The sequence below is a fragment of the Moschus berezovskii genome, chromosome X (assembly GCF_049115385.1).
Source record: "Moschus berezovskii isolate FMDL1 chromosome X, NW_MosBer_1.0, whole genome shotgun sequence".
Classification (NCBI taxonomy): Eukaryota; Metazoa; Chordata; class Mammalia; order Artiodactyla; family Moschidae; genus Moschus; species Moschus berezovskii.
This window is the reverse complement of record NC_142488.1, coordinates 109,049,319-109,121,407: the sequence shown is the minus strand read 5'-3', so window position 1 is coordinate 109,121,407 and position 72,089 is coordinate 109,049,319. Positions and strand designations below refer to the sequence as shown.

The following is a 72,089-nucleotide window of genomic DNA, read 5'->3' as shown; positions in this document are numbered from 1 at the left end:
GACAATATACAGCGTTGACTGCATAGGAACCTGGAATGTAAGGTCCATGAATCAAGGCAAATTGGAAGTGATCAAACAGGAGATGGCAAGAGTGAATGTTGACATTTTAGGAATCAGCAAACTAAAATGGACTGGAATGAGTGAATTTAACTCATATGATCATTATATCTACTACTGTGGGCAAGAATCCCTTAGAAGAAATGGAGTAGCCATGATAGTCAACAAAAGAGTCTGAAATACAGTACTTTGGTGCAATCTCAAAAACGACAGAATGATCTCTGTTCATTTCCAAGGCAAGCCACTTAATATCACAGTAATCCAAGTTTATGCCCCAACCAGTAATGTTGAAGAAGTTGAAGTTGAACAGTTCTATGAAGATCTTCTAGAACTAACACCCAAAAAAGATATCCTTTTCATTATAGTAGGAAAGTGAAAGTGAAGTCGCTCAGTTGTGTCCGACCCTTAGTGACCCAATGGACTGCAGCCTACCAGGCTCCTCCATCCATGGGATTTTCCAGGCAAGAGTACTGGAGTGGGGTGCCATTGCCTTGCAAAAGTAGGAAGTCAAGAAATACCTGGAGTAAGTAAAGAGGCAAATTTGGCCTAGGAGTACAGAATGAAGCAGGGCAAAGACTAATAGAGTTTTGCCAAGAGAATGCACTGGTCATAGCAAACACCCTCTTCCAACAACACAAGAGAAGACTTGCCGGGAGCCAGCGAGGGAATCCTACCCGTGGCAAAGGTCAATTGGGGAAGAGGCCTGACAGGCAAAGGCTAATCAGGACTCGAGGAACCCCCTGGACTTACCTGAGCATCTACCCCAAAGAAAACCGGAGTCTGACTGCCTTACTATCTTACACCTCTTACCAAGTCCTCTAATACTTATGGGGGCTTCCCCCCAACCACCTTTCTCTGAAAACATTAATTCAGAGCTGTAGTTTAAAAGTTCTCCTCGGCTTAATAGGAGTGTTCCAATCCAAGCCCCTCTGATAGCTTTCTAACTTGCATGACAAGTTTGTCCAGGCTCTTACAACTACGAATGTGACTGTTTATAGCCTCCCAGCCATGCAAGGACAGAAAGCCTAATATTCTAAAATACAGGAATTTGTTGAAGAAGTTAAAATCATTAGAATAGTACTAAAAAAGATTTCATTGTTGAATCAATGCTTGCTGCAAAGTTTCCTCTATCTATTGTATCCTTGGAAATATATTAATCACATATAGAGAATATAAGTAGTAGCCTTTGATTTAACCACATCAGATCTTAAGTTAATAAATTCCTTTCTTGTAGCTCACTACACAGGTGCCTTATAGGAATGTAACTTTGTTATGTGTCTAGCACCTGACTTTAGGAAAGTCACCTTAAAAGAATATAAGCCTTTTACTTGCTAACTAACCTATTGTTAGGAGAGAGGGCCATAAACTGTTAGCAGGCCCCCTGGCCAGAAGATGATGTAAACCATCTAAAACTTTTATCACGAGACACACAAAAATAAGCCCTGATCCTGATAAGGGTCAAGACTGCTGACCCCACGTGATTTTGGCGTGACTCTATACCTCCCTTTCTCTGTTTCTTATGCGCATAACTTAGGGTATAAAAGCAGCACTGGAAAATAAAGTTTTGGGCCTTGCTCACTGAAGCTTGGTCTCCCCGTGTCGTTCTTTCTCTTTTTCCGTCCTTTTCTCTATTCTCCTTTTTCTGGTTGAGATCCTTGGAGCGCAGGGCCCTCTGAGTTTACTTATCTGCCTGAGCTTCCAAGACCCACTCGAGGGGGTGCCCTGGTGGGGTGCCTCCAGTGATTCGAGAGGGCGCCTGCGGCCTACGTAAACAGAGCAAACCCCGTGCTGGGGTTTTATTGGTTTCCAGCGTAAACCAAGGAATCATCAGACCCTGTCTCTCTCTTTCTCTCTCTCTCTCTGACGCTGACGCCGTTCATCCCGAGGATACCCTGGGCCATATCGAGGCTGGTCCCCGATAAAGACTCTACACATGGACATCACCAGATGGTCAACACCGAAATCAGATTGACTATATTCTTTGCAGCCAAAGATGGATGTACAGTCAGCAAAAACAAGACCAGGAGCTGGCTGTGGCTCAGATCATGAACTCTTTATTGCCATATTCAGACTTAAATTGAAGAAAGTAGGGAAAACCACTAGACCATTCAGATATGACCTAAATCAAATCCCTTATGATTATACAGTGGAAATGACAAATAGATTCAAGGGATTAGATCTGATAGACAGAGTGCCTGTTGAACTATGGACGTTCAACATTGTACAGGAGACAGGGATCAAGACCATACACAAAAGCAAAATGGCTGTCTGAGGAGGGCTTACGAATAGCTGTGAAAAGAAGAGAAACAAAAAGCAAAGGAGAAAAGGAAAGATATACCCATTTGAATGCAGAATTCCAAAGAATAGCAAGCAGAGATAAGAAAGCTTTCCTCAGCAATCATTGCAAAGAAATAGAGGAAAACAATAGAATGGGAAAGACTAGAGATCTCTTCAAGAAAAAAAAATTAGAGATACCAAGGGAATATTTCATGCAAAGATGGGCTCAGTAAAGGACAGAAATGGTATGGACCTAACAGAAGCAGAAGATATTAAGAAGAGGTGGCAAGAATACACAGAACTATACAAAAACGATCTTCACAACCCAGATAATCAGGATGGTGTGATCACTCACCTAGAGCCAGACATCGTGGAATGTGAAGTCAAGTGGGCCTCAGGAAGCATCATTACAAACTAGTGGAAGTGATGGAATTCCAGCTAGGATTTGAGCTAATTCAAATCTTAAAAGATGATGCTGTGAAAGTGCTGCAACTCAATATGCCAGCAAATTTGGAAAACTCAGCAGTGGCCACAGGACTGGAAAAGGTCAGTTTTCATTCCAATCCCAAAGAAAGGCAGTGCCAAAGAATGCTCAAACTACCACACAATTGCACTCATCTCATATGCTAGTAAAGTCATGCTCAAAATTCTCCAAGCCAGACTTCAACAGTACATGAACTGTGAACTTCCAAATGTTCAATCTGGTTTTAGAAAAGGCAATGGAACCAGAGATCAAATTGCCAACATCCGCTGGATCATCGAAAAAGCAAGAGAGTTCCAGAAAATCTTCTTTTTCTGCTTTATTGACTATGACAAAGCCTTTGACTGTGTGGATCACAATAAACTGTGGAAAATTCTGAAAGAGATGGGAATACCAGACCACCTGACCTGCCTCTTGAGAAACCTGTATGCAGGTCAGGAAGCAACAGTTAGAACTGGACATGGAACAACAGACTGGTTCCAAATAGGAAAAGGAGTACATCAAGCCTGTGTATTGTCACCCTACTTATTTAACTTATATGCAGAGTACATCATGAGAAATGCTGGGCTGGATGAAGCACAAGCTGGAATCAATATTTCTGGGAGAAATATCAATAACCTCAGATATGCAGATGACACCACCCTTATGGCAGAAAGTGAAGAGGAACTAAAAAGCCTCTTGATGAAAGTGAAAGTGGAGAGTGAAAAAGTTGGCTTAAAACTCGACATTCAGAAAACTAAGATCATGGCATCTGGTCCCATCACTTCATGGGAGATAGATGGGGAAACAGCTGAAACAGAGACAGACTTTACTTTTTGAGCTCCAAAATCACTGCAGATGTTGACTGCAGCCATGAAATTAAAAGACACTTACTCCTTGGAAGAAAAGTTATGACCAACCTAGACTGCATATTAAAAAGCAGAGACATTACTTTGCCAACTAAGGTTCGTCTAGTCAAGGGTATGGTTTATCCAGTGGTCATGTATGGATGTAAGAATTGGACTATAAAGAAAGCTGAGCACCGTAGAATTGATGCTTTTGAACATCAATTGGAGAAGTTGGAGAACTTTTTTGAACATCAATTGGAGAAATGGTGTTTTAGAAGACTCTTGAGAGTCCCTTGGACTGCAAGGAGATCCAACCAGTCCATCCTCAAGGAAATCAGTCCTGAATATTCATTGGAAGGACTGATGCTGAAGCTGACACTCCAATACTTTGGCCTCCTGATGCAAAGAACTGACTCATTTGAAAAGACCCCTATCGTTGGAAAGATTGAAGGTGAGAGGAGAAGGGGATGACAAAATATGAGATGGTTGGATGGCATCACTGACTCAACAGACATGAGTTTGAGTAAACTCTGGGAGTTGGTGATGAACAGGGAGGCCTGGCGAGCTGCAGTCCACTGGGTCAGAAAGAGTCGGACATGACTGAGTGACTGAACTGAACTGAACTGAGGTCATCAGAGAGCACCGAGCAGAGTTCCCTGTACTATACAGCAGATTCCTACTGGCTATCTCTTGTACACGTGGTAGTGAATATATGTCGATCTCATAAATAAATAGTAGGAAGGGAGAGAGAAAGAGAGGGGGGCGAAGGAAGAAGAAAATAACAAGCATTGGCCATGATGTGCAGGAATTGGAATACTCATACATTGCTTGTGAGGATATAAAATGGTGCAGCTGCTGTAGAAAAACATTTTGGTGATTCTTTGGAAAGTTAAACATGGAATTACCATATGATCAAGCAATTCATATCCTAGGTATTGATATATATCCAAGAGAAATGAAAGCATATGTCCATACAGAAACTTTACATGAATGTTTATAGCAGCATTATTCATAATAGCCAAAAGGTGGAAACAGCCCAAATGTTCATCAGTAGATGAATGGGTAAGGAAATTTTGGTCTAGCATATAATGAAATATTTTCATCCATAAAAAGAAGTACTGATAAATGTTATAATTTGGATGAACCCTGAAAACATATGCTAAGTGAAAGAAGCCAGACACAAAAAGTCACATGTCGTATGATTCTATTTACATGAAATACCCAGAAAAGGCAAATCCATAGAGACAAAAAGCAAATTAATGGTTGCCAGGGGTTGGTGGAGGGGGAAATGGGGAGTAATTGCTTAATGGACATAGACTGTTCTTCTAGGATGATGAATACGTTCTGAAACTAACAGAGAGATGGTAGTTGCACAGCATTTTGACTGCACTAAATGTCACTGAATTGTATGTTTTAAAATTATTAACTATAGAATATTATTCCAGTTTTAAAAAGAAGGAAATCCTGTCATGTGATCCACATGGCTGAACCTTGAGGACATTATGTTACGTGAAATAAGCCAGTCACAAAAGGACAAATAGTGTATGATTCCACTTACATAAGATACCTAGAGTGGTCAAAATTACAGGAACAGAAATAGAATGGTGGTTGCCAGAGCCTGGGGAGAGGAGGAAATGGGGAGTTGTTCAATGGGTATACAGTTTCAGTTTTAGTAGAAGAAAAAGTTCTAGAAATCTGTTACACAACAGCGTGATTGTAGTTTATACTACTGATAAATACACTTAAAAATGATGAAGAGAGTAGATTTTTAAAAATAATTTTATTTATTTTTGGCTGTGCTTAGTCTTTGTTGCTGCACAGGCTTTTCTTTAGTTGTAGAGAGCAAGGGGCTACCCTCTAGATGTGGTGTGCAGGCTTCTCATTGCAGTGTCTTCTCTTGTTGCAAAGCAAGGGCTCTAGGGAGTGCGGGCTTCAGTACTTGCAGTTCCAGGTGTCTAGAGCACAGGTTCAATATTTGTGGCACACGGGGTTAGTTGCTTGAGGCATGTGGGATCTTCCTGGATCAGGGATCTAACCCGTGTCTCCTGCATTGGCAGGTAGGTTCCTATTCACTGAGCCACCAGGGAAGCCCAAGAGCAAATTTTATATTATGTGTTTTATCACAAATAAATTTTAGATAAAAAAACTGGTTAGCTATATGTTATTCAAATTTAAGCTTAAAAAATATTACAGCAAAAAAAAAATGGAGGTGTGATGGTAAATGAAACTAGATTAGCAAAAAGCCAATAATTCTTGAAGTGGGTTAAGGGTATCTAAAGATTCATTATACTGGTCTTCCTTCTTTTGTGTATGTTGTATATAAAATTTTCCATAATGAAAAGTCAAGAGAGAAATGGTGCTTGTAAAAGTATATAATCCATATTGTCTGGTTTCAGGAATCTGTCTAAAATTACTCTAAAAGTCTAGAGTAAATCATGCCCTGACAAACTGCCTATGTCTGCTGATTTGGCATGGATCAGGTGGCAAAAAAATAGACTGCCAAGGAAAACAGAAAGTGTTGGGAACACTGGTGCCTAAGGGAACACACTCATATAATTGTTCTTATGTGATAATCTGCCTTTTAAAATGGCATTTTTTCATGTGTTTGTTAGCCATCTTTATGTCTTCTTTGGAGAAATGTCTGTTTAGTTCTTTGGCCCATTTTTTGATTGGGTCATTTATTTTTCTGGAATTGAGCTGCAGGAGCTGCTTGTATATTTTAGAGATTAATCCTTTATCAGTTGCTTCATTTGCTATTATTTTCTCCCATTCTGAAGGCTGTCTTTTCACCTTGCTTATAGTTTCCTTTGCTGTGCAGAAGCTTTTGATTTTAATTAGGTCCCATTTGTTTATTTTTGCTTTTATTTCCAATATTCTGGGAGGTGGGTCTTGGAGGATCCTGCTGTGATTTATGTCGGAGAGTGTTTTGCCTACGTTTTATAGTCTTACATTTAGCTCTCTAATCCATTTTGAGTTTATTTTGGTGTATGGTGTTAGGAAGTGTTCTAGTTTCATTCTTTTACAAGTGGCTGACCAGTTTTCCTCGCACCACTTGTTAAAGAGACTGTCTTTTCTCCATTTTATATTTTTGCCTCCTTTGTCAAAGATAAGGTGTCCATAGGTGCGTGGATTTATCTCTGGGCTTTCTCTTTTGTTCCATTGATCTATATTTCTGTCTTTATGCCAGTACCATACTGTCTTGATGACTGTCCATCTGCAGACGAATGGATAAGAAAGCTTTGGTACATATACACAATGGAGTATTACTCAGCCATTAAAAAGAATGCATTTGAATCAGTTCTAATGAGGTGGATGAAACTAGAGCCTATTATACAGAGTGAAGTAAGCCAGAAAGAGAAACACCAATACAGTATACTAACGCATATATATGGAATTTAGAAAGATGGTAATGATAACCCTGTATACGAGACAGCAAAAGAGACACAGGTGTATAGAACAGTCTTTGGGACTCTGTGGGAGAGGGTGAGGGTGGGATGGTTTGGGAGAATGGCATTGAAACATATATATTATCATATGTGAAATGAATTGCCAGTTCAGGGTCGATGCATGTTACAGGATGCTCAGGGCTGGTATGCAGTGATGACCCAGAGGGAGGATAAGGGGAGGAGGGAGGTGGGAGGGGGGTTTGGGAGGGAGAACTCATGTACAAATGGGGCAGATTCATGTCAATGTATGGCAAAACCAACCAATATAATATTGTAAAATAATTAGCCTCAAATAAAAATTAAAATTAAAATTTTTTAAAAAAGTAAAATAAAATGGCATGCTATGCCCAACAGCTACTAAAAGTCCATAAAAGATCACCAAGAGAAGGAAAACATGACAGTCAGAGAATTAATGCATAGGCAGCATTTATCAACTAAACATCTTACTAAAATATATTGTCCTCATCCGTGACTACAGTTTCTGTGACACTCAGAATTATGTGTTAAACAAATGTACCGCCAGGGCTGCCATACTGAATACTGAACAATTCTAGAGAACTCCAACCACATCCTAGGCTATGTGAGTGGCACCCCCTAGGGACGTGGACAGACAACTTGTGCAGTCCCATGCAAGTGGTCCAATGCTGTATTAACCCATTCTCCTCAATCCCCAGGGATATTTTGGTTGGGAAAAAAGTGATAAACAAATAAACAAAACCTGGAGTCTTGGAGTCCTCAAATGAAGTCTTTTTTTAAAGCTTCTGTTATATTTCTTTAATTCATATAAGTGCTACTTTGTGGTTTTTTAAAAACATTTTTTTTATTAGTTATTTTGTCTGTGTCACATCTTCATAGCTGTGCACAGATTTATCACCAATTAAGGTGTGGGATCTTAGTTCCCGGACCAGGGATGGAACCTGTGTGCCCTGCATTGGAAGGCCATCCTTAACCACTGGACCACATGGGAAGTCTCTCAAATGGAGTCTTAATCTAACAAAAACAAAATTAGAATTTCTAATTACAAGTGAATAATACCATCTATAGATGAATGTATAAAGAAGACGTGGTACATATGTATAATGGAACATGACTCAGCCATAAAAAGGAATGAAATCATGCCATTTGCAGTGACATGGATGGACCTGGACATTGTCATACTTAGTGAAGTAAATCAGAAAGAGATAGACAATGTATATCACTTATATGTGGAATCTAAAGAATGATAAAATGAACTTATTTACCAAACAAAAGAGATTCATAGACATAGAAGACAAACTATGGTTACCAAAGGGGAAACGTGGAGGGGAGGGATAAACTGGGAGTTTGGGATTGACAAGTATACACTGCGTTGTGTACTTAGTCGCTCAGTTATGTATACCTCTTTGCAGCCCCATGGCTCCTCTGTCCATGGGGATTCTCCAGGCAAGAATACAGGACTGGGTTGCCATGCACTCCTCCAGGGGATCTTCCCAACCCAGGGACCGAACCCAGGTCTCCTACATTGCAGGTGGATTCTTTACCAACTGAGCCACCAGGTAAGCCCTACACACTACTATGTTTAAAATAAATAAGCAACAAGGACCTACTGTATAGCACAGGGAACTCTGCTCAATATTCTGTAATAACTTAAATGGGAAAATAATTTGAGAATAGATATATGTAATGTTGTTGTTCAGTCACTAAGTCATGTCCGACTCTGCAACCTCATGGACTGCAGCACACCAGGCCTCCCTGTCCCTCACTATCTCCTGGAGCTTGCCCAGGTTCATGACTATGAATACTGCCTTGTCGTGGTGAAGGGTCTTGCATAACTCAATGAAGCTCTGAGCAAGTTAGACCTCTTACCTGAGAGAAGTTAGACCTCTCTCCTGATCCACAGACTTGTATAATACATCCAAGTGTCTACTCAACCAACCCTACCTGAATTTAGTAGAGGTGTGTTAAAAATAATCTGTCCCAAATAAACCTTCTCATCTCCCCCTACAATTGTTCCAGAGGCTTACATATCTCAGTGAATGACAACTCCATGTTTCCAGTTGTTCAGGCCCAAAACCTTGGAGCCAACCCTATATTTGTCTCACACCTTACATCCAGTCCATCAGCATATTCTACTGTCTCTACCTTCTCTGTATAAGATCATTTCTCACCATCTCTGCTGCCAATACTCTGGTCCGAAGGGCCATCCTCTCTTACTTAGGTGCTCCTTGGGTCTTCTTGCTCGCAGTCACCACTCCTTCAGTTTGTTAACAGCATGGCAGCCAGTGCGGTGCTGTTCAAAGGAAAGTTAGACCACAGCAGTCTGCTCAAAGCTCCATTGACCCCTCATTTCACTCAGCAAAAGCCAAAGTCCTGACAGGGGTTCATGCCCTACAGTGACCATTCTGCCCTTCTCACTATCCTCATACGGGAACTTCTGGCTTGGCTTTCCTGCTGTTTCTCAACAAGCCAGGCAGGCTCCAGCCTCCAGGCATTTGCCCTTGCTGTCCCTTCTGTCTGGAATGCTGTTACCTCAGACATCCCCGAGGCTCCCTCTCTGCCCACTTTCAACCTTTGCTCAAATGCCACCTTCTCAGTGAGACCTTCCCTAAACACTCTATCTAAGCTTGCAACCCAGCTCCGCCCTCAGACTCCCTATTTTTTCTCTTCTCTGTTTTATTTTCTTCCCAAAGCACCCTACTGCCTATATATTTTCTTTAGTGTTGATCTTTTCCCAGCTCTGTGTGAGAAGAATTTTCGTCCTTTTTTTTTCTCATCGCTTATATTCACAGCACGTAGAACAGTGCTTGGCTCACAGCAGGTGCTCAATAAATATTTGTCAAATGACTGAATAATGTCAAACTCCTATTCAGCACAATTGTTTATAATATGAAGAAAGTGTGTGATCAGAAGGCACAAAAGTATTGTTCTCATCCCTAAATATTGCTTTTTATACCACTTATAATAAAACTTGAAAACAAGATATCTGAGCTTAATATACTTTGTTCTTTTATACATATATTTTTAAAAGTCTTTGTGGAATTTGTTTCAATATTGCTTCTGTTTTATGTTTTGTGTGTTTTGGCCCAAAGTCATGTGGGATCTTAGCTCTCCAACCAGAGATCAAAAATGCTCCTCCCTGCATTGGAAGGCAAAGTGTTAACCAGTGGGCCACCAGGGAAGTCCCTGTATTTTGTTCTTAATGAAATAAAAATAATTTAATCTTCTAAATGTGTTATCATAAGTATTTTGGTGTCTTATAAAATGTATAAAGCCTATGAATCAAATTGTAATAATTTCTTACGGCAATTAATCTCCCAGTAAAACGTTTTTGTTGTTTGATTTTTCTACTTTAATTCAAATGAGCATTATCTTGAGCTCTTGGTGGAGTTCCAGCCACACATGATAATTTTAATTTTGGTCAAATACACTTGGGAAATGCTGCTTAGTCTATTATCTTGTGTGAAACTACTCCATCTCCTTGGTCCTTTACCAGATTTTCTGGACTGCTACCAGCTGGGTGACTTCAAATGGTCTCTTGTTCTTCTGTTTTGCAAGTCAGCCTGAATCTCTCGTCAAGTGCTTGCTGTAGCATTTGCTTTTCTGCTAGTATTAATAATTAGAGAGCAATTTTTCCCTCTTAGAAAATTTATTTTTTTGTATCTAAGCCTTAATGGCTATTGACTTTAGTTTCATATTTCTCATGAAATGGCTGGAAATGTCTAAAGGGTCAATATACACTGGACTTCTTGTGCTCCCCACATGAAAAGTTTTCAAGGTTTTCTTTTTCTGTAATTATGACTGGTAGTCCATTTGAAACTTTGGGTCTGGTGTCAGCCTAAATGTTAAATTCTTTCTTCATGTTCTCTTTGCAAAAGCTAAAAATTTGAACAAATATAACATATACATATAATTATGTATATATCATATTTGTGCGTGTATTTATATTTTTGTTCATTATAACACATTTTGAATAATCTGTTAGTATCATGAATAATTAAAATATATTCATACACACACACACACACACACACACACACACACACACACATGGGCTTCCCAGATGGCTCAGTGTTTAAAGGATCTGTCTGCATGCAGGAGACACAGGAGACCCTTGTATACGTGTGAATATGTATGTATATACACAGTATATACACAGAGTCCATGTATATACTTCCCATGCATATTTTTCTACTTTTGCTGTATATATGTATTTTATTCATAAACAGTATATAGTATCTCCCCCCCTTTCATGGCCAATCTTCTAAAGTAAATAGGCTCCCACCGCTTCTTCCTTTGTTTCTTAGCTACTTGCCACCTAGACTCTCATCTCTGCATGACACAATCTTCTCATCTGAAACTAATAACCATATTCAATAACTTTTCCTCAGTCCTGATTACCTGACTCCACATTTTTCCTCATCCCCTCCCTCTTAAATCTCTTCTCTGAAGGCCTGGAATCTGTGACATGATGAAAAGGTGCAACTCAGGGCAAATATCCTGCTTTGGCACTTGCCATTTGCAGGCTAGTTTTCTTCCCAATCTCTGGCTTCACGAATCCTAAGTGCATTTTTAGCTGACTGTTCTGCTGTTTCCTAAGGCAAACATGTCTGAAATATATAGCTCCTTATCTTCCACACAGCCTGCTTCCCTAGCTTCTCTCTGTCAATGACAGCATCACCAGACCTAAAACCTGAGTCATCTCTGACTCCTTTCTTGACTTCACACCCACACTCTATCAATCACCCAGCCTTGTTGATTCTTTTTTTTTAATATTTGAATTTATGAAGTCTTTCAAACACATAGAGTGGAACATATAATAAACACCTATTTAACAACTGCTCAGTTCAATTCAGTTCAGTCTCTCAGCCGTGTCCGACTCTTTGCAACCCTATGGACTGCAGCACGCCAGGCCTCCCTGTCCATCACCAACTCCTGGAGTTTACACAAACTCATGTCCATTGAGTCGGTGATGCCATCCAAACATCTCATCCTCTGTTGTCCCCTTCTTCTCTCACCTTCAATCTTTCTCATCATCAGGGTCTTTTCCAATGAGTCAATTCTTCACATCAGGAGGCCAAAGTATTGGAGTTTCAGCTTCAGCATCAGTGCTTCCAATGAATATTCAGGACTGATTTTCTTTATTATGGACTGGTTGTGTCTCCTTGCTGTCCAAGGGACTCTCAAGGGTCTTCTCCAACACTACAGTTCAAAAGCATCAATTCTTTGGTGTTCAGCTTTCTTTATAGTTCAACTCTCACATCCATACATGACTACTGGAAAAATCATAGCTTTGATTATATGGATCTTTGTTGGCAAAGCAATGTCTCTGCTTTTTAATATGTTGTCTAGGTTGGTCATAACTTTTCTTCCAAGGATTAAGCGTCTTTTAATTTCATGGCTGCAGTCACCATCTGCAGTGATTTTGGAGCCCATGACATATATTAATGTTTTTCCATATGGGCTTCAGAGGTTTTCTTTTTAAAGATTTTTCTAGCTTTATTGAGATATAATTGACATATATCTCTGTATAAGTTTAATGTGTACAGCATAATGACTTGATGCACTTATATTGTGGAATAATTACCACAATAAGTTATCATTTCATATAGTTACAAATGTAACTCATATAGTTGCAAATCTTTTTTAGAGTTTTTCAAGAAATAAGGTATTATTAATACATTTCAGATCTACTTTATACCTCTCTCCTCAATCCTATTCCCCACTGCCTTACAGGTAACCACTACATAAATTCCAGGTATAACTTCCCATTCAAGGCTTTATACTTTTACTACATATGCATTGGGGTTGCAAAGAGTTGGACACGACTGAGTGACTGAGCATACCCCTGTGCATTTTTCCATTAATAATATATGGTAATGTTTTGTGTATTTTAAAAGTTTTACATATATGATGTATTGTACATACAACTTGGTTTTGTAATTCAACATAATGATCTTGAGTGTTATCCATATTAATACATTTATACCTAGTTCATTCCTTTAACTGCTATACCCTATTCCATCCTATGAATATACTACAATTTACTTACCCATTTTCCTTTTAACTTGTAGGTTATTTCCAATTTTTCAGCATCAAGAATGATATTGGATGAGCATTCTTATACATGTTTCCTTGGGTACCTATGTAAAGTTTCTCTGGAGTGTGTATAGCCAAGACTGTCCTCACCTTTCCCATAAACTAGCACATTGTCCTTCCAAGTCTTGCACAAGCTATTTATGAAAATTTCCTTTTCTCTTCATTCTCATTACTATTTGGAATTTTCAGACTTTCTTCCAAAAGCATTAACATTCTGTTTTCATATTTGTTCTCAGTCGCTGAGTCACGTCCAACTCTTTGCAACCCCATGAACTATAGCCCACCAGGCTCCTCTGTCCATGGAATTTTCCAGACAAGAAAACTGGAGTGGGTTGCCCTTTCCTCCTTTAGGGGATCTTGCCCACCCAGGGATCGAACCCGTGTCTCTTGTGTATCCTGCATTGGCAAGTTGATTCTTTACCATTAATGCCACCTAGTTTTCATATTTGAGTATTTCATTAGCCTGGGATTTAATTTTGTGAATGGTGTGTGGTAGTGATATTGTAAATCTCTTTCAATCTGGACAACCAATTGTTCTAGCATCATTTAATAAACAGTCCATCCTCTCTGTTCTTATATTTCAATTCACTTCTATCATATACCAATTTTCCATATATGAATGAGTCTTTTCTGGTTTCTCTGTTCCAATCCATTGAACATATTATCTATGTTTCTGCCAATAGCACAGTGTCTTCATTGCTATGTCTTTATAATGTCATCAAATCTCATAAGGGAAATACTCTCATATTGTTCTCCTTCAAAACGTGTTGGTTATTGGCACTTTTACATATGAATTAGAGAATCAACCTATCAAATTTCACATTAACTCAAAAACCTCTGGGGATTTTTATTAGAATTGTATTGAATTTATAGGTCATTGGGGAAAATTGATCTCTTTATGATATTGAGTCTATACACTTCTTCTCTCTTTAGTAATGTCATCTTGTCCTATTGTGAGTATGATTATTTTTTCCTTTTTATATTGATCTTGTATCCAGTAATCTTGCATCCAGTAATCTTGCTGAATTCTCATATGAAATCTAACAGTTTCTGGATTATCTTAGATTTTCAATAAGTGGACAATCAAATCATTTCCCAGTAAGAATAGCTTTGTCTTGTCCTTTCCAATTCTTATGCTTCTTTTGTTTCTTTCTTATTAGAGTGACTAGATTGTCCAGTACAATGCTGGATAGCAGGTGCAATTTCTTTTTTCTTAATTTTTTTAATATATCAATAAGAATGCTTCTAAAGTATTATGAACACTTAGGATGATATAAAAGATTTTTGGTAGATACCCTTTATCAATTTAAGAATGTTTCCTTCTATTCCCTGGTAGCTCAGTCGGTAAAGAATCTGCCTGCAGTACAGGAGACCAGGGTTCAATCCCTGGGTTGGGAAGAGCCCCTGGAGAAGGAACTGGCAACCCACTCCAGTATTCTTGCCTGGAGAATCTCATGGACAGAGGAACCTAGGGGCTACAGTCCATGGGGTCACAAGAGTTGGACACGACTTAGTGACTAAACCACCACCACTACTTTCCATTCCAAGCTCACTAAAATTTTTGTGTATCACCTCTTTCTAAACAGAGATTAAATCGTGTATTGCCTCTTTGTAAACAGATTAAATCATTATTAACAGCATTCTATTGTAATGGAGAGTTTCTTTTAGAGGCATATCAAAATTATGGGAGAAACTATTCATATTCTCTGACCCAGCTATCTACGTCTACATAGAGGCAGACCATTTGGATCCCAAAGACATAAACCCCTCATCATTGGAGTCACCTGAATGTTACGTGTAATTCTTAGGAGTCAAGAGAGAACTTCTGAATATCTTAAGAATCCAAATGTGTATAATGGGCAAAGAGAAGAGTCCAAATGACATTCCTGCCATTACTGGTAGGTGCTGATTTTTCAGTTCAGTTCAGTTCAGTTCAGTCGCTCAGTCGTGTCCGACTCTCCGTGACCCCATGAATCACAGGGATATGCTGAAAGGAAGGCATTGAAAGGGCTCAGCACTGTCAGGTAATGGAAGAGAGAAACTGACTATATTGACAAAGTGTTTTGAGAAAGAAACTCCTGGTATTTTTCAACAAATCCTACTAGGAAAATGGGTTAACTATTTAGAAAAAAGTCTATAATCACTCCCACTCCATGCACATTAAAAATAAATCAAACCACAAAATACTTGAAGAAAAGGTAAATGAATATTGGCTATCTAGATAGGGGAAATCGTTTTATGTATGAGGGTGAAAGTAAGAGACTGGATCATGTAAAACCTCTGTAAATAAAGGGATCATGACTTACAAGATCAAGAATAAACGAGGCACAGAAATAATATATTTATTGTATGAAGAACCGATGCTCTCTTTGATAAGAAACACAGAAAGATTGATCTGTTCACAAAGTGGGAGATAAAAATAATGAAGGATTGAAAGCCTGTCCAGCCTCACTAAAAATCAAAAAGAGGCAAATTAAAACAATTGTTAAATATCATTTATTGGTTATCAAATAGCACACTTTTTCTTGAAGTGTGACTATTGGTAAGTTAGAAACTCCTGTTCATTGTTGGTGCTTGAGTTTGCTATAGCAATGTGACAGTGTGGTGGGTGTTAGAAATATGCACTCATGGCTGCCCATCATCTTTTGAACACCATTTCTATTAGGGTTGCCAAATTTAGCAAAGAAAAATATAGGATGCCTGGTTAAGTTCAAATTTCAGATAAACAACAAATAATTTTTAGTATAAGTATATTCCAAACATTTATGGGATATCCTGGTTCTTAAAAATTATTTGTTGTTTATCTGAAATTCACACTTAACCATCTTGTATTTTATCTGGCAACATTCTATACTTGCGGGAATTCCAGGGCTTAAAGTTCAACATTCAGAAAACTAAGATCATGGCATCTGGTCCCATCAATTCATGGGAAATAGATGGGGAAACAGTGGAAACAGTGTCAGCCTTTATTTTTTTGGGCTCCAAAATCACTGCAGATGGTGATTGCAGTCATGAAATTAAAAGATGCTTACTCCTTGGAAGGAAAGTTATGACCAACCTAGACAGCATTTTAAAAAGCAGAGACATTACTTTGCCAACAAAAGTCCATCTAGTCAAGGCTATAGTTTTTCCAGTGGTGATGTATGGATGTGAGAGTTGGACTGTGAAGAAAGCTGAGAGCTGAAGAATTGATGCTTTTGAACTGTGGTGTTGGAGAAGACTCTTGTGAGTCCCTTGGACTGCAAGGAGATCCAACCAGTCCATCCTACAGGAGATCAGTCCTGGGTGTTCATTGGAAGGACTGATGCTGAAGCTGAAACTCCAATACTCTGGCCACCTCATGTGAAGAGTTGACTCATTGGAAAAGACCCTGATGCCGGGAGGGATTGGGGGCAGGAGGAGAAGGGGACAACAGAGGATGAGATGGCTGGATGGCATCACCGATTCAATGGACATGAGTTTGGGTAAACTCGGGGAGTTGGTAATGGACGGGGAGGCCTGGTGTGCTGCAGTTCATGGGGTCGCAAAGAGTCGGACACGACTGAGTGACTGAACTGAACTGAACTGAACTGAAGGCCCATCTCATTTTCTCTGTGTCCTTTGCAGTTAGCCTGCAAGCATAGGACCTCAGCCTTGCTTTCAGAAGACTCTACAGTAAGAATGATAATTAAATCTAGCTCTGCATGGAGCTTCCATTCTTGCTGACATTGGTGATGAAAAGTGGGGTTCTGCTTTTAATTTATTTTTTTTTTGTTCTGGTGACAGTGCAGGGCAGTGGGATTTTTTTATAGTGATATTCAAGGCTACCACATACATACAACTCTAAAATGTTCTATTTACTTAGATTATGATATCTTTTTTATCAGGCTTGTTTTGTGACCTGGTTTGGACCATCATTTCTGGCCATTTAGCCTTGATTATTCAGTCCTCCCAACAATTCTGTGAATAACTCAATATCCTTTAATAAATTCATTTTCTGCTTAATCTTCCAGAGTCAGCTTCTGTTGCTTTCAACTAAGAAACCTGACTGATAGACAATATATATCAAGAGCCTCAAAAATGTGCATATCCCTGAGTGAAATCAGCCAATCACAAAAGGACAGATACTGTGTAAGTCCATTTATATAAGGGTCTTAGAGGAAGTATATTCATAGGAAAAGTAGGGTGTTTGCCAGGGGCTGGGGGGAGCACAGAGTAGAGAGTTAGTGTTTAATAGGGACAAGGTATCAGTTTGGGAAGATAAAAAATTCCTGGAGATGTATGGTGGTGATGGTTACACAACAATGTGTATTACTCAATGCCACTGAACTGGATGCTTAAAAATGTGTAAAACGGTGCACTTTACATTATGTATATTTTACCTTGATAAAGTAAACCCCTACAATAGCCTAAGCCAGTATAAATACATACAATATATATCTAATATATTATTAATATAGCTAAATATATACAAAATATATGAAACCTCACATTTCTGCAGGGAAAAAAATGTGCATGTCCTTTGAATCTCCATTCTAAGATGTTTACTTAAGTGCAATCTATACTGTGGAAAAAAATCGTATACAAAAGTGTTCAGCCAGGTGTTATTGAAGAAAACTAAAATTTTGGAAACAATCTAAACCTCTAATATTAAGAGAATGGTTGAGTAAATGATGGCATATTTAGATATCAGGACATTCTGCAATCATTAAACAGAATCATTTAAGGAATAATTAGGGTCATGGGAAAATGCTATCATAGTGACAAAAATCAAGATAAATTTACATGTGTGGTATGATCGCTCACCTTGCTTATTTAACTTATATGCAGAGTACATCATGAGAAACGCTGGGCTGGAAGAAGCACAAGCTGGAATCAAGATTGCAGGGAGAAATATTAATAACCTCAGATATGCACATGACACTACCCTTATGGCAGAAAGTGAAGAGGAACTCAAAAGCCTCTTGATGAAAGTGAAAGAGGAGAGTGAAAAGTCTGGCTTGAAGCTCAACATTCCGAAAACAAAGATCATGGCATCTGGTCCCATCACTTCATGGGAAATAGATGGAGAAACAGTGGAAACAGTGTCAGACTTTATTTTTTTGGGCTCCAAAAATCACTGCAGATGGTGATTGCAGCCATGAAATTAAAAGACGCTTGCTCCTTGGAAGGAAAGTTATGACCAACCTTGATAGTATATTAAAAAGCAGAGACATTACTTTGCCAACAAAGGTCCGTCTAGTCAAGGCTATGGTTTTTCCCGTGGTCATGTATGGATGTGAGAGTTGGACTGTGAAGAACGCTGATCGCCGAAGAATTGATGCTTTTGAACTGTGGTGCTGGAGAAGACTCTTGAGAGTCCCTTGGACTGCAAGGAGATCCAACCAGTCCATTCTAGAGGAGATCAATCCTGGGTGTTCATTGGAAGGACTGATGCTAAAGCTGAAACTCCAATACTTTGGCCACCTCATGCGACGAGTTGACTCACTGGAAAAGACTCTGATGCTGGGAAAGGTTGGGGGCGGGAGGAGAAGGGGACGACAGAGAATGAGATGGCTGGATAGCATCACTGACTCTGTGGACATGAGTTTGAGTGAGCTTCGGGAGTTGGTGATGGACAAGGAGGCCTGGCGTGCTGTGATTCATGGGGTTGCGGAGAGTCAGACATGACTGAGCGACTGAACTGAACTGAACTGATGATCGCTATTGTGTTAAAAAAAAAAGAGTGAGGAAAAATAGTTGGGAGAAAACTAGTCAAAATGGAACAAAAATGCAGACTTGGAGAAGGGTCCTGGTTCCCCTTCCAGGGACATACCTAACAATATCTTTGAGCTGTTTTGCAGATAGTGAAAATCCCACCAGGTGGGAGAAGGTAACTGTATGCTTCCCACAAGCACAGTCTTAGATCTCAAACCAGTTGGAACCAGACAGTTGGTGACGCTGACTCCCACTTATCTCACCACCAACCAACCGGAAGAATGTCCTCAAGCTGGTCACGCCCTCTTTGAATTGTTACCATAAGACTCCTCTACCCACTCCAGGTCTGGACACATAGTTTTGAGGGCATTAACCATCTGTGGCCCCGTTTGCCTGGCAAAGCAACAAAACTGTCCTTTTCTACTTCAAAAACAAAAAAGAAAGAAAGAAAAAGAAAATTTGCCAACTTGAGGTTGCTCTGGGTTATCAGCTTATTTTTCCCCCTACTTTTAAAATACTCCATTTGTTACACAATGAATAAGAATAGTTTTTGTAACCATAAAAAGAAGCCTTTTCTCTAAACTTATTGGACAACCTATACCCCACCAGGCAGGCTCATGTCCATTGTGCAAACACACTGGATGATTTCTTTTGGGGTACGGACTGTGCAGGCATAGGATTTTAGAATGGCATTTCAAGGCAGGGTATGGGGGCAGAAATGCAAATGGGTTCACTGCTTCTCTCAAAACCATTCACAACAGAGCTCCTGGAAAAATACCCCAAGTGCCTCGGAGTAATAGCTCACTTTTGTTGATTCTGATTGCTTGGGTTTTACATGCTTAGGATTCACTTCTTGTATTCCTTTTGGGGAATGCCTCCTGTATAAGGTGGCAAAGTCTAGCCAGGCACATCTAGAGATTATAATTTGATGAACAGCTCCAGCATAAGGATGAAGAGGCCTGTTTCTCACACAGAGACAGGTGAGCCTAGGAAAGAGGGGGGGCAGGGTGGAGAAGGGGTCATACACAAAGCAACAAAGTGCATCTTCTCAAGTATCCATTTGACTGTGTGTTGTGCTGTGTTTAGTCACTCAGTCGTGTCCTATTCTTTGCGATCCCGTGGACTGTAGCTCACCAGGCTCCTCTGTCCATGGGATTTCCCAGGCAAGAATACTGGAGTGTGTCGCCATGCCTTCCTCCAGGGTCCATTTGGCTAGCTCAGGAGTAATTTTAAACAGTATTTTTATATGACAACAAACTTGAATATATTATGGAGCTAAAAGCAAAAATTGCCTGGATTTTTAAAGTAAAACCCAAGACTGCAAAGAAATCTTATGCTCACAGCATTTATATGCCCCTGCACAGAACATCAGCCCTCAGGTGGGGTTTAACTGAGAATAAGGCCCATTTTATTTAACAATTCCAGATTTATTCAACGTGACTAAGTAAATGCACGGTAATCATTTCTTTTTTCCCCTCAAAGCTTGTGCAAGTTTTTCCTCCTTTGTCTACTTGGTTTAGGTCCTGGAGTTTTTGCACAAAACTGGCTAACGTGTTATTTCTGTTCAACTTCATCTGAATCCAGTGTCCTCAGAGGGACGTTCCTTATCAAAGATTCCAGATATATTCCATGATTGCAGAGTCAGCCCTGAAGTCCAGCTTGTAGGTTCCTTTTTTAGAATCTCTTAAACAAACCATTCGGAGAAGGCAATGGCAAGCCACTCCAGTACTATTGCCTAGAAAATCCCATGGATGGAGGAGCCTGGTAGGCTGCAGTCCATGGGGTCGCTAAGGGTCGGACACGACTGAGCGACTTCACTTTCGCTTTTCACTTTCACACACTGGAGAAGGAAATGGCAACCCACTCCAGTGTTCTTGCCTGGAGAATCCCAGGGACGGGGAAGCCTGGTGGGCTACCGTCTATGGGGTCACACAGAGTCGGACACGACTGAAGTGACTTAGCAGCAGCAGCAAACAAACCATTTAAGATGGTAGGTATTGTGAGGGGACATCAGTGGGCAGACAAACTGAAATCATAATCACAGGAAACTAGTTGATTTGATTACATGGACCACAGCCGGATGTGGTCCACTGGAGAAGGGAATGGCAAACCACTTCAGTATACTTGCCTTGAGAACCCCATGAACAGTATTAAAGGGCAAAATGATAGGATACTGAATGAGGAACTCCCCAGGTCGGTAGGTGCCCAGTATGCTACTGGAGATCAGTAGAGAAGTAACTCTAGAAGGAATGAAGGGATGGAGCAAAAGCAAAACCAATACCCAGTTGTGGCTGTGACCGGTGATACAAGCAAGGTCCGGTGCTGTAAAGAGCAATATTGCATAGGAACCTGGAATGTTAGGTCCGTGAATCAAGGCAAATTGGAAGTGGTCAAACAGGAGATGGCAAGAGTGAACGTCGACATTCTAGGAATCAGTGAATTAAAATGGACTGGAATGGGTGAATTTAACTCAGACGACCATTATATCTACTACTGTGGGCAGGAATCCCTTAGAAGAAATGGAGTAGCCATCATGGTCAACAAAAGAGTCCGAAATGAAGTACTTGGATGCAATCTCAAAAATGACAGAATGATTTCTGTTCGTTTCCAAGGCAAACTATTCAATATTACAGTAATCCAAGCCTATGCCCCAACCAGTAACGCTAAAGAAGCCGAAGGTGAACGGTTCTATGAAGACCTACAAGACCTTTTAGAACTAACACCCAAAAAAGATGTCCTTTTCATTATAGGGGACTGGAATGCGAAAATAGGAAGTCAAGAAACACATGGAGTAACAGGCAAATTTGGTCTTGGAGCACAGAATGAAGCAGGGTAAAGGCTAATAGAGTTTTGTCAAGAGAACACACTGGTCATAGCAAACACCTTCTTCCAACAACACAAAAGAAGACTCTACACATGGACATCACCAGATGGTCAACACCGAAATCAGATTGATTATATTCTTTGCAGCCAAAGATGGAGAAGCTGTATACAGTTAGCGAAAACAAGACCAGGAGCTGACTGTGGCTCAGATCATGAACTCCTTATTGCCAAATTCAGACTGAAATTGAAGAAAGTAGGGAAAACCACTAGACCATTCAGATATCACCTAAATCAAATCCCTTATGATTATACAGTGGAAGTGAGAAATAGATTTAAGGGACTAGATCTGATAGATAGAGTGCCTGATGAACTCTGGACGGAGGTTCGTGACATTGTATAGGAGACAGGGACCAAGACCATCCCCATGGAAAAGAAATGCAAAAAAGCAAAATGGCTGTCTGAGGAGGCCTTACAAATAGCTGTGAAAAGAAGAGAAGCGAAAAGCAAAGGAGAAAAGGCAAGATATAAGCATCTGAATGCAGAGTTCCAAAGAATAGCAAGGAGAGATAAGAAAGCCTTCCTCAGTGATCAATGCAAAGAAATAGAGGAAAACAAGAGAATAGGAAACACAAGAGATCTCTTCAAGAAAATTAGAGATATCAAGGGAAAATTTCATGCAAAGATGGGCTCGATAAAGGACAGAAATGGTATGGACCTAACAGAAGCAGAAGATATTAAGAAGAAGTGGCAAGAATACACAGAAGAACTGTACAAAAAAGATCTTCACCACCAAGATAGTCACGATAACGTGATCACTGACCTAGAGCCAGACATCTTGGAATGTGAAGTCAAGTGGGCCTTAGAAAGCATCACTACGAACAAAACTAGTGGAGGTGATGGAATTCCAGTTGAGCTATTTCAAATCTTGAAAGATTTGATGCTGTGAAAGTGCTTCACCCAATATGCCAGCAAATTTGGAAAACTCAGCAGTGGCCACAGGACAGGAAAAGGTCGGTCTTCATTCCATTCCCAAAGAAAGGGAATGCCAAAGAATGCTCAAACTACCGCACAATTGCACTCATCTCACACGCTAGTAAAGTCATGCTCAAAATTCTCCAAGCCAGGCTTCAGCAATATGTGAACCATGAACTCCCAGATGTTCAAGCAGGTTTTAGAAAAGGCAGAGGCACGAGAGATCAAATTTCCAACATCCGCTGGATCATGGAGAAAGCAAGAGAGTTCCAGAAAAACATCTATTTCTGCTTCATTGACTATGCCAAAGCCTTTGACTGTGTGGATCACAATAAACTGTGGAACATTCTGAAAGAGACGGGAATACCAGACCACCTGACCTGCCTCTTGAGAAACCTGTATGCAGGTCAGGAAGCAACAGTCAGAACTGGACATGGAACAACAGACTGGTTCCAAATAGGAAAAGGAGTACGTCAAGGCTGTATATTGTCACCCTGCTTATTTACCTTATATGCAGAGTACATCATGAGGAATGCTGGGCTGGAAGAAGCACAAGCTGGAATCAAGATTGCTGGGAGAAATATCAATAACCTCAGATAGGCAGATGACACCACCCTTATGGCAGAAAGTGAAGAGGAACTCAAAAGCCTCTTGATGAAAGTGAAAGAGGAGAGTGAAAAGGTTGGCTTGAAGCTCAACATTCCGAAAGCAAAGATCATGGCATCTGGTCCCATCACTTCATGGCAAATAGATGGAGAAACAGTGGAAACAGTGTCAGACTTTATTTTTGGGGGGGTCCAAAATCACTGCAGATGCTGATTGCAGCCATGAAATTAAAAGACGCTTACTCCTTGGAAGGAAAGTTATGACCAACCTAGATAGTATATTAAAAAGCAGAGACATTACTTTGCCAACCAAGGTTCGTCTAGTCAAGGCTATGGTTTTTCCCGTGGTCATGTGTGGATGTGAGATTTGGACTGTGAAGAAAGCTGATCGCCGAAGAATTGATGCTTTTGAACTGTGGTGTTGGAGAAGACTCTTGAGAGTCCCTTGGACTGCAAGGAGATCCAACCAGTCCATTCTAAAGGAGATCAATCCTGGGTGTTCATTGGAAGGACTGATGTTAAGGCTGAAACTGCAATACTTTGGCCACCTCATGCGACGAGTTGACTCACTGGAAAAGACTCTGATGTTGGAAAAGGTTGGGGGCGGGAGGATAAGGGGACGACAGAGAATGAGATGGCTGGATGGCATCACCGACTCTGTGGACATGAGTTTGAGTGAACTCAGGGAGTTGGTGATGGACAGGGAGGCCTGTTATGCTGTGATTCATGGGGTCGTAGAGAGTCGGACACGACTGAGCGACTGAACTGAACTGAACTGAAACAAACCATTGTCCTTTGGCAATAGTTTCTTCCAAGTCTTAACAGAGATCTCTGTTTTCTCAAGTGATTGCAGGACATTTTTGACTGAATCGTGAAACACTCTGACATTCTAGAAAGAGAAATAGGTCATGTAAAACTCTAATGGAACACACAGAGATCCATTTATTCTTCTGTTATTTCAATGACATTCATTAAGCATCTACTATGTACTAGGCACTGTTTTAGATGCTGGAGTTTCAACATGAGCCAAATTTGACACCATCTTACCCAGTGCAAAAGAGAGAGAGATCTGAGTTAAATAAGCACAAATACATGGATAATTATCATAAGAATAAATAAACAAGCCTTCTCAGCCACCTCAACTCTGCTCTGGTGTGTGGACAAGGATGTCTAGAATACTGGCTCATTATTCTCATTTCTCCCACCTCCTTATTATAGAATTATACATCCGCACCCTTTGCCATGCAACTTTGCAGTGCATTCCACCCAGCAGAGTAGATGGAGTATGTTTCTTCATTCTATCTACTTTGGGTTTGAGCATGCCACCTACTTTGATCAAGGGTTCTATTTGGCCCATATTTGTGGGCCAAAGTGTTAGTGTATCGGTTCTGAGCAGAGACTTTACTATCTTATAGAAAAACTGGAATGAACATTTTGGCCAACCTAATACTTTTGCTTCCGTCTTGCACTCTTGCCAGCCACTAAAAGATGACTGTCTCCAGGTAGCTGCTCCACTCTGGCTTGCATCCTGAATGGACAAGCAGACCTCAGAGGCCAGGCTAGTCGATCCCAGTAGACCAAAACCAGCCTGCAGAACCATGAACAGGAGATAAAGATTTGTTATTTTGTCTGGAATTTGAGGGGTTGTTATTGTAGCAAACCTGGCAGGTCATCAGGTTATGGATAGTTACTTGAGTACCTACTATATGCGAGGCTCTGGGCTAGGGGTTAGGTTCAAATGGTTAGCAAACTCAGACACCCTTCTCATGAAAATCACAGATTACCCCTTTTGTTTGGCTGCCATATTTTTTCTCATTATTTTTAATTTTCTCTTTAAAGTGGGGCCAGTAAAATATGTTAAAAATATGTCTGAAACCTCAATATTACTGATCTGGTCTTGAGTTTCTACCTTCCACTAACCCCTCAAGTTAATTGGGCTCCAAGAATGGAGGTATTACCATCACATTTTCGTTTCCAATGACATGGAAAATCTGTCTCCCTTGGGGAAAAAAAGGTTTCCTTGCCAGTGTTTTGGAATTGAAAAAGATTAGAAACTACTCCTATTTTAAAATTCTGTCTTAAGTTATGAAAATCTTTCCAGTAATTTAGTGCCTTTAAAGAGTCTGATGCTGGGAGGGATTAGGGGTGGGAAGAGACGGGGACGACAGAGAATGAGATGGCTGGAGGGCATCACCGACTCGATGGACATGAGTTTGAGTGAACTCTAGGAGTTGGTGATGGACAGGGAGGCCTGGCGTGCTGTGATTCATCGGGTCGCAAAGAGTCGGACATGACTGAGTGACTGAACTGAACTGAACTGAAGATGTTTTGTAGATTTAAGCAGAGTATGCCTTATGGCCTGGCTGTTTTCTATCCAAAAGCATGGAAGGTAGAGGTCTCCTAAGCTTAGCTCTGTGAGGAGAGATTCGTCAATCACAAAGCTTTGATAGAACTGATAGGGCCCCTGAGAAAAAGTGACAAATTCATTTAAAACTTACAGCAAAGGGGGGATTTCATGGTGGTCCAGTGGTTAGGACTCCACGCTTCCACTGCAGAGGGCTCAGCTTCAATCCCTGGTCGGGGAACTAAGATCCCACAAAGGATACCCAAAATGTTATTTACATCATCCTATTTAACCTTCCCAATACTCATAGGGCTAAAGTCTTCATTGAAAGCATTACTGAGCACCTGCTATGTGCCAGATATTATTACAGACCCTTCTGGGAATATCATTAACAAAATAGATAACAATCCCTGATTTCGGGGGCAATGAGGGAAGACAGAAAAGAAAAAATTACAATATTAAATAAATTAATTAAATAATATTCTTCAGTTCAGTTCAGTTCAGTCACTCAGTCGTGTCTGACTCTTTGCGACCCCATGAACTGCAGCACGCCAGGCCTCCCTGTCCATCACCAACTCCCGGAATTTCCCCAAACTCATGTCCATTGAGTCAGTGATGCCATCCAGCCATCTCATCCTCTGTTGTCCCCTTCTCCTCCTGCCCCCAATTCCTCCCAGCATCAGGGTCTTTTCCAATGAGTCAGCTCTTCGCATCAGGTGGCCAAAGTATTGGAGTTTCAGCTTCAACATTAGTCCTTCCAATGAACGCTCAGGACTGATCTGTAGGATGGACTGGTTGGATCTCCTTGCAGTCCAAGGGACTCTCAAGAGTCTTCTCCAACACCACAGTTCAAAAGCATCAATTCTTCGGTGATCAGCTTTCTTCACAGTCCAACTCTCACATCCATACATGACCACTGGAGAAACCATAGCCTTGACTAGATGGACCTTGGTTGACAAAGTAATGTCTCTGCTTTTTAAGATGCTGTCTAGCTTGGTCATAATTTTCCTTCCAAGGAGTAAGCATCTTTTAATTTCATGGGTGCAATCACCATCTGCAGTGATTTTGGAGCCCCCCCAAAAAATGAAGGCTGACACTGTTTCCACTGTTTCCCCATCTATTTCCCATGAATTGATGGGACCAGATGCCGTGATCTTAGTTTTCTGAATGTTGAGCTTTAAGCCAACTTGTCACTCTCCTCTTTCACTTTCATCAAGAGGCTCTTTAGTTCTTCTTCACTTTCTTCCATGAGGGTGGAATCATCTGCATATCTGAGGTTACTGATATTTCTCCCGGCAATCTTGACTCCAGCTTGTGCTTCATCCAGTCTAGCATTTCTCATGATGTACTCTGCATATAAGTTAAATAAGTAGGATGACAATACACAGCCTTGACATACTCGTTTTCCTATTTGAAACTAATCTGTTGTTCCATGTCCAGTTCTAACTGTTGCTTCCTGACCTGCATACAGGTTTCTCAAGAGGCAGGTCAGGTGGTCTGGGATTCCCATCTCTTTCAGAAGATTCCACAGTTTATTGTGATCCACACAGTCAAAGGCTTTGGCATAGTCAATGAAGCAGAAATAGATGTTTTTCTGGAACTCTCTTGGATTTTCCATGATCCAGCGGATGTTGGCAATTTGATCTCTGGTTCCTCTGCCTCTTCTAAAACCTGCTTGAACAACGGGAAGTTCACGGTTCACATATTGCTGAAGCCTGGCTTGGAGAATTTTGGGCATTACTTTACTAGCGTGTGAGATGAGTGCAATTGTGGGGTAGTTTGAGCATTCTTTGGCATTGCCTTTCTTTGGGATTGGAATGAAGACTGACCTTTTCCAGTCCTGTGGCCACTGCTGAGTTTTTCCAAATTTGCTGGCATATTGAGTTGCAGCCCTTTCACAGCATCATCTTTCAGGAATTGAAATAGCTCAACTGGAATTCCACCACTTCCACTAGCTTTGTTTGTTGTGATGCTTCCTGAGGTCCACTTAACTTCACATTCCAGGACGTCTGGCTTTAGGTGAGTGATCACACCATCATGATCACCTAGGTCGTGAAGATCTTTTTTGTACATTTCTTTTGTGTATTCTTGCCACCTCTTCTTAATATCTTCTGTTTCTGTTAGTCCATACCGTTTCTGTCCTTTACTGAGCCCATCTTTGCATGAAATGTTCCCTTGGTATCTCTAATTTTCTTGAAGAGATCTCTAGTCTTTCCCATTCTAGGATATCATAATTACTATGTAAAAGGAACAATATGACTAAGTACGAGTATCTTCTTTGGGAATGAGTTACTAGTATCAGACGTGGGTTCAAATCGCAGCTCTACCACTTAATAACTAAGTGATCTTGGGCAAGTTACTTAACTTCTCTGAGCCTTAGTTTTCTCATCTATACAGGCAGAGTAAAACCTCCCCTGGAATACCATTTTGAGGACTGAGATAATGCAGATACAATGCTTCCCACTTTGACCCATGGTAAGCATCAAGGATTGGTAGCTGTCCCTGTTAAGTCATGTATATACCTGAGATCTGAAGGGCATGATCAGGATTTGCAACCGTATTTTTTAAGCTTGTAAATTGAGCAATAATCTCAAAATTACAGGAAAGTTGCAAGAATGGTACGGAGAATACCTCTGATTACTGTTATAACACATGCTCTCTCTGTGTATACGCATTCATTTTTTCTGAACCATTTGAGAATGTTACATAATTTATAACTGATCGAAAGTGTCAGTTGCTCAGTCATGTCCAACTCTTTGCGACCCCCTGCATTGTAGCTCACCAGGCTCCTCTGACCATGGGGCTCTCCAGGCAAGAATGCTGTAGTGAAATGCCATTCCCTTCTCCAGGGAGATCTTCCGACCCAGGGACTGAACCCACGTCTGCCGCATTGCAAGCAGATTATTTACTTTCTGAGCCACCAGGGAAGTTTATGACCAATTACCCCTAAATATTTCAGCAAGTATTTCATAAGAATAGGGATATTCTTTTATATGACCACAGTATAGTTACCAACTTCAGTAAATTGAATATTGATACAATTTTATGTGATCTACCATCTTATTCCAAATTTGTCAATTGACCAATAATGTCCTTTACTGCATGATCCTCCCATACAGGGTCCAGTCTAAGATCACGTATGTATTTAACGGTCATGTCTCTTTAATCTGGAGACATTTTCATAGACTTTGTCTTTTATGATATTGATATTCTCAAGGACTACAGTCCTCACTCTCCTCTTTATTTTTTCAATAGAACGTTCCTTATTTGAGGTTTCTTTGACATTCAGGTGATGCATTCTCAACTGAAATACTACAGAGGTGATGCTGGGTCCTTCTCAGGGTGTCACATCTGGAGACACCCCGTGATGTTAATTTTATCACTTGGTCAAGATGTTATTCAACTTCCTCACTGTATAGTTTATTTTTTACTATGCAATTAACAAGCAATTTGTGGGATAATACTTTAAGACCATCAAAAGTCATTGATGACTCTGACCAATACTTAACATGATATTGATTTTCCAACTCAAGTACTTCTTTTGCCTTCACCATTGCATACTCTAAACAAGATCCCTTCATGTTCCTCTGTTTATATATGTATGTATGTGTTTCTATCTATTATTGGTATGGACTCATGGCTTTCTATTTTTTCAGGGTTTCATATTTCATTACCGTACTTACTTTGCTTCTCAATTTGTCAGAGATTTGACCTATGGCCCTTTGAAGCTGGTTCCTGTTCTTGTGACATAACCCCATCCTTTATTTTGAGCACTTCCTTAATTTCTGGAATAACAGCATGTTCCAGGACCATCTTATGCCTACCTTGTCTAGCCCTGACATCAACCGTCTCTCCTAGTTCGGTGTAATAAGAACTTTTGATTCGAGCTTAGAGCTGTTTCTGTCACACCACAGCTAGTTCAACCCTGCAAAGACCATGGCTACATTTGGGGGATTTGCATGGAAAGGCACATCTCTGGGGTACAGGATAATTCCTGGGGAGTTATGGGGAAAAGTTGATTACAAAGTTGTCCAGAGTTTAGAATTGTTTGTGGTAAGCAAATGGAAATCAATGAAGGTTTCTAATCAAAATTCTTGATAGGAAATCCCAGTAAAAAGAATGGGGAAGGAGTGAGCTTGAAGACTGATTTAGTCAAGATTGAATTTCTTAGCTGGGGATAGACAGGATGAACAAGGCAAGTATATACTTGATTTCCTTCTATTGAATACAAAGAAAATTATGTAAATTTCTTCTCTCAAAATTTCGTGTAATATAGGAGCACAATCGCTAAGAGAAATGAAACCAGCAGAAATCCCAGTTTCATTTTTGTCCATGTGACATGTTCCTTCTGCCAACTTCTTTTATTTTTTTTAACACATCTCCTTTCTCTGGCTGCCCTCTAGTGGAAGTGGACTGAAATTGCACAATGGCCTAAAACCAGATTACTAAAGGGAAAATACACTGATGTATAAACCCACGTCAAGCCTACATCAAGGTAAAAATAGAGCCAGTGAAGTCACACAGAATTTTCAACCTCTCTTCTATTACTGTAGCCTTTTTCACAGCAGGCAACTCAAGTTGGACATTTGTTGAGCATCTCATACTTGTAAGGCCCTGTGATAAACTTTCATATACATTCTAAGGGTCAGTTCATAATAATCGACCATGAAGTGGAATCATTCTCTTGTGTATCTGTTTCAACTTGGTTCCTGGAAGTTTTAAGGCTTCCTACCACACTCCACTCCCACTGCCATCGGGATCTGTTCCAGCCTTTGGTGCTTCTGCCATCTGTCTGCGCTCCCCCACCTCATACTTAGGGATTTGCTCTTGCCACATACAGAGCTTCTTGAAGATCTTTGTTTTCTACCTCATCCCAAACTCATATTTTGGAAGACACTGCTGATTATGGATTGCAAATTACCAAAAGCAAGATTCGATTTAAGTTCTCTTTGATCATTGTTATAATACTCAGCTTTTTTAGAAAGCAGGTCAGTTCTGGTTTGCTGTGCTTTAGCAAACACTTTGTTCTGTAGCTAACTTAGGTTAGTTACGCGGTTCACTAAAATACATGTGAAATTTATTTGGGGGTTCAGCAGATTGATATGGTTCCTTCTTGCTTTTTGGTTCCTTGTTTGGTCTGGTCCCAGAAGAAAATTACTGCCCTCTGCTCCAGTGTTCCCCTCACTCTTCCCATCTAAGGACAGTGAAAAATCTAGGACCTTTTGTTCTCCTAGCAATTTTAAGTTATGCTTTGGGTCTTCTTATCCAGATAATGAATAATATGTACTGCAATATTTTATTTCTTAAAGTTTATTTATTTAATGTTTGGCTGTGGTGGGTCCTTGTTGCTGCATGCAGGCTTTCTCCAGTTGTAGTGAACAGGGGCTACTCTTCGTTGCAGTGCACGGCTTTCTCATTGTGGGGGCTTCTCTTGCTGTGGAGCACAGGCTCTAGGCACGTGGGCTTCCGTAGTTGCAGCATGTCGGCTCAGTAGTTGTGGTGCTCGGGCTTAGTTGCTCTGTGGTGTGTGGGATCTTCTCAGCCCAGGGATGGAACCTGTACCCTTGCATTGCAAGGCAGATTCATAACCACTGTACTACCAGGGAAGCCCCAGCACTGCAGTATTTTAAATTCTGAGTATCAGCTGCTGCTGCTGCTGCTAAGTCACTTCAGTCTTGTCCGACTCTGTGTGACCCCATAGACAGAAGCCCACCAGGCAGAGGAGACAATATTTACTGATTCAGCTGATAGATGTATTTGGAGGAAAAACATTAGGGAAAATGCTTCTCGATACACTGGTTTGGGGCATGATCAGTTGTAATTAGAAAATCTAGGTGTAGAATTCAGTCAGACTGTGCCATTCTGGTGCCACAGGTCAGAAGTTCTAATGTCACCATGAACATAAAGACATTAACAACACAAAGCCACACCTGTCCTCGCAGTTGGTGAGAGAGGTGATGGGCTTGGCTTTATTGAGGTTTCTGCTGCTAAGTCACTTCAGTCGTGTCCGACTCTGTGCGACCCCATAGACGGAAGCCCACCAGGCTCCCCTGTCCCTGGGATTCTCCAAGCAAGAACACTGGAGTGGGTTGCCATTTCCTTCTCCAGTGTGTGAAAGTGAAAAGTGAAAGTGAAGTCGCTCAGTCGTGTCCGACCCTTAGCGACCCCATGGACTGCAGCCTACCAGGCTCCTCCATCCATGGGATTTTCTAGGCAATAGTACTGGAGTGGCTTGCCATTCTAGTTGCCATATAATACAGCCATCTCTTGGAGCAGTTGAATTTACTGCAGTGAAGCTCTCAGGGATGCTGAGTTGGGACCACTAGTGCCCCCTTCTAGTAGCTTTCGTTATTGCTGGTACTGGGCTGTGAACCATCAATTTATTGCCCTAAACTAGTCCTACATTTGGAGAAGGCAATGGCAAGCCACTCCAGTACTCTTGCCTGGAAAATTCCATGGATGGAGCAGCCTGGTGGGCTGCAGTCCGTGGGGTCGCTAAGGGTTGGACACGACTGAACGACTTCACTTTCACTTTTCACTTTCACACATTGGAGAAGGAAATGGCAACCCACTCCAGTGTTCTTGCCTGGAGAATCCCCGGGACAGGGGAGCCTGGTGGGCTTCCGTCTATGGGGTCACACAGAGTCGGACACGACTGAAGTGACTTAGCAGCAGCAGCAGCAGCAGTCCTACATTCCATATGGGGCTTCTCAGGTGGCACTAGTGGTAAAGAACCCACCTGCCAATGCAGGAGACCTAAGAGACATGGGTTTGATCTCTGGGTTGGGAAGATCCCTTGGAGGACGGCATGGCAATCCACTCCAGTGTTCTTGCCTGGAAAATCCCATGGACAGAGGAGCCTGGTGGGTTTCGGTCCATAGGGTCGCAGAGTCAGACATGACTGAACCGATTTAACACAACACAAAATTCCATATTCCAGAAGTAAGTAACCTTGGTATGGCCTCTAACAGTGACATAGCTTGGAATACCTTAGACAAAAACGTGAGGCCCTTAGAGTTTGTTTTGGAGTCTTGTTATCTCCCATATGTTTCCCTTTCTTCCTTCCTGGTACCGCCCAACATTTTCCAGAGCCCTATTTTTCTTCATTCTCAACTATTAGTTAATGCCAAGTGATAAGGAAAATTAACTGATACCACCTTAACTAGTTATTCCTTCCCAGGGTAAAACACCTTCAAGACCCAAACAAATGAAGCTATACTAAAGGTATATCAACTCCTATACTAAGGCAGAGGAGTTGATATACCTGGATGTGGTGACTGGCCTTGTAGACAGGTAGGGCAAGGTGAGCCAACTCTGCTACCCACCCTCCTTTCTCTTACTAGTCACTTCCATAACCAGCAATTCCATCTCCAGAAATGAGCTCCCCGAGTTGACTTCAACAGACTTCACATGGCTGTGACTTTGCAGGTGAAATAAACTGTGATTGCCTTGCATATAAGAAAGTGAGAGAATTCTTAGCTATACTGCCTCTGAAGGAATGCTGACCAGGCACATGGAACCAGAGTTAGAAGGAATCTTAATCTAAATATCCTATTTTGTTAGGCTCTCAGAGAATTCCTTAGCTTTCCTGTAAGTCACAAGGCCACCAGAACCAAGACTACAAACCCAGGCTCCCAATTCCTTTGCAGAACATTTTTACCATCTATGATACTGCTTATCCTTAGAAGTTCATGCTTTATACTTCCGTTTTAAGGATTTATCATCTGAAGTCAGTAATTAGAAGTTCTGACAAAGATATTTGCCTCTATATCTTCTACTATTATGCATAGTAATAAAATACAGACAGGTCCACCCTCAGTATCCACACATTGCTTACATCCTGTCCGGATGATAGAACGTTTATGCACCATGAAAAAATATGAAAACTGCCCATGATGTGTAGTATGAATAGTATTCAAATTATCTTGTCTAATTAGATAAGCTCTTAAAAATATACATGCATAAAAATAAAGCTAAATATTCCAAAATATTAATATCTGTTATCTCCGACTTACAGTATTATGGGTGATTATTTCTTAAACGTTTTTGTATAAGTCACGTGTTCTACAATGCATAAGTATTAAAGTAAAATAAATTTTTAAATTAGAAAGGATTTCTTATGAATTTGTGTCAGTGGATAGATAAGGTATGTAGCTACTGAAGCTTTTCTTCTACCTAAGCCTTGCTACTAGTCCCTGCCAGCAATCAACATATATAACCCAAATCTGCCCCCACAAATGCTTCTTCGAGGGTAGGATTTTACATGGAAATAATCCTTAAGTCATGGTTTCTCTATAACTTTTTGTTAAATCCTCCTAAGATTTAGGTTTCCCACAAAATTCGAAGTTGAAAAATGTGTAATGGATCTGCCGTTATTTATGCTCTACTGCTAATCTGAAGAGGCTTTATTAATAAACAAAGGGCTTCTCTGGTGGCTCAGGTGGTTAAGAATCCGCCTGCTATGCAGGAGACCCAGGTTTGATCCCTGGCTGTGGAAGATCTCCTGGAGAAGGAAATGGCAACCCACTCCAGGATTCTTGCCTGGAAAACCCCATGGACAGAGGAACCTGGTGAGCTACAGTCTATGGGGTCGCAAAGAGTTGGACATGACTTAGCAACTAAACCACCAATAGTGGAAAAAGGTTTCTATCACATTAATGAAGAGTGCTCTGATTGTGACCTTTGAAGGAAAAGGCCATACTTTATTATCTTTTATTCTTTACAGTACCTCAGAGTAGGTACTCAGAGAATATGCAATAAAATTATTGAAATCATAATTGTAACGCCTTCATGAACTTCTGAGAGCCCAAGCATATTAGACTTCCTCAAGGTCTTGACACAGATTAAGCGCTGGACATTTGCTGAATGAGTGCAACTCCAGTGGAGCAACAGGACAGACTGTGAAATTGCTTTAGGATAATGCTAAGCATCTGAAAGCAAGGCAGGAAGCTGTCTACAAAAGAAAGCCACTGTTTATTCACTAAATAAGCATGGCTATCCATATCATCAAGTCTTAACAGAGAACAGATAATATAGACAAATTTAATTTTAAAAGGTGATGTGAGTAGAGAAAAAAGGCACTGACCTAAGTATCTTTGAAAAATGGTGTTGGGACCAGATATTATGACGTAGAAGACAAAGGGCTTTATGGAAAAACTGGATTCTAGTTGGTAAAGGTGTTTCTCCTGGGGATATGGGTTAGCAGTTCTGAAACTGCTGAACATGTTATGTTGTGACTGAACAAATAAGTAAATGGATACTGAATGGTAGGAACCAGGTGGCTCACTGTTGGAGAAAGAGATTATTCATAAGCAAGGGGAGGAAACTAGAATAATCTATGCACTAATGGAGCACTCAGAGACATCAGCAAGGATTCAAATCCAATTTAATATTGAGATCCATAGAAAATTTTATAGATGTGGATGTAAACAGAGATTTGCATGCATGCATCTATTTCTTTGCTCTGTCAGCTGAGATGGCCTAAGAGAAACAATGCAATGAGCACATCTGTCACCCAGATCTTCATTTTTAACACCAGTCTCTAAGAAAAGGAACCTGGATAAGTGGTTGATTACAGAACTGGAAGCATATGAAAGGAACCTGGAGCATGTTAGGAGTGACATCAAGAAAGGAAGTGCTCAAAAAAAAAAAAGTCAAAGGGACATAGAAGCCAACTTGAAAGAACAAGTAGAAAGACAAAATAATGTAGTGTTGGACTACAACTCAAAGTATAAAATAATTGCCTGTAAGTCCAAGCTGATACGAACAAATGATTGAATAAGTAAACAAGGGAGAAGAGACCTATCTCCTGTACTAAGCAATTCCAAATTAAGTTATACAGATACTTGCTTCTCAAGGAGGTGGGCCTTAACTCTTCCCCACCCCATGAGTTTGGGCTGTGCTCAGTGATTCACTTCCAAAGAACAGACTTCCGGAAAGTGAGAAAAAGTAACTTTGTAGCAGAGAAACCTGACAAACATTCCTCTGCCAAGTGATAAGTCATGCTGATACTATGTATGCTTGATGCGATGTAAGGAAGGAACAATCCGCCTCCGAGAGCTTCCTCCAGAGAGGCTGCAGCCTGTTGAATCATGAGAAAAATACCACACAAACCCAACTGAAGGACATTGAACAAAGCACTTAACCAGTACTCCTCAAAACTGCTGAAGTCATGGGAAGCATGAGAGAATATCATGGCTAAGAAGAGCCAAAGGAGACCTGACAACCACATGTAATGTCACATCCTGGATGGGATTCCTGAAGAGAAAAAGGACATCAGGTAAAAACTAGTGAAATCCAAATAAAGCGTGGGGTTAGTAGTAATGTACCAGTGGTGGTTCCTTAATATGAAACATGTGCCACTGTAATGTAAGATGCTAACCACAGAGGAAGTTGTTGCAGGGGATACGTGAACTGTGCAAACTTTTCTGAAAAATATAAAACTATTCTAAAATAAAGTTTATTTAAATTAAGGAAGCACAATGTGCCTAAATGAAAGGTATTCTGGACTGGATCTTGGAACTGAAAAAGGACACTCATGAAAAACTGGTGCAATATGAATAAAGTTGGAAGTTTATTTAATAGTATTGCAGCAGTGTGGATTTTAGTTTTGATGAATGTACCATGGTAATGTAAGATACTAACATTAAGGGAAACGGTAATAAGTACATGGGAAAGCCATATTTCCTTTGGAACTTTTCTGTAAATCTAGTTATTCCAAAACAAAATTTAAAAATGTAGTGCAGAGTAACTGGACATACACGCTAGCTCGATCTGCTTGGGCCAGCCTAGATAGGCTATAATCTACATGATGACATTTGATTTGTTGGGGAATCTGCAGTGGATCCCTCCCCTCTCCTCCACACCACCCTTTGCACTGGCCCTGCTCTATCAACCTGAATGTATTTCTTGTGCATGCATCTATACCAGCCATGTGGTTGTGGTTAATGGGGGGAACCTGGGCTCCCCAAGACTAGATGACTTACATGTAGAAAACAAAAGGAAATAGAATGGACCAAGCTTCAGAACTGAAGGGAAAAAGAAAGCAGTTGTGGGGAGGAGTCTGATAATCAGGAGTTAGTTTGAAACAGAAGACAGGTAAGATTTTGGGGGAAATAGACAATGATTTTAGGCTTGGAGGAGGGGGGCCAGAGACCAGTGAAAATGTTGCCTTGGATAGGTACTCTGTTTTTTCTGCCTTACCTCTGGCTTACTCATAAGGTCTTTTACTCGTGTTATCTTTGCTACTTGTAATATTAGCTGAACAAAGACTGGCCTGAAAGTCAAGTGGCTGTCATGAGTTACTAGGAAGCAAAGAAACAGAGATTGGGAATAGGATGAGAAGGGGCATTCCTAGGGCTACAGCCACAAGCCAGTTCCAAGTCTCTTGCTTGTCTCTATGACCACCTTCTCCATCAGACTGTGAGCTCTTCTGGCACACGGATGCTGTCTTATTCTTCTCTAGTCCCAGCAATGGTCTGTACATAAGAGATGTTCAATAAACATATGCTAATGCCTTGGAAGGAAAGTTATGACCAACCTTGATAGTATATTAAAAAGCAGAGACATTACTTTGCCGACCAAGGTCCGTCTAGTCAAGGCAATGGTTTTTCCCGTGGTCATGTATGGATGTGAGAGTTGGACTGTGAAGAAAGCTGATCGCTGAAGAATTGATGCTTTTGAACTGTGGTGCTGGAGAAGACTCTTGAGAGTCCCTTGGACTGCAAGGAGATCCAACCAGTCCATTCTAAAGGAGATCAGTCCTGGGTGTTCATTGGAAGGACTGATGCTGAAGCTGAAACTCCAATACTTTGGCCACCTCATGCGACGAGTTGACTCACTGGAAAAGACTCTGATGCTGGGAGGGATTGGGGGCGGGAGGAGAAGGGGACGACAGAGAATGAGATGGCTGGATGGCATCACCGACTCAGTGGACATGAGTGTGAGTGAACTCCGGGAGTTGGTGATGGACAGGGAGGCCTGGCGTGCTGTGATTCATGGGGTCGCGGAGAGTTGGACACGACTGAGTGACTGAACTGAACTGAACTGAATGCAGAAGTAAGGCAGGAAGCTAGAAACTAGTGAAACTGGGCATGATTTTCTTTTGAAAACTTACGGGGAAATACTAAATCCCAAACATATCTTTATCCTGAATCCCCATAATAAAGACTTTAAAGATTCCGAAATTTTGATTTTTTCATATCAGTAACGAGAGCCGTCTCTCAAAATCTGAAATTGGAATTTGGGGAATGGATATATTAATGTTATACATGTATTTCAAAGAATAAGAAGCAACTGCTTGGCTGTATAATGTGAAAGACCAGAGAAAATGGCATGCTAAATTATGTTGAGTCATTCATATTTTAATTCCAATTAATGTAAACAAGGTGAAGGCAAGGGAGGGCTTGTTATGACTCTCCAAAGAGTTTTTAATGAAATGTAGCTTTAAACTTCTTTAGGCAGCCACACTAACTCTGTGATGAAATTTTCACCAGAGAAAGGGAGAATGAGACAATATGGTTACTTTTTTTCAAAAGCTAGGTTTATTCACTTTAATAGACTGTTTGTCTAACTCTGTCAGATTTAGTGCATGTAACCAAAAGGCACACACATGTGATTAATATATTAATATATATTCATGCAGAAACCTGTGCATGTTCACAATTATATAACAAAAACACAGACATAACAAAATATAAAGCCTAACGTTTGGCAATGTTATTCCAGCTACATTCCTTTCTAGTCTATCAATCCAGGGTTTACTAGATCATTAACATTGCCTGTCACAAAATATATTTGAACAACTTCCAATAAAAATTTTAAAAAAAAGGATGTTAATCTGAAACACTAGGATTTTTTTCAGTCCTGGTACATACAGAAACTTACTGATATGTTTATTTTAAATGTCATTTCAAATTAAGATACATTTTTCCTTTTGTTAATAAACACTTTGATTGCTCCAGTGAAGTCAGCAGAGAGAAGAACTTCTGTGTCTGTCTTCATAATACCTTAAAAGGATAAAAAAAAGTTTTTCACTGATTTTAAAGGAATATGAAGTCTGCTGCCACAAGCCTGTCACATGCCCATGACCCTCCAGCTCTGGGGTGGGAAGAACCTCTCGCGCCTTTTCAGGCTATTTCCTGGCTTGCTCCCGTAATCCTTTCATCCTCCTGTATCTCTCCTCTCGAGGCTCAATTCCACTTTACCTGGTCTGAGCTGCTCTCTTCCTGGCATAGGGAGATTATGGTCCCTTGGGGCCTGGATGCCTGGATTCAGTCCCAGGCAGCCAAGGCCTCTAAATTGTCTAATTCTTCATTTCATGGCAAGAGTACGTGTGTGTGTTAGTCACTTAAGTCGTGCCCGACTCTTTGCGACCCGATGGAGTACAGCTCACCAGGCTCCTCTGTCCACAGGATTCTTCAGGCAAGAAGAATACTGCAATGGGTTGCTGTGCCTTCCTCCAGGGGAATCTTCCTGACCCAGGGATTGAACCTGGGTCTCCTGCATTGCAGGCAGATTCTTTACTGTCTGGGCCATCAGAGAAGCCCTCACAGCAAGAGGCTAGTGTGCTATTCAGCCCCAGGACTGGAGAGTTGGCAAGATGGGATCAGCTGGGCAAGTCTTCTGCTAACAGGGTTCACTAATGAGATTGACAGTAAGGCTTACTGTACAGCAGACATACTGCAGCTGCCATGAAGTGAGGTATACATGATTGCTCTGTGAATGCTGACAGCACCTTTTGCCTTGCCAGTCCATACTGAAGAACTATGTAGCTATGCTGAATGGCAGAAATGCTTACCTCTTATGTTTGCCGGTAAAAACATTTAACAAACAAAATTCAGTGTTAACAATTATGTACAGGCAAAAATTGTAGACTTAAGAAGTGCTGATTTGTAAGGAAGCAGATAATCCAAACTTTAAATGGAAAGTTGTGTACAGGATGAGTTAGACCAAATGGTTTCAGTTAGATTTGCTGAAAACATATGCTAAGCCTTTGAACATTCCTAATACACTTTGCGTTTATCTCAAAGTACCATCATGCAGCAGAAGCAGCAGCAAACAACTGACAGATATCAGACAGGCAGGAGAAGAAAAGAAATCATCATATATATAAATATAAAAGTGCAAGATACTATATAATGAAGATGGTAATATCTATTACACGCCAGGCATTTTGCTAGACGCATGTGTTTTCTTTAATTCTTATCACAACCTTGTTTCTTTTTTTAGTTTTCTGCTGTATCTTTTTAAAATTGAAGTATAGTTGATTTACAATATTGTGTTAGTTTCAGCTGTACAAAAAAGTGATTGAGACATGCATATACTTGGAGGTACATCAATATGTACATGAGCTTCCCACGTGGCGCTAGTGGTACAGAACCCGCTGCCAATGCAGGTAGACGTAAGAGACATAGGTTCGTCCCCTGGATTGGGAAGATCCCCTGTAAGAAGGTACGGCAACCTACACTATTACTCTTGCCCAGAAAACCCCATGGACAGAGAAGCCTGTCAGGCTGCAGTCCATAGGGTCGACAGAGTCAGAGACAACTGAAATGACTGAGCATGCACGCACATATATGTACATATATATTTTTTTCCATTATAGGTTGTTATAAGATATTGAATATAGTTCCCTGTGCTATATAGTAAATCCTTGTTATTTATCTATTTTATATACGGTAGTGTTCATCTGGGAGAAGGCAATGGCACCCACTCCAGTACTCTTGCCTGGACAATCCCATGGATGGAGGAGCCTGGTAGGCTGCAGTCCATGGGGTCACTAAGAGTCGAACACGACTGAGCGACTTCACTTTCACGTTTCACTTTCATGCACTGGAGAAGGAAATGGCAACCCACTGCAGTGTTCTTGCCTGGAAAATCCCAGGGATGGGGGAGCCTGGTGGGCTGCTGTCTATGGGGTTGCACAGAGTCGGACATGACTGAAGTGACTTAGCAGCAGCAGCAGCAGCAGTGTACATCTGTTAATCCCATACTCATAATTTCTCCCTCTCCTCTTCCTTTTTGGTAACTGTAAGTTTATTTTCTATGTCTGTGAGTCTGTTTCTGTTTTGTAAGTTCATTGGTATTATTTTTTAGATTTCATATATAAATGGCATCATACTTATTTTTGTCTGTCCGACTTACTTCACTTAATATAATTGTTAGGTCCATCCATGTTGCTGCAAGTGGCATTATTTCATTCTTTTTAATGGGTGAATAATATTTCTGTGTGTATGTGTGTGTGTGTGTGTGTGTGTACTGTACTTTTGATTTGCATTTCTCTAACAATTAGTGATATGGAACATCTTTTCATGTGCCTGTTGGCCATCTGTATATCTTCTTTGGATAAATGTCATTTAGGTCTTCTGCCCATATCAAAACCTTATCAGTGAGGTATTGTCACCATTTTAAACATGAAGAAAATGGAAGCTGAAATAGTCAAATATGTCAGGAATCAAGAGGAGGGCAATCAGATATACTTTATGATCTCATACCCTGGGTTTGAGAGTATTCTTAGAATATACCTTCACAGGTAGAAAACAGCAAACACAAATCTGAGTATGATCCAAAGTTGTTCCTCTTTAAAAAGGACCCAGTGAAGTAGTAACTGAACAATGTAAATACGGTGCAGTTTTGAGAAGTTTGAAAAAAGTACTCTCCATTTTTCCTCAAATAGTTTAAAAAGCTAGAATTTTCTGTGCAATGTGTAGGGGAAATGTACAGGGTGCAAAAAGGAATCATTGGACAAAAAGAAAAGAAAAAACCCAACCAAACGACTTAATTTAGAAGACAGAAACAGGATTTGACTGTGAGGGAACAAAATGAAAATAAATATTTCCAAACAGGCATTTAGTAAAGGTGTAACAATTCTGAGTTGGTTTATTTGTAAATCATGTAATTGAAAGAAGTGCTAACTGAAGCTTGTCTTTGGTATCAAAATTTTGCTTCAAAGACAGAAGAAATAGTGCAGTGTAGAGTGCAAACAATACCACAAGGGAAACTGCTTGAGATTAAATAAACATGCTTGAGAACTTTTAAATATTCAAATAATTTTAGAAGCACTCTTGGCACACTGTATGTATTGTTGTGCCTTTATAACACTATTCAAGACCTGGTGTAGTCTCTAAAGTGAGAAAACGCATTTACTAAACTATTCTGCAATCGACTAAAACAACACAAACTGTTTTTGTTAATAATTGGTCCAATTCATATGGCTTTACCTAGTTCTTAAGAATTAACAGGAAAATCGGATGTGAGGGCGATCTGGTTGCGACATCTGTCACCCCATTGATCGCCAGGGTTGATTTGGCTGATCTGGCTGGCTAGGCGGGTGTCCCCTTCCTCCCTCACTGCTCCATGTGCGTCCCTCCCGAAGCTGCGCGCTCGGTCGGTCGAAGAAGACCACCATCTCCAATAGAGGAGGACCGGTCTTCGGTCAAGGGTATACGAGTAGCTGCGCTCCCCTGCTAGAACCTCCAAACAAGCTCTCAAGAATTAACAGGAAAATCAATTTTATATAATTGGCACTCACTACTACTTGATGGTTTCTTTTCACTTCCTAATCTGAGCATTTTATATAACTGAAAGTACTATTCATTGTTAAAGCCTCACTACAAGCTTAGAGATATTGGGTTGGCCAAAAACTTCATTCAGGTTTCTCCACTGGATGTTAGGGAAAAACCCAAACAAACTTTTTGGTCAACCCAAGAGCTATCTATGAGAAGCTATAAATTTGTGGCAAGAGTAAAGAATATTGCTTCATTTTGGTTTAACTCACTTATTCAGTAATTCTTTATTCAGCATCTACCAAATGCAGGCAAGCGCTGGGCGAGGCACTGGCACTACAACCATAAACAAAACACATAAAATCTGTGCCCTCACAGAGATGATACTGTAGAAGAAGAGAAAGGTGATATATTGTGTACATATTTATGTCTTGCTTGCATTCTCTAAAGAGAACAACTGTTCATAAAAAAATGACAACCTTTCCAAATTTTCATTTTTAATTCCCAAGTGAATTTAAGAGACGTAAAACCTCCAATAATTATGTTACCAAAACGTTCAGAAATGAATATCTGTCAACGATTATGTTGTATACAAGAAATATTCTTCATATTCACGAAGACCTCATAATACTCATAGATCAATGAAGCTACTAAAGGCTGATCAGAGAGCATGAAGGATAAATAAAACACAGGTACCCACCAGCGGGCATGGTTTCCAACACTTCACCATCTTCGCCTTTTTAATTTCCTTCTGATTTTTCAGATTGCACATCCAAAAACAACATCAAACTTGGGTTTGGAGCAAAGATAGCTGATGTAACAACTGCATTATGTGCTGTAAAACAAATCTAATTTAGGATAACTATAAGTTTGATTCTAAACATCAAGATAAAAAGTATAATGGAAAAAATATAATAGTGTATGTTATATACAAATATCTTTAGAAATGAACAGATAAGTAACTCAGAACTATTTAAAACTCAAAAATATTTTCTTAAAATAAAAACCCCAAACCACATACAAGTTCTGAGATTCCATGACTTCTCAAATTTTACACAAGTATAAGTTCTTCTTTGGTATAGAAAAGTCAAAGCCAATACAAACTGAAAGCAGTTAAAACTGCGAAACTCTCTCTCTGAAATAATGCCTATACAGTTCAGTTCAGTCGCTCAGTCGTGTCCGACTCTTTGCGACCCCATGAATCACAGCACGCCAGGCCTCCCTGTCCATCACCAACTCCTGGAGTTCACTCAAACTCATGTCCATCGAGTCGGTGATGCCATCCAGCCATCTCATTCTCTGTCGTCCCCGTCTCCTCCCACCCCCAATCCCTCCCAGCATCAGACTCTTTTCCAGTGAGTCAACTCGACGCATGAGGTGGCCAAAGTATTGCAGTTTCAGCTTCAGCATCAGTCCTTCCAATGAACACCCAGAATTGATCTCCTTTAGAATGGACTGGTTGGATCTCCTTGCAGTCCAAGGGCCTCTCAAAACTCTTCTCCAGCACCACATTTCAAAAGCATCAATTCTTCGGCGATCAGCTTTCTTCACAGTCCAACTCTCACATCCATACATGACCATGGGAAAAACCACAGCCTTGACTAGACGGACCTTGGTTGGCAAAGTAATGTCTCTGTTTTTTAATATGCTATCTAAGTTGGTCATAACTTTCCTTCCAAGGAGTAAGCGTTTTTTAATTTTCTGGCTGCAATCAGCATCTTCAGTGATTTTGGAGCCCCCAGAAATAAAGTCTGACACTGTTTCCACCGTTTCCCCATCTATTTCCCATGAAGTGATGGGACCAGATGCCATGATCTTTGTTTTCTGAATGTTGAGCTTCAAGCCAAACTTTTCACTCTCCTCTTTCACATACAAATTTACCTATATCTTCATTTTAACTTTATTTATTTAAAAGACACACCAAACTGGGCATTTACTTACCTTTAATACCTTCCCAAAAGTCATTACGATCTCTCCTGACTGAAGTAAACTTGCTTAAGTCATGGTAAGTACTCCAGATATAAACATACTTATCTTCTGAGCCACTAACAAGGTAATTAAAATCATGGCTAAATTTAGGGAAGAAAGAAAAAGAATCAAAGTTGTGGGGCTTTTTAGGGGTCTCTCTCTATCAGAGCTTCCTAGTTTGAAACACCTAAGAACATATCCAAGAGAACTTGCTGAAATACAGACTCCTAGTCTCACTTCAGAGAAGGCAATGACACCCCACTCCAGTACTCTTGTCTGGGAAATCCCACGGATGGAGGAGCCTGGTAGGCTACAGTCCATGGGGTCGCTAAATGTTGGACACGACTGAGTGACTTCACTTTCACTTTTCACTTTCATGCATTGGGAAGGAAATGGCAACCCACTCCAGTGTTCTTGCCTGGAGAATCCCAGGGACAGAGGAGCCTGGTGGGCTGCCGTCTATGGGGTCACACAGAGTCGGACACGACTGAAGTGACTTAGCAGCAGCAGCAGGAGCAGCCTCACTTCAGAGGCCCTAACCATGTAGGGTTGACATGGGTGGCCAGTGGCATTCATACGTTCATCAAAGTTCTAGGTAACTGTGGCTGCATTAACCCACACTGGGAGGAATGCCTGTTGTGGCTGCTCTGTCTCTAAGTCATGTACGACTCTGTGACACCAGGCCTGCCAGGCTCCTCTGTCCATGGCATTTCCCCAGGCAAGAATACTGGAGTGGGTTGCCATTTCTTTCTCCAAGGGATCTTCCCCACCCAGGAAACCTGTGTCTCCTGCATTGCAGGCAGATCCTATACCACTGAGCCACCAGGGAAGCCCTCAGGGGGAATGTCTACTTCAGAGATAAAGGAGAGAAGCTGAATACTTTACTAATTAAATTACTGCGTAATTCCTGGGTAGTTCAAGAAAAACGGAGAATTGGAAAGAAAAGGACTGAAATAAAGAGGGCTATAAAGAAAGAAGAGGTAAGTATTTCAGGAGAGCCTGCAGACCCTAAGGTAAGAGTTCAAATAATAATGACACGTAAAGGTGTATACAGGACATTGTGCCTTAGGGTCTCAAAATGCTTTACTAGTTTCTGTACTTCAAAGGCCAAGGGTGAGTGGTGGAGGGATAAATCTCCTCTTAGAAAGCATACATGGAAGTACAAAAGCACAAATTCTGGAGCTGGGAGTCTTCTAATCCTGGCTCTGATGCTACCAGTGTGACTTCAGGCAAATTACTTAGTTTTCTGGATGTTGCTTCTTCAGCAGCAGAGGAGGAGCAATTCTAACTCTACCAAACAGGTGGAAAAGGCAAGTTCTGTATGACTGATAATATGAGATACCAGTTGTAAACACCCAAAGTAACTAACACCACTATACATAAACATATAAACATAAGGTATCAGTTCGGTTCTCTTCAGTATAGATCGATGGAAAAATGAGAGTAGGGGAGAAATATTGTGGTCTCGATGGGAATTCCTCATTGCCAATTTACCTGAAACTTGCTTTGATCTGGCTGCTGCTGTTGACATAACCCTTATATTTCATGGATGGCGACAAATCTCTAAGATCATATAGTCTGATTCTGGAGTCATTTGAGGTTACCAGTATCTAAAAACAAATCAAAGGAAAAGTTAAAAATACCACCATTTAATCTGTGTTAAGGTACAACCAAAAGAGGGTGTTACACAAATATAGAATACACCTCAAAACTAGAAAAAGCAATATTCCATAAGAAAGGAAATATATTCTTAGCCAAGATATGAAGAACTTACTTTCCGGAGTCTATATATAGTGTGGAGAGAGATGGTTTTGAATACTTAGTACCTTGTTTTCTCCAGGTAAAGGCTCAATGCCAGTAATTTTTCTTCCAACCTTGTTGCACCCTCTGGTAGATCGGACATGTCTCCGTGTGTGGTATTTCAAATGCTAAAAAGAAACCACAATTTAAAAAGATCAGAATTAGAACCTCAAAGATCAACTGAGCCAACTCACAGACAAACATGGTATGAATGTTATTTGTCCCAATTTACAGATAAGGCAGTTAAAGCCCAGGGAGGATACACCAACTTATTCCAAACCACAAAAGGGTCTTCTAAGTATTCAAGTATGTAATTTATGCAAGATAGTCATTTACCTCTGTATCATAGAAAATACACTTGCTGTCGTATGTTCCAATCACTGCATATTTGCCATTCTGACAGAAATTTGCAGCTGTGATCAATTTTGTTTGACCATCTACTTCATTCCACAAAGCCACTTTTTTGTCAGGTATGTTCCAAAGCAGAGAAGGCAATGGCAAGCCACTCCAGTACTCTTGCCTAGAAAATCCCATGGATGGAGGAGCATGGTAGGCTGCAGTCCATGGGGTCGCTAAGGGTCGGACACGACTGAGCGACTTCAGTTTCACTTTTCACTTTCACACATTGGAGAAGGAAATGGCAACCCACTCCAGTGTTCTTGCCTGGAGAATCCCAGGGACGGGGGAGCCTGGTGGGCTTCTGTCTATGGGGTCGCACAGAGTCGGACATGACTGAAGTGACTTAGCAGCAGCAGCAGCAGCATGTTCCAAAGGTGGAGCTTTCCATCCAATGACCCACTTAGAAAATACCTATCATCCTAAAAAGGTGGCAAAAGAGGAAGCTTTCATTTTACCACATGAAGAAAAACTAGTCAGCAAATCAATACGTCAATTCTATTAGAAATAAATGTTAAAATATGTAAGATTTTATTTTTAAAGTATTAAAGTAAGCATTATTATATTCATTAAAAATAACAATTAGAAACCTCAATATTCATTTTTGAGAACTGAGGTTGTGATCATTGTATCATATCCTTAAACTGCTTTTCCCAAAGAATAGATGTTAACAGACAATGGAGTAAATATCGTGTAGAAGTGTTCTGTGATCCAATGCTGCTGCTGCTGCTGCTGAGTCACTTCAGTCGTGTCCGACTCTGTGTGACCCCATAGACGGCAGCCCACCAGGCTCCCCCGTCCCTGGGATTCTCCAGGCAAGAACACTGGAGTGGGTTGCCATTGCCTTCTCCAATGTGTGAAAGTGAAGTCGCTCAGTCGTGTCTGACCCTTAGCGACCCCACGGACTGCAGCCCACCAGGCTCCTCCATCCATGGGATTTTCTAGGCAAGAATACTGGAGTGGCTTGCCATTGCCTTCTTCGATCCAATAAGTTTGATAAATTCTGGGTTCTCTGTCAATGCGCGTTCTGAATCTTTAATCACTGCCTTTCTGCAGCGGGTTGGCAGGGGGTCAGGTAGTGACACTTAGCAGGGCTAGCACATTCAAGGAACATGCTTTGGGAAACACTATCCTATAATGGGACATTTGCCCATACCTTCCTTGGGATTCATGTAATACATGGATAAAAGAGTAACTAATGTTAGCTAGCTCACAGAACCAGTTAATTTTTGGAACCCCAACACCCTGTCTGCAGAGAATCGCGTCACTATTTAAATTCTCAACCCTTTTTTCAATTTCCAACCAAGGATTATCAGATGGGGGCAAACAGGCCCCACAGGGGACATCTAGCAATGTCCGGAGACATTTCTGATTGTCACAATTTAGGGAGTGGGCGCTACTGACATATAGTGGGCAGAGACCAGAAATGCTGCTATACATGCTACAATGCATTAGACAGCCTTCCCTCTCTCTCCAAAAAAGAATTATCCAACCCAAGATGCCATTAGGGCCAAGGTTTAGAAAGCTGGTTGTAAACTAAACCAGGCCTATCACAAAGTTGCTCTAATTTTTGGTAACATAAGAATTAAAGATAAGATAAAATAATTAGGACGCCAAAACATGAAACAGATTTTCTTTTCCACTCAAGATTATTCTTCTTGCCTACTTCTCAAGCCTGTCAAGGATAACCTTCATAGAATAGGTATTTTTACGGATATAGTATAGTAGGCTCAACTCAATGGATACCAGTAGAAGTGCTGAACAAGTAAAAATACTTTATCTTGATCTTACAATTCAGCATTTTATTTGTATACACATATGTATATGTGTGAGTATCTCTATTTTGCTATTTCTTTTAGAACCCTGCTTCCTTCCAGGTTACATTATTTGATAGAGTCATATTTCCAAGGAAAATGTCAACATCCCTCCATTCTTCCCTAGCCCCTCTCATAAACTCTCCAGCTAAGTAGAAGTTTTAGAAATAAGGCTTTTCAGTTTCTAAAATAAAACCAAATAAAGGTATAGGAAAATTGCTGACTGAACAGAAACCTTAATGATAAAGTTCTACATGGATAACTATCACCACCTGATACCCCTCTCTTTCCACTCTGATACATTATAGTTAAAATAGAGGTGGGGGATTTTGTTCCCAGTTGCTGACAGGGCTAAATCCATTCTTCTGTTGCATCCTTAGGTGACAGGATGGGGGTATTTTTCAGAAAGAAGCCTCGAGAGCTTGATGGTCAAACTGATATGGTGTTAAGACAGATTAAACATCTTTAATTTTCAAAAGTTCTTAATAAAGTACTTCATTAATGCCCATGTTATAAGCCTGCCCAGGGAGGGAAATTATACTGAGAGACAAAAGTCATTCTTCTTTCTTAATCTGAGGAAAGAGAGAAAGAAATGTGAATATAATTGAAAGTCTGCATTAAAAAGACAACGGGCATTAACATATAGAGATGAGGACATGATTGGAAATGTAATCATATAGACCAACATGGGGGAGGGAAAGTCAACGAAGGTCAGCTCAAGCCTTCCACTTATTTCAACCTAGCCGGTGAAGCAGTGCCAACGCATGACATCCCTTGTGCGTACAGCTGCAAAGAACTAAAGCTTCTCTAGCCTTATGCATTTAGTGGATCTGTCTTACAAGGGCATCAGATAGGTCTGGAGTCCATCATAGTAGGCTTTTCTCCTTTACTTGAAATCATACAAAATTACTTCTGGAGGAAAGATATTACAGGATTTTCTTTCTTTCTTTTTTGTTTATACAGGATTTTCTACACTGAAAATGAGTAAGAGGAGATCTCAAGATTAACAATGTTTCCAGACATGAAACAGGAATTCAGTCTATCTTGTAATGAATTTTTGTCTTTGCCACTTTCAACCTTTTCTTTGTCTCTTCCCTTCCTGACTCTCCTACAACTGACTATTCCTGCCTACATGCTTCCCTTTCTTATTTACCTGCTGTCTTTTCTTCTTTCACCATCTCCAACCTCTCTCCTCTTTAACAGGATATCTTATTTACTTATACCCTGCAGGTTTTATTAAAGACTTGGGATAAATTTTCACTAGTATATTGATATTTAGACTATAATATTTCCAGCTCTTTTAATGCAGATTAGTACAATATTTAGTTCCTTTCTTATTTCTAGAGCAGAATTAAACATTAAATTAAGTAGCTGTAAACTATATGGCTATTAATATTTTTTCTTTCCTGTAGTCCAGATATCCTCCAGAGAAACCTGGTTCCCTCACCTTCCTCATAGTATAACAAAAAAATGTGTAAACACTTAATCTTGGATGGAAAGCTATGGCACTGACAAAATCTATACGCTGAAAACAGCAAAGGCATTCTCTTCTGGAAATGTTCCATAGTCTGACTGTTTTATCCATTGAAGAAGAAAGCAGAAAGTAGTTCTATGGAGAAATTGACAGTGATTATTTTATCATCATATAAAAAATATTTACACCATACAAGTGAACTCCCAGTTTTTGTACCTCAATAGTTTTGTTATTATTATTACTGTTATATGCAGCTTCAGACAGCACAAAAAGATACCCACTTCACTTGGACAATCCCATTTTTTCCCCAAATAGTTAAATGCCATATTTCTTTGATTCTAAGACTTTTTCACATTACATATTCTGAAATGAGGATGAATCTTATGATTTCTATTGAAAGAAATTTGCAAGATGCCAAGAGAGGACCAGGGTGTGCCTCAGTCATTGCAGTCTGTACCTACTGGAAGTTAGCATCGCTTCAGTTATTTTCACATTGATAACACTAGTGAAAATTAACTTACATGAGTTCCCTAACTGTCACTTAACATGTCTTCAAAAAGATCACCGACCAAAGCAGCATGGAAATGAAAAGCTACTGTGCACCTGCACCTCAGGCAAGAAAATTAGAGAATCAGTTCAGTTCACTTCAGTTCAGTCGCTCAGTCGTGTCTGACTCTCCGCGACCCCATGAATCACAGCACGCCAGGCCTCCCTGTCCATCACTAACTCCCGGAGTTCACTCAAACTCATGTCCACAGAGTCGGTGATGCCATCCAGCCATCTCATTCTCCGTCGTCCCCTTCTCCTCCCGCCCCCAACCTTTCCCAGCATCAGAGTCTTTTCCAGTGAGTCAACTCGTCGCATGAGGTGGCCAAAGTATTACAGTTTCAGCTTTAGCATCAGTCCTTCCAATGAACACCCAGGATTGATCTCCTTTAGAATGGACTGGTTGGATCTCCTTGCAGTCCAAGGGACTCTCAAGAGTCTTCTCCAACACCACAATTCAAAAGCATCAATTCTTCGGTGATCAGCTTTCTTCACAGTCCAACTCTCACATCCATACATGACCACGGGAAAAACCATAGCCTTGACTAGACGGACCGTGGTTGGCAGAGTGATGTCTCTGCTTTTTAATATAGTATCAAGGTTGGTCATTAATTTCCTTCCAAGGAGTAAGCGTCTTTTAATTTCATGGCTGCAATCAGCATCTGCAGTGATTTTGGAGCCCAAAAAAATAAAGTCTGACACTGTTTCCACTGTTTTTCCACCTATGTCCCATGAAGTGATGGGACCAGATGCCATGATCTTTGTTTTCTGAATGTTGAGCTTCAAGCCAACCTTTTCCCTCTCCTCTTTCACTTTCATCAAGATGCTTTTGAGTTCCTCTTCACTTTCTGCCATAAGGGTAGTGTCATCTGCATATCTGAGGTTATTGATATTTCTCCCAGCAATCTTGATTCCAGCTTGTGCTTCTTCCAGCCCAGCGTTCCTCATGATGTACACTGCATACAAGTGAAATAAGCAAGGTGACAATATACAGCCTTGACGTACTCCTTTTCCTATCTGAAACCAGTCTGTTGTTCCATGTCCAGTTCTGACTGTTGCTTCCTGACCTGCATACAGGTTTCTCAAGAGGCAGGTCAGGTGGTCTGGGATTCCCATCACTTTCAGAATGTTCCACAATTTATTGTGATCCACACAGTCAAAGGCTTTGGCATAGTCAATGAAGCAGAAATAGATGTTTTTCTGGAACTCTCTTGCTTTCTCCATGATCCAGCGGATGTTGGAAATTTGATCTCTGGTGCCTCTGCCTTTTCTAAAACCTGCTTGAACATCTGGGAGTTCACGGTTCACATATTGCTGAAGCCTGGCTTGGAGAATTTTGAGCATGACTTTACTAGCGTGTGAGATGAGTGCAATTGTGCGGTAGTTTGAGCATTCTTTGGCATTCCCTTTCTTTGGGACTGGAATGAAGACTGACCTTTTCCAGTACTGTGGCCACTGCTGAGTTTTCCAAATTTGCTGGCATATTGAGTGCAGCACTTTCACAGCATCATCTTTCAAGATTTGAAATAGCTCAACTGGAATTCCATCACCTCCACTAGCTTTGTTTGTAGTGATGCTTTCTAAGGCCCACTTGACTTCACATTCCAAGATGTCTGGCTCTAGGTCAGTGATCATGTTATCGTGACTATCTTGGTGGTAAAGATCTTTTTTGTACAGTTCTTCTGTGTATTCTTGCCACCTCTTCTTAATATCTTCTGCTTCTGTTAGGTCCATACCATTGCTGTCCTTTATCGAGCCCATCTTTGCATGAAATGTTCCCTTGGAATCTCTAATTTTCTTGAAGAGCTCTCTTGTTTTTCCCATTCTGTTGTTTTCCTCTATTTCTTTGCATTGATCACTGAGGAAGGCTTTCTTATCTCTCCGTGCTATTCTTTAGAACTCTGCATTCAGATGCTTATATCTTGCCTTTTCTCCTTTGCTTTTCACTTCTCTTCTTTTCACAGCTATTTGTAAGGCCTCCTCAGACAGCCATTTTGCTTTTTTGCATTTCTTTTCCATGGGGATGGTCTTGGTTCCTGTCTCCTGTACAATGTCATGAACCTCCATCCAGAGTTCATCAGGCACTCTATCTATCAGATCTAGTCCCTTAAATCTATTTCTTACTTCCACTGTATAATCATAAGGGATTTGATTGAGGTCATATCTGAATGGTCTAGTGGTTTTCCCTACTTTCTTCAATTTCAGTCTGAATTTGGCAATAAGGAGTTCATGATCTGAGCCACAGTCAGCTCCTGGTCTTGTTTTTGCTGACTGTATAGAGCTTCTCCATCTTTGGCTGCAAAGAATATAATCAATCTGATTTCGGTGTTGATCATCTGGTGATGTCCATGTGTAGAGTCTTCTCTTGTGTTGTTGGAAGAGTGTGTTTGCTATGACCAGTGCATTCTCTTGGCAAAACTCTATTAGCCTGTGCCCTGCTTCATTCCATGCTCCAAGGCCAAATTTGCCTGTTACTCCAGGTGTTTCTTGACTTCCTACTTTTGCATTCCAGTCCCCTATAATGAAAAGGACATCTTTTTTGGGTGTTAGTTCTGAAAGGTCTTGTAGGTCTTCATAGAACCATTCAACTTCGGCTTCTTCAGCGTTACTGGTTGGGGCATAGGATTAGAGAATAGAAACTGTCAAATGTCTCAGAACTGTCAAAGCTAGAAGAGGGTAGTGTAATTTACTTAGGCATTAGGATGGCTCATCACAAAAACCAAACATCTCTTTGTCAAAAGCTTCCAGCTGGCAGAGGCTCGTTAATTTCTAAACACCAATCTATTTAAGGGAAGAACTAAGAGTTATGCTGAAGGAGGAAACTCAAATGAAATCTTAGTGTTCTTTGGCATGAGTAAAGGTGCTAAACAAATTGAAATAATGATGATATTTACTGAGTACTTACAATATGCTCAACATTGTTCTCAGCACTATGGAGCAACCATATGAGGTATGTATGTTATTATCTGCTTTTGCAAATGAGAACACTGAGGTAGAGAGGTTAAATAATTTGTCTAAGACTATATAGCTTGTCAGGGGCAGAGCAGCAATTTGAATCCGGGTAGTCTGGCTCTAGGTCAGGCTCTAACCACTATAACACTGTGCAGAGTGCTTATGAAAAATGAGATGCTTTGTTATTTGCTTCAAGTAATAAAGAGTCTTTAATCTTTGAATGTAAATAGACTAAGCACAAATATGGATTCAGATATGTTACTGGACTGATACATATATGCTATCTGGGCCAGTGTAAACAAAAAGTATATTTTATGTGGTATACCTATTTTAAAATAAAGATATATCTTACAAATATAAATACAACTTTGACAAGTTAAAAAAAGAGAAAAGAGAAGAATCTAAAAACCCAAAAACAAAAAAATATATATAAAATGAAATAAAAAAAATAGAATTTTGAAAGATTTACAATAACTTTTGAAACATCTAATAACAATTCTTTTTATTTTCAAGGTCCATTCAGTTCCAGAAGTTTTGAAGAGTATATACAGTTTGCTTTATATTTCCTGATATTTAATAACAAGTGTATAAAAACTAAACCTATGGTCTGCTGTTCATTAAAACTGAATCTATTCAATTCTTCCAACAGTCCATTGGTTTAAGTATACAAAAGAAATACTAAGACATGCCTAAAAGTGAAGATGTCGAAGACGTGTTAAGACTGGTTCTATTATGATAAGAGATTTTTGTTCAATAAATACTTATTAACTAAACAAAATTAAATAGCTTTCTTGAACTAAGCATGGTCTTATGAGTCAGAAAAATTAGATTCAGATCTAGGTTCTATCCATAAATAGTTTTGTGATCTGGGATGGGTCAGAGGCCCAGTCTTCTAATCCACAATATGAAATAGCATCCACCTCACAGCATTAACAAGGTAAATGTTAAAAAAAAAAAAAAGAACAACAAGGTAATTCTTGCTACCTGGCACAAAATAAATTTTCAACAGAAAACCCCCTATAAATATCAACTGTGCTAGATACTGAAAGAAACAACAGTGAAGAAAATCAGACCCCTACTCTTGAGAGACTTAGAATCTCATTGCCAATAAGACCTAGAAATGTACATACAGCAACAGTTAAGTAAAAAGAAAGTTTAAGGGAAGAGCACACAGACAGATGAAGGCCTTAAGAATAAAACTGAAGTTTTCTGGAAAGAAATTCTGTTTAAGACTCCAGTATGACACCTGCTGTGCTTTCAAAGCCTGCCCTACATATGTTAAACTTGCTTGGCCCCACGACCATGTGAGCCAGTTCCTTAAAATAAACCTCCTGATGTATGTATTTCCTCTTGGTTCTGTTACTCTGGAGAACCCTGACTGATACAGTGGTCAATGGAGAATTAATTTCTTCAGTTTGTTTTACATTTCACAAAAAATACTGACTTGCTTTAAGACAGTAAAATGAGTGCAGGGTTCCCAATTAGGGGCTTTGTACTTTTATTCTAGATAAATATGATTATCAGATTTAAGGATACTTTAAACTTCCATCTTCTGACAACACAGATTTCATACAGGGTAGGGGGAAGGGGGAAGTACAAAGGTACAGCTGGGGCTCAATTTAGAATTAGACTACCAGGTGAGGCCCAAGCTTGTTCCAGGAGGCTCGAGAAAGATGTTATGAAATGCGCCCATAATATCTAAACAAATATGAGAGGAGCAGCAATTCATAAGTGGAGTAACTCAAAGCTGGAGCTCAGGGAAGCCTGACTTGCTAGTGTGTGTGAACGCTCAGTCATGTCCAACTCTTTGGAAGCCCACCAGGAGGCTCTGCCCATGAGGTTTTCCAGGCAAGAATAATAGCACGGGTTGCCTTTCTCTTCTCCAGGGGATCTCCCTGACCCAGGGATGAACCCACATCTCTTGCATTGGCAGTCAGATTCTTTGTCACAGACCCACCGGGGAATCTGACTTGCCAATACATACCAGTGATATCTTTGTGATACGTGAAGTTCTCCTGACATAGTTAAAATATATGGGCATTACCAGTATCCTTGCTAGTATTTTGTTAACTTGGATGACTTTTCTCAATTTAAGGCTTTTAAATATTACTTTCCCCCACAAATTCTTAATCTATATTAGATTCTGATTACTGACAAATTTTAATACAAAGAAAGTACATTGAATAATGCAAAAATTCCAAAAACAGCTTCATGTTTCAGATATCTTAAATGAAATTTAGAATATCTCTTAAAATTTTTGCAAACTTCTAAGATATTTGATTGGTGGCAAAATAGCCCCTACTCCTAAAATAATCTTGCTCTAAGGAAAAAAAGCATAAAGTGAAGACTTACCATTGATTTGTAGAATATAATTGTTAAACCTAAATTAATAATTTCATGAAGGTAGCAGACTAGCTCCAAAACAGTCTTGATTGGCTAGGTCAGACTTCATCTTTGCAGCTGAAGTCATATGCATTTTGCTGAGGATAGTTATTTTGCAAAACTACTTTATAAAAGAAGCAAGAAGTATAAGTATATAGACAGATCCAGATAGAAGCTGTTAAGTAATATAAACATCTTCTTATTAGCCTAATCTATCATTTCTCTTTTTAAATTTCAATTAATTTGTAACTCCCACAAAGTAGCTACAGACATTCGGACTTGATGGTGACAATCATACAAATAAAATATTTTTTCTTATCCTAAAAAGTTATACAGAATACAAAATTCAAATAAGAATTTCTTACTTTAGACCAGGAAAGATCAAGCAGATCAGCAGTATGTCCTTTATATTTGTAAAACGGCCGTTGTCGAAATGGTGCATTCTTATCATCAGGGTCTTCATCATTTCCACTGCATACCTATTTAGACATGAAAAAAAATCTTAAAACTAGAAAAATGAAAGCTTCATCCTCTTTCCTCCCTATTTGTTTTCTCATCATTTAATATTGTGCTTGACTGAAATCGGACCCACTAAAGCCCAACTCCTCTTTATGTTGAATCTACTACTTATTAAGTCCTCACCTCTTTGTCCTAATAAACCAGGATCATCCCTAAAGACATTGTGCTAATGGAATCTTTCCCTCTCTAACAAAGTTCCCACTTTGTCTTTTTTAATTTTAGCATCTGTTCCTTTAGGAGAGGGGGGAGCAAATACCAGGGGATGATCATGGACTCAATAAGGACAGAAATGGTAGGGACCTAACAGAAGCAGAAGATATTAAAAAGAGGTGGCAAGAATACACAAAAGAACTGTACAAAAAAGATCTTCACGACAAAGATAATCACGATGGTTTGATCACTCACCTAGAGCCAGACATCCTGGAATGTGAAGTCAAGTGGGCCTTAGGAAGCATCACTAAAATCAAAGTTAGTGGAGGTGATGGAATTCCAGTTGAGCTATTTCAAATCCTGAAAGACGATGCTGTGAAAGTGCTACACTCAATAAGCCAGCAAATTTGGAAATTCAGCAGTGGCCTCAGGACTGGAAAAGTTCAGTTTTCATTCCAATCTCAAAGAAAGGCAATGTCAAAGAATGCTCAAACTACCTCACAATTGCACTTATCTCACATGCTAGTAAAGTCATGCTGAAAATTCTCCAGGCCAGGCTTCAGCAATATGTGAACCATGAACTTCCAGATGTTTAAGCTGGTTTTAGAAGAGGCAGAGGCACCAGAGATCAAATTGCCAACATCCACTGGATCATGGAAAAAGCAAGAGAGTTCCAGAAAAACATCTATTTCTGCTTTATTGACTATGTCAAAGCCTTTGACTGTGTGGATCACAATAAACTGTGGAAAATTCTGAAAGAGATGGGAATACCAGACCACCTGACCTGGCTCTTGAGAAACCTGTATGCAGGTCAGGAAGCAACAGTTAGAACTGGACATGGAACAACAGACTGGTTCCAAATAAGAAAAGGAGTACATCAAGGCTGTATACTGTCACCCTGCTTATTTAACTTATATGCAGAGTACATCATGAGAAATGCTGGGCTGGATGAAGCACAAGCTGGAATCAAGATTGCCCGGAGAAATATCAGTAACCTCAGATATGCAGATGATACCACCCTTATGGCAGAAAGTGAAGAAGAACTAAAAAGCCTCCTGATGAAAGTGAAAGAGGAGAGTGAAAAAGTTGGCTTAAAGCTCAACATTCAGAAAACGAAGATCAAGTCATCCGGTCCCATCACTTCATGGCAAATAGGGAGACAGTGGAAACAGTGGCTAACTTTATTTTTCTGGGCTCCAAAATCACTGCAGATGGTGATTGCAGCCATGAAATTAAAAGATGCTTACTCCTTGGAAGGAAAGTTATGACCAAGCTAGACAGCATCTTAAAAAGCAGAGACATTACTTTGTCAACAAAGGTCCATCTAGTCAAGGCTATGGTTTCTCCAGTGGTCATGTATGGATGTGAGAGTTGGAATATAAAGAAAGCTGAGCACTGAAGAATTGATGCTTTTGAACTGTGGTATTGGAGAAGAATCTTGCCAGTCCATTGGACTGCAAGGAGATCCAACGAGTCCATCCTACAGGAGATCAGTCCTGGGTATTCATTGGAAGGACAGATGTTGAAGCTGGAAGTCCAATACTTTGGCCACCTGATGCAGAGAGATGACTCATTGGAAAAGACCCTGATGCTGGGAAAGATTGAGGGCAGGAGGAGAAGGGTATAACAGAGGATGAGATAGTTGGATGGCATCACCGACTCGATGGACATGGGTTTGGGTGGACTCCGGGAGTTGGTGATGGACAGGGAGGCCTGGCGTACTGCTGTTCATGGGGTCACAAAGAGTCGGACACGACTGAGCAGCTGAACTGAACCGATCAGGATTGGGTTAAACTAATTAAAATGAGCGACTGAACTGAACTGAACTGAATTAAAATGGGCTCACTCTCTTTTAGCATAAGCATATGCTAGAATTTTCATCAATAAAACATGAGGGCAGGTTGGTTGGGGATGAGGAGATATGGGAGGCTTCTAGAAAGATTTCCTCACTCTTAAAAAGGAGTATTCTAAAGGGACTTTTCTCTTTTCTGCCTCTGAACACTGTTGTCTGCATGTGACAGTAAGTCACCAAGACAGGAGCAGTCATCTTACCACCATGAGGGGACCAAGTTAAAGAGAACAACAGATACGGAACAGCAAAGCAGGAGATGGAAGGACTTTGTGTCTCTGATGACAAAACTGAGCTGCTGAATTAACCAACTCTGGAGCTGCCTTACCTCCAGACTAGCTGCCTTATTGTTTAAAACATCCTCAGTTGAATTTCTGTTATTTGAAGTCAAAAACATCCTGACAGGTGGAGGTGGGTAGAAAATAATGCCATGCATGTTTGCCATGCATTTAGTTTACAATATGCTTTTGCATTCATTATCTGAATGAAACCTACCAACTCTGTGAGGCAGGTATTACCATTATGAAGATGAAGAAATTAAGAAAACACTGAGGCTCAAAGAGGTCAAAGTAACATATTAAAGGTCACACAGCCACCTGGAAACAGCAGAACCAAAGCATCTAACTGTAAGTCCAGAGGTTGGTCCTCGTATGTTTTAGAGGATGTTGCTTGAGCCAAAATAAAGAAGGTTAGCTAAGACTTGTATATTTAGGGAAGGGTAGGTAGGATGATGAGGAGGGAGAAAAACTTATATGGAAAAAAGTAGGGGATTAGGACAGAAAGGTACTTTGAGACCAGATCATAAAGACCCCTGGATTTGCAGTTTAAAATTTCAGACATTCTAAGGTAATGGAGAGCCAAGACAAGTTTCTGAAAAGAAAAAAATAACATGATCTGACTGGGACTTTAGAAAGAGAGTGCTGGGTAATAACATAAAAGGTGGTTTGGAAAGAGAGTTGGGGCAGGAAGAGCAGTCGGTAAGTTTAAGAGTAATGAGGGCTTAAATAGGACGGTGGCCATGAGGACAGAGAGAAACTACTCCTGCTAGCTGTTAACAATTTTACAGGTTATATAAACATCCTCCCATCCACTGTGGAGGGAGACCAACAATATCAATGCCCTGACCCTTTGCCAAACACTCCTAATGCTGGATGACTACAGCTGCTGCTGCTGCTGCTGCTAAGTCACTTCAGTCGTGTCTGACTCTGTGTGACCCCATAGACAGAAGCCCACCAGGCTCCCCCGTCCCTGGGATTCTCCAGGCAAGAACACTGGAGTGGGTTGCCATTTCCTTCTCCAATGTGTGAAAGTGAAAAGTGAAAGTGAAGTCGCTCAGTTGTGTCCGACCCTTAGCGACCCCACGGACTGCAGCCTACCAGGCTCCTCCATCCATGGGATTTTCTAGGCAAGAGTACTGGAGTGGCTTGCCATTGCCTTTTCCTATACAGCTGCTTCCTCTAATTTTACTGTCAGATTAGTGAGCACCATGGGAAGACACAAAACAAAACAGGCTTCTTGCCCTGTTGCATCAAATTCAACTTTATGTTTAATAATCATTTTCATTTAACTAACTCCTTAGTGTATTGCCCCAAGCCATGATTCCAGGTCTCTTTTTTTCTCCTTAAACACCCGTTTTCTTTCATGTATATCTGAATCACTTTGCTGTATACCTGAACCTCTCACAACATTGTTAATCAACTATACCCCAATATAAAGTGAGAAAAACATCCATTTTCTTTCCCTTGTATTCTACATATTTTTAAAATACTTCATGTATTTTTGATTATAAAGTAATACATACTCAGTATAGACAATCAGAAAGCATAGAAAGTAGAAAAACTAAATTGACCACCTTCAATCTTTCATTTTTTAAAAATATAATTGAAATCATATTGTACACGTGACTTGGGCTTCCCTGTTGGCTCAGTGATAAAGAACCTGCCTCCAAATGCAAGAGACTTGGGTTTGATCCCTGGGTCAGAAAGATCCCCTGGAGAAGGAAATGGCAACCCACTCCCGAATTTTTCCCTGGGAAGTCCCATGGACAGATGAGCCTGGTGGGCTGCAGTCCATGGAGTCCCAAGAGATTTGGACAAGACTGAGCAACTAAACAACAAGTGGTTCAGTATCTTCCTTTTATTTTACATGAGCACCTTCCATATTTCATTTTTTGGAAACACCTACTAGTTGCATGTGGATGTACAATAATTTAATAATTTCCAATTTGCTGGTAAGTGAGATATTTTCAATTTTTTGCGAAATAAACAGCAATTCAACAAATGTCCTGGGAGATCGTTATAAACATGAATCTTTATCCCCATTTTATGATTTGTTTATCCTAACAGAAGTTTCAAAAGGTTTAAACTGGAGATTTGTATAGTATCTTTTGCAGTTTTAACGTGTGCATGTGTCTTAGTCGCTCGGTTGTGTCCGATTTTTGGCGACCCCATGGATTGTAGCCTGCCGGGTTCCTCTGTCTATGGAATTCTCCAGGCAAGAATACAGGAGCGGGCTGCAATATTCCTTCTCCACAAAAACTGGGTTCCTGGGTCCCTGCTGGGGACCTCCTCCTGTAGTCTTAATAAAATCAGGTAAATTTATTGAAGAAAATTTTAGAAATACAGAGAAATATCAAGAATCAAATAAAAATGACCTAAAACCCTATCACTTAAGAGATAACTACTAGTTACAATTTGTATTTCCTTTGAATTTTAAAATCTATAAATATTTATAGATTTTTTAGTCAATATTGGGATAATAATATATCTAACTTTTCATTCTGCTTTTTTCACTATACATTTTATTAGGATATTTTTTAATGGCATTAAATAATTTTTGAAAAGAATTTAAACACCGCAACATAATAATACAGTATAGATTATACAAGTTTTTATTTTCCAACCATTAAAATTTCATTTGTTCAAATTTTAGCTATTCTGAAAACACTAATATAAAAATCGTTTTCCTTATATCTTTGGGCATGTATGATTACTTCTTTATGATAAATTTTTAAAGGCAGAATTACCAAATGAAATCTTATATAGTTTATCTATATCTCTCTGAATAGATATATATATGTAGAGAGATAGTTTTATCTCTATGTAAATATAATGTATATATTAAACCTTATTATGAATACTTCAAATATACACAGAAGTAGATAATATACAGTAAAATAAACTCCATGCATCCATCACCTTCTTTAATGATTATCAACATTTTATTCATCTTGTTTTATCAATCTTCCCACTTTTATGTATTTGCTTATTTTTGCTGGAGCAGTCAAAGTAAGATCTAAACATCAGTAACTGATTTTTATCAGTAAATATTCTATATGTATCTCTAACTAATAATCTCTCTTTTAAATACAACTATCATTACATTATCATACCTAAAAATACCATTTGTATCATCTAATATCTAATGTATATCTAAACATCCTGATTATACAGAAATGTCATTTTAAAGTTAGATTGCTTTGAAAATGTGTTAACCTTTTGATATTTATTAACACTTACTATATACCAGATATGGTATATAACTTGAATGCCAAAATAAATATTTCTAATCTACTTATAATCTATTCTCAGTATTTAAATCAGAATAAGCCTTTTAAAATATGTCAGACAAGGTCATTCTCTGTTCAAAAACTCTCCATCGGCTTCTTTCTCAGAGGAAATGCCCAAGTCCTTGCAGTGGCCTGCATATTATGGCTGCCCCATCTACACCTCCATGACTTCATTTTCTACTACTCTTCTCTTGCTCACTGGTTCCAACTGCCCAGGCCTCAATGCTATTTACTGAACAAACCAGAACTCCTGCCTTGTCACTGTTTCACATGCTGCTGTTCCCTCTACCTGGAATGTTCTTGTCCTCCACATAGCCAGATAGATGATCCCTCTCTCACCTCCTTCAGTTTTCCTCAAATGACTTCTCAATGAAGCTTTGCTTGTCCACTGTATTTACCTCCCATCACCCCACTTTGTTTTATTTTTTCCATGAAAATATTCACCTTCTAATATATTACAAAATTTATTGTTTTATTTCTCTGTCTTCAACCACTAGAGTAAGTTTCATAAAAATAGATTTTTTGGTTTCTTTTATTCACTAATCTATCCCCAGCCTTCATGGATCACAGCCTTCTCATGGAGAAGGGGCTTGCATAACTCAATGAAGCTCTGAGCCATGCTGTGCAGGGTCACCCAAGACAGACGGGTCATAGTAAGAGTTCTGACAAAATGTGGTCCAATGGAGGAGGGAATGGCAAACCACTCCAGTGTTCTTGCTGTGAGAACCCCATTAACATAAACAGCATGAAAAGATAGAAAGATATGACACTGAAAGATGAGCGCCTCCCCCCACCATCGCAGGTCAGAAGGTGTCCAATATGCTACTGGGGAAGAGTGGAGGGCAATTACTAATAGCTCCAGAAAGAAAGAAGTGGCTGGGCCAAAGTGGAAATGATGTTCAGTTGTCAATGTGCCTGGTGGTGAAAGTAAAGTTCGATGCTGTAAAGAACAATAGTGTGTAAGAAGCTAGGATGTTAGGTTCATGAATCAAGGTAAATTGGATGTGATCAAGCAGGAGATAGCAAGAGTGAACATCAATATCTTAGTGAACAAAAATGATTGGGAATAGGCCAATTTAATTCAGATGGCCGCTATATCTACTACTGTAGGCAAGAATCCCATAGAAGAAATGGAGTAGCCCTCATAGTCAACAAAAGAGTTTGAAATGCAGTACTTGGGTGCAATCTCAAAACTGACTGAATGATCTCAGTTCGTTTCTAAGGCAAACCATTCGACATCACAGGAATCCAAGTCTATGCTCCAACCACTGATGTTGAAGAAGCTGAAGCTGACCAGTTCTATGAAGACTTACAAGCCCTTTTAGAACCAACATCCAAAAAAAAAAAAAAAAAAGATGTCCTTTTCATCATAGGGGATTGGAATGCCAAAGCAGGAAGTCAAGAGATACCTGGAGTAACAGGCAAGTTTGGCCTTGGCGTACAAAATGAAGCAGGGCAAAGGTTAAGAGAGTTGTGTTAAGAGAACACACTGGTCACAGCAAACATACTCTTCCAACAACACAAGAGACGACTCTACACATGGACATCACCAAATGGTCAACACTGAAAACAGACTGATTACATTCTTTGCAGCCAAAGATGGAGACGCTCTACACAGTCAGCACAAAGAAGATCTGGGGCTGACTGTGGCTCAGATCGTGAGCTCCTTATTGCAAAATTCAGGCTTAATTGAAGAAATTAGGGAAAACCATTAGGCCATTCAGATATGACCTAAATCAAATCCCTTATGTTTATATAGCGGAAGTGACAAACAGAGTCAAGGGACTAGATCTGGTAGACAGAGTGCCTAAAGAACTATGAACACTGTGGAGGAGGCAGTGACCAAAACAATCACCAAGAAAAAGAAATGCAAGAAGGTAAAGTGGTTGTCTGAGGAGGCTTTACAAATAGCTGTGAGGTGAAAGGCAAGGGAGAAAAGGAAAATATACCCAATTGAATGAAGCATTCCAGAGAATAGCAAGGAGAGGTAACAGGCCTTCTTCAATGAAAGTGCAAAGAAGTAGAAGAAAACAATAGAATGGGAAAGACTAGGGACCTCGTCAAGAAAACTGGAGATACCAAGGGAATATTTCATGCAAGGATGGGCAAAATAAAGGATAGGAAATGTAAGGACCAAACAGAGGCAAAAGAGATAAAGTGGCAAGAATACAAAAAAAGTCTTAAGGACCCAGATAACCATGATGGTGTGGGCACTCACCTAGAGCCAAACATCCTGGAGTGTGAAATCAAGGAGGCCTTGATTTCCTAAGGAAGCATTACTATGAACAAAGCTAGTGGAGGTGATGGAATTCCAGCTGAGTTATTTAAAATTCCAACAGGTGATGCTGTTAAAAGTGTTGCATTCAAAATGCAAGCAAATTTGGAAAACTCAGCAATGGCCACAGGACTGGAAAAGGTCAGTTTTCATTCCAATCCCAAAGAAGGGCAGTGCCAAACTACCGTACAATTGTGCTCATTTCACATGCTAGTAATGTTATGCTCAAAATCCTTCAGCTAGGCTTCAACAGTAGGTGAACCATAAACTTCCAGATGTACAAGCTGGGTTTAGAAAAGGCAGAGAAACCAGAGATCAAATTGCCAACATTCACAGGATCACAGAGAAAGCAAGGGAGTTCCAGAGAAACATCTGCTTCCTTGACTATGTGAAAGCCTTTGACTGTGAAAATCACAACAAACTGTGGAAAATTCTTCAAGAGATGAGAATACCAGACCACCCGACCTGCCTCCTGAGAAACCTGTATGCAGGTCAAGGAGCTTTTATGCTTTTTTGTTTACTTTTTAACTTTTTCTTTTTTTACTTCTTTGTACTTAGTCTTCAAAAGTCAATGTGTCTTGAATTGAGACTAGCCACATTTCAAGTGCTAGATGCCACCTGTGGCTAATAGCTTTATATTAGACAGGGGAGCTCTGGATCTTAAGGTACAGAGGCTAAAGATTGAAACGAAGAAAGAGAAGCTTCAGTTTTCACTGACCTGCAGATGTGTCCTTAAAAAGGTTTTCCTTTTGGTGTACTCAAAGTTGTTTCTCATCAGAAGATACAAAAGTGCAGAGGCTTCGTTCCTGGTTGAGCTAATCTTTGACGTGCAGCACATTAAAACCTCATAGCAAAATGCAGCACCCATGTTTACCTTTCCTTTGAAAAAGGCTGAGGGAAACTAAACAATAGGAAAAACACAAATAATTATCTGAAAAACCATTGATTTCTGGTTTTCAATCAACTATCAAGTGCCTACAGTATTCTCCCTACAACTAAGCTGGGTGCTTTGAGGATACACAATCAACATAAGATTAGGGTACTGCTCTGGAGAGCCCAAGATAGATAAAAACTTAAAGACCAGAATGTATTAATGAATGACTGAAATGATGACTCATTTCATGATGATGGTCTCAATTTGGGCCATAAAAATGGGAAGGCCAATCTGCATTACTTATTCTTTTGCTTTATTATTATTATTATTTTTTTTTTTGCACTAATGCTGCTTTTAATGGCGTCGCAATAAGGAAGTACACCATGTTACTAGTTTGAGCTAAGAGAGGTTTTAAAAGATGCCCACTGACACTATCAAGTCGCCTCATGGTAGGAATGAATCTCAGGCTGCCAAGGCTGTAGAAAATGTGCGGGACGGACCGAGATTACAGCTTGTGTTTAAGAGGGTAGAAGAGTTAACTGCTAACCCAGCACTACGACTGTACTTATTTGAAAAAAAAAAAAAAAACCTGCCGTTTCAGAGATGGTTTCGTCTCTCATCTCTCTTAGGCGGGTAGGAAGTTTGCTTCCTCGAGTTTCACCTGTTCTTGTTAATAGACGTTTCGTCTCAGTAGGCTGCCATCTGCTAGGATAGCTGCGGGAGTCCTCCGGGGTCTCTGAAGTGTGTTGTGCACAAGCGTGTCTGTGAGCTCACACAGCTCCCTTCCTTCCAGCGTGTAGTCCTCGTTTGCTCTCTGCTTGGATAAAAGTACTCGCAATGTTTCCTTTCCATATTCCCTGCCATCAAACCCAGTCAGGTCCAAAATCCTCAATCAACACTGGGTTTTAATACTTGGGAGATGGGAGTAAGGGGGGGAAAAGAAAAGTTTGTGCACAAGCCTCCCACTCCTGAGCCCAAGACCTGTGCTCTTAGCTTTCCCCACAGCGGTCCACTTGTCCTTCCAGTAGCTGACCTTTCAGCTCTGCCCCTGAGGGGAACATGCCGCGGAGAGCAGGCACATGTTCCCCTTCCTCCAGTCCCCGCTCCCGATGCCGGCTGTCCCGTCACGGCCCCTCCGTCTGCCGCGTGTCCTTTTCCGTCTGGACTGAGCAGTCCCCTCCGGGAGCTGGCCGTGCTGCTCAGACCCGCCGCGTGGCCCCCCCGAGCAGAGTGGGGGGGGGCGGGCGGCCGCGGTCCGGGTGGACGCTAAGGCACTTTCCTCTCCACACAGCGGCAGGCAGCCCCCCCGGCGCTCTCTCGAGCAGACGACCCCAGGCAGGCTGGCTCCCTGTTCAGGTAGCTGGTCGCTGACGAGGAAGACTCGGCCGCACCCTCGCTGTTCAAGCACCCTCGCTGTTCAAACTCGGGTGGCTCTCCAGCATGACTAAGTGACAAGGACGCTCCGTCTCTCTCAATAAATACTCCTGCGTTATTTCTCCTGGAAGTGACTCTGCCTCTTTGTTTCTGAGCCACACCAGTCTTTGCGGTGGCAGCAGTGGCACGTGGCCCCCTCGTTCCTCTTGGGGGTGGGGATGACTTTAAGTGTAAAGCAACTGAAGTCCGTGTCCCATAGTTCACAGCACTCGTGACTTCAGACCTCAGTTCCTACAGCTTATACTGCATCAACCTTCACTAGCGCCTTCTCACACGGCAAGGTGGCCAGGGAGCTCACACCAGCTGCTGGGGGACAAGGTGGTGCCTGAGACCGGCAGTCACTTACGTATTCCGCAACTGTCTGAGCTGAGCAGTGTTTCCTAAGTCTGAGATGCAAGCTCTGGAGGAATGACAGTTAACAAGCGATCTGGGGTCCATGAATCAGAAAGTCCTTCTCTCTGGAAATACAAATATATAGCAGAGAGAAGACGGTTTCGGGGAGTGAGCGGACTCACTCACACAGTCTATACAGGGTCTGTCCTGCCCCAGAGGACAGCACTTTCAACAGGACGTCCATGTACTAAGAGGTAGCACGGCAGTTCACGTCAGTGCAAGACTGGTCCAGCTTTCTATGTTCTGGAAAAAAAATCTTTGTTTTTTTCATGGAAAGTAGATCCTCTTTACTAATTTTAAAAATTGAAGATCCTGCAGTTTTAAAAGGCCTTTTTACATAAAGTAGAATTTCCAACTGACAGACCGGGAAAGCAGTCTAAACTGGACAAACTATGAGTTCAACACACAGATGATGTGTCCTCCTATGGTTCCCTTGATACCCACCCTTAAAAGAATCCTATAAAAAACTGCTTCAAAGCCCCTTGGAAATCACAATAGTGCAGCAAAACCACAAGTAAACAACAGCCTGTTAACCTGTTATCTCAAATGTAGACTGGAAAGCCAACAGACATTTTTTTGTGCAATTTTTTTAAAAACATCGTTAACTTGAAATATCAAATCTGCACAGCACTGTCCCTTCACAGAAGGCAAGAGTCTGCCGGCACGTCACGAGGGAGGCCGTCCCCGGTGTTGCAGGCTGTGGAAGTGGGCCTCCTTCAGGGTCTGGTTGATGTGGAAGTAGGGGCCTTGGCACAGCGCAGATGGCTCGGGCACGGGCTGCGGGGTGTGGGGGCCGGACCCGGTGGCGAGGTGATGCAAGCTGCTCTCCGGCCCGCTGGCCCTGTTGGGGCTATTGATGCTGCTGCTGCTGCCACCGCTGTCACTGCTCGAAGACTCTGTGTCCCAGGAATCGCGAAAGACAGGGTTCCTACTGCTCCTTTGGGTCTGTGTGGGGAGATGGTGTTCTTCTTCACTGCCATTCCTTCTCCTTTTCCTGGGGCGGAGGCGCTCGCTCATGGCAGCCGATGGAGACGAGCGACTCGGCGCCACTCCGCGAGGAGAGGGAACGCAGGGCGTCGTGTTCCGGCGGCCGCCACGCCCACCCCCTCGGGCCTTGCCCTGGCCGCGGCTCTGGCGGAGGCGGCCGGCGCTGAGTACCCCTCGGAGTGACCCGTCCCTCCGCTACTTCCGGCGTCTGCTCCGCGCCCCCCCCGCATGTCGCCGCCGCCGTGGTACCGCCCTCCCGCGAGTGCGCAGTGGCGCGAACCCGGGGCGCCCTTCTTTTGCTTTATATTTAAACAGTTCCTTATATTATAAACTTCCAAATGCTGGGAAAATATATCAAGAATCTATTCAGCAAATAAAGTTGACCTTTTAACAAATGGAGTATAGATGAAGTGTACACACACGAACAGAAATATGCGCATCCTCTACTCATAAACAGTGTTGACTAAAATACAGTTTGGCATAGGAAAAGTACAAAATTGACTATGTAATCCTCAAAACAGGCAAGTGACTGCTGCTTTTGGAATGTATTCAGTCTGCTTTGCGGAATATAAGCTATACATAGAACATAGGCTTATTGCAAACTTCCATGCTTACAGGTCTAGGCAAGTGAGTACTAAGCTGCTCCAGGGCACACAATGGATTTTTTCAGGGAGTATGAAGCTAGATTCTTTCAAAATAATTCTCAGGAATATTGGATTTAAACCCATATTATAGGAATCAACATAAGACTAGGGCCTTATTTCAAAATTATTTCTCAGAAATATTGAATTTAAGCCCATATTATAGGAGTCTGTCTTCTTTTTATCACCTTAACACTAAGTACAATGCTTCTTACTGTTTATGCTTCTTCATTTATTAATGAACATTTAATAAATGCTTTCTAGCTGGCATTGAAAAAATCTCATCAATGGTTTTACCAGATTAAATGAATCTTGTTGGGCAAGATACCCCTGTATGAAAATACAGGAAAGGAAGGCACAGCGGTAGAGTAGTTAATCTGCTATAGGAAGTCTTCTATCTATCACTTCTCTGAGTGGGCAATGACCAAAATCATCAATGACCTCGTAATGCCAATTCCAATGGACTCCCTTTCCACCTTATCTTATTAGGCCACTCTGTATTGCATAATAATGCTGATACTCTCTTCTCCTTTGGCTTCTGTGATAGACTTCTTTCTTGCCTTTCTTCCTATTTCTGTGACTGCTCCCTTTCATCTCCTCCATAGACTCCTCTTCCAACCCCTTCTATGTTGCTTTTCTCCAACGTACTGCTCTTCTTAACTTTTTGTTGTTGTTCTTGCTCTTCCAGGGGAACTTAAATCACTCCCATGGCTTCAACTGCTACTGGGATGCTGATGATCTCCCTAATTCACTCCGTTCCAGCTAAACTGACCTTTCAGTTCCCAGAATTTCAAGCTCTATCTCTTCTCCCTAGAATGTTTTTCCTTTAGCTTTTCAAACGGCTGGCCCCTTTTCATATTTCAGGTCTTGTTTTAGAAGTGACAAACCCAGATTCCAACTATATGACATTCTGGAAAAGGCAAGACTGGGGAGACAGTAAAAAGACTGCTGATTACCAGGGGGTGGTGGGGAGGGGAGTGGTAAGTTGATGGAGATTTTTAGGGCAGTTAAAATACTTTGTTTGATACTAAGATGGGTACATGCCATTTGTCCAAACCTATAGGATATGCACCAAGAATGAATCTTAATGTACACTGTGCACCTTGCAAGGCTGTTGTTTAGTTGCTAAATCGTGTCTGACTCTTTTTGCGACCACATGGAGTTTAGTCTGCCAGGCTCCTCCGTCCATGGGTTTTCCCAGGCAAGAATACTGGAGCGGGTTGCCATTTCCTTCTCAAGGCGATCTTCCCAGCACAGGCATTGAACCTGAGTCTCCTGTATTATCAGGTGAGTTCTTTTTACCACTGAGCCACCAGGGGAGCCCACAAGGAAGATTATTATGTGTCAATGTAAATTCATCAGTTGTAATAAAGGCAGCACTCTGGTGGCAGATGTTTATAATGGGGGAGACTGTATGTATATTTGTGGGGTTGGTGATATATGGGAAATTTCTGTATTTCCCATTGGATTTTGCTGGGAATTTAAAACTGGTTTCAAAACATAAAGTCTTAATTTAAAAAGTTAAAATATAAAAATAAGTGACAAACCCTTCAAAAGTAACTCCCACAAATCATTGTCTTCTATTTCACCACCTTGGTTCCTTCCAAGGACTTTTTCTGAATACTATTTTATTTACTTATTTATTTTCTCTCCCCCTTCCACCCACTGAAATCTTCATGAGAGCAGAGATTATGCTTCTGTACTATACTCAAAGAGATTTTCCCATACCTGCAGCAATTTTCTTAACACAAATCTAATTATGTCGCTTTCCTGCTCCCCGACAGCTAAAAGATGAAGTCTAACTGAAAACCATGAGGACACAACCATCTGGTCCCCACTGACCTCTTCAGTCTCATCTCAATTGCTGAGTCCAAACTAAATCCTAACTTGAGTGCTGCAGAGAAGTGTTACTCAATTAGGGTTTCCTGTCCTTCTATTTGCTCTCAGTTCTCTGTAGGCTTCCTTTGTCCTAATGGTATTTGTAGATGTGCATCGATGTGTGCTTTCCTCTACTGGAAAATAAGCCCTCAGACTGTATCTTTGACACAAAATCTGACACCAGTAATTACACATCCAGTCACTGTTCAGTAAATGAATGATTTTGGAATCCCTTTCCCTTAGTTGCTTGTCATACGCTTCCAGTGAACTCAGTTTTTCATTTATTTCTTTATTCACAAAATTTCATTAAAGAATGGCAATTTAAAAATAAACCTTCAAAATCATCTACTTTTCTATCAATTTTGGACAATAAGTTGCCAAACAAATAATGACAAAAAAAGTTTCTCAGCTAACCTATTCTACAAATCAGTTAACTGAATTTGTCTTGGTGGAGTTACACATACCAGAGTGGAAGCCTAGACTGTGCCTTTCCATAATTTTAACTCTGTCTAGGTTTCTGATGCTTAACAGACCAGCAATAAATTTTTGCTGAGTCATACTTGTTCCTAAAAACCTAGTCTGAAGTTTTAGTTTACATGACGTAAATGGGAAAAGAGTCTGATGCTAGGAAGGATTGGGGGTGGGAGGAGACAGGGACGACAGAGAACGAGATGGTTGGATGGCATCACCGACTCGCTGGACATGAGTTTGAGTGAACTCCGGGAGTTGGTGATGGACAGGGAGGCCTAACGTGCTGGGATTCATGGGGTTGCAAAGAGTTGGACATTACTGAGCTACTGAACTGAACTAAACTGAAATGGCCTGAAAATCTGGATCCCACAGATACAGTTAGCACTGAAAGGAAGGATTCATTCATCTGAACGTGTATTAAGAGCCTACCACTTGCAAGATATCATATAAGGCCCTGGGGTTTGTAACTTGTCTCTGCTTTCAAAGTGATTATACATGAGCGCACTCACAAGTTATATATCTTCAGCATGCTAATACTTTAAAATGAAACCAAAGAGAAGAAATATTGGCAGCTGATAACTTTACCATGACACTCCTCAAAGGAGCCTACTGGAAAAAAAAAAGGAAAAACAAGATGAAATTAAAAGCACGTGGTGAATTTAGGGAATTCGTGGTCAGGCCCTCTTTCCGTATTTTGCTGTTCTGTATTAATGTTTACGAAGGCAGGATTTAATGGCTTCATTATCTGAGGTTTGGAGATCCTGTTCCCCTGATCTTTCTTACCAAGAAGCAAGGCCACTCACAGCCACAAAGATTTGTTCCTTACCTTACTGATGAACGCTCGCAGTGAGGCAAAGACATGTTTCAGCGACACTTCAGACTGCCCATTTTTAAGAAAAGCAAGATGAATATCAAATACTTTTTTCATTAATGGGTTGTGGACATCATTATTTAAAAGTTGACTCTCAGTTCAGTTCAGTTCAGTCGCTCAGTCGTGTCCGACTCTCCGCGACCCCATGAATCACAGCACGCCAGGCCTCCCTGTCCATCACCAACTCCCGGAGTTCACTCAAACTCATGTCCACAGAGTCAGTGATGCCATCCAGCCATCTCATTCTCCGTCGTCCCCTTCTCCTCCCGCCCCCAACCTTTCCCAGCATCAGAGTCTTTTCCAGTGAGTCAACTCGTCTCATGAGGTGGCCAAAGTATTGGAGTTTCAGCTTTAGCATCAGTCCCTCCAATGAACATCCAGGATTGATCTCCTTTAGAATGGACTGGTTGGATCTCCTTGCAGTATAAGGGACTCTCAAGAGTCTTCTCCAACACCACAGTTCAAAAGCATCGATTCTTCGGCGATCAGCTTTCTTCACAGTCCAACTCTCACATCCATACATGACCACGGGAAAAACCATTGCCTTGACTAGACGGACCTTGGTCGGCAAAGTAATGTCTCTGCTTTTTAATATACTATCAAGGTTGGTCATAACTTTCCTTCCAAGGAGCAAGCGTCTTTTAATTTCATGGCTGCAATCAGCATCTGCAGTGATTTTGGAGCCCAAAAAAACAAAGTCTGACACTGTTTCCACTGTTTTTCCATCTATTTCCCATGAAGTGATGGGACCAGATGCCA

General features: G+C 40.7%; 1 protein-coding gene across 1 annotated transcript; it reads right to left on the bottom strand.

Moving 5' to 3' along the window:
* Positions 1 to 38,219: 38,219 nt before the first annotated feature.
* Positions 38,220 to 67,134, bottom strand: LOC129564157 (WD repeat-containing protein 44-like). Its single transcript, XM_055437856.2, has 8 exons — positions 65,249 to 67,134; positions 64,500 to 64,682; positions 55,786 to 55,899; positions 45,883 to 45,984; positions 45,551 to 45,666; positions 44,030 to 44,157; positions 42,789 to 42,923; positions 38,220 to 38,590 (listed from the first exon to the last, which is right to left on the bottom strand). Exons 1-7 carry the CDS (start codon positions 65,273 to 65,275, stop codon positions 42,829 to 42,831), a joined length of 765 nt encoding a protein of 254 aa, XP_055293831.2. The 5' UTR covers positions 65,276 to 67,134; the 3' UTR covers positions 38,220 to 38,590; positions 42,789 to 42,828.
* Positions 67,135 to 72,089: the final 4,955 nt, after the last annotated feature.

What these genes read in the sequence shown, in the direction of transcription:
- LOC129564157 (XM_055437856.2), bottom strand. Translation starts at nt 65,275, where the DNA reads ATGAGAGACGAAACCATCTCTGAAACG. An exon ending in ACGAAACCATCTCTGAAACG is followed by an intron (nt 64,683 to 65,248) that starts GCAGGTTTTTTT and finishes CCTATTGTTTAG; the next exon opens with TTTCCCTCAGCCTTTTTCAA. An exon ending in TTTTAAGGACACATCTGCAG is followed by an intron (nt 55,900 to 64,499) that starts GTCAGTGAAAAC and finishes ATGTCTAAATAG; the next exon opens with GTATGCAGTGGAAATGATGA.